General features: G+C 35.8%; 5 protein-coding genes across 5 annotated transcripts; 4 read left to right on the top strand and 1 right to left on the bottom strand.

Moving 5' to 3' along the window:
• Positions 1–1,584: 1,584 nt before the first annotated feature.
• Positions 1,585–2,529, bottom strand: LOC102867687 (olfactory receptor 13D1-like). Its single transcript, XM_006886901.1, has one exon. It carries the CDS (start codon positions 2,527–2,529, stop codon positions 1,585–1,587), a length of 945 nt encoding a protein of 314 aa, XP_006886963.1.
• Positions 2,530–16,328: 13,799 nt separating this feature from the next.
• Positions 16,329–17,276, top strand: LOC102867280 (putative olfactory receptor ENSP00000348552-like). Its single transcript, XM_006886900.1, has one exon. The coding sequence runs from the start codon at positions 16,329–16,331 to the stop codon at positions 17,274–17,276; it is 948 nt and encodes a 315-aa protein (XP_006886962.1).
• Positions 17,277–27,303: 10,027 nt separating this feature from the next.
• Positions 27,304–28,263, top strand: LOC102877107 (olfactory receptor 13C9-like). The gene has a single exon (XM_006886982.1). It carries the CDS (start codon positions 27,304–27,306, stop codon positions 28,261–28,263), a length of 960 nt encoding a protein of 319 aa, XP_006887044.1.
• Positions 28,264–47,736: 19,473 nt separating this feature from the next.
• LOC102876710 (olfactory receptor 13C9-like) lies at positions 47,737–48,705 on the top strand. Its single transcript, XM_006886981.1, has one exon. It carries the CDS (start codon positions 47,737–47,739, stop codon positions 48,703–48,705), a length of 969 nt encoding a protein of 322 aa, XP_006887043.1.
• A 13,720-nt stretch (positions 48,706–62,425) lies between these two features.
• On the top strand, positions 62,426–63,406 carry LOC102866866 (olfactory receptor 13C9-like). The gene has a single exon (XM_006886899.1). The coding sequence runs from the start codon at positions 62,432–62,434 to the stop codon at positions 63,386–63,388; it is 957 nt and encodes a 318-aa protein (XP_006886961.1). The 5' UTR covers positions 62,426–62,431; the 3' UTR covers positions 63,389–63,406.
• The last annotated feature ends 1,722 nt before the right edge of the window (positions 63,407–65,128 follow it).

The raw sequence follows: 65,128 nt of genomic DNA, 5'->3' as shown, positions 1-65,128 counted from the left end.
GAGCACAGAGAAGCCAAAGCACAGGGAAGAATTCAAGATACTAAAGAGTTGAATAGAAGATTTCAAAAGGCAGCACGGGATGACAAAAATGTAAGAGAATGACTTAATAAAAAATTATATGGTTGTAAATTATGAGAATAAGCCATTTTTTTTTCTTAAGGTGATTACTTACTCATGTAGCTTATAAGTTCAAGGGTGAATCTGTCTTTATATTCAACCTGACTCAGAGGTTAAAATAACAACATCACATACACTCTTCTCCGCCTCCTTTTTCTTCAACTCTTATTTCTTTTCTGGTGATTCTATTTTCAGTTTAGATTTTTTTCCATGTATTGTCAAATATGGCCACCCAAAGCTCCAGGCTCTCATTTGATCATTTAATCCAGTTAACAGAATAACTATTTTCTGATGCTTAGGCAACAGTCCTGAAATAAGTCAGCTTACTATGGTTAAGTTACTGCATTGTCAGAACAAAATTGGTTTTTCTAGCCCATCAATTGGAAACAAATAGTCTTATAAGTTAACAGCTGTGAGACCAACATAAGAGAGCCCTTTCCACACTGTGAAGAAGGACTGCAGTGGAGAGACTATGAAGAGTTTGTGGCACTGCTGTGAAGAGACTGTGGCAAGACATAACCAGGGGAATACTAGAGATAAAGGATAGTTAAAGGTTTTACTTGCTGGATGATTGAAAGAAAAGTTGACTTATAACTCTTACATAAAGTTTGCTGGATGATTAAGAAAACAAGAGGCTTCTTGCACTTGTGCTATTGAACTGATCTTGGACTTTCATTAATAGTGGAATGATGCCTTGTTAATCTGGTTTGGGACTGCTGAACTAAACCTGGACTTGCATTTTGACATATTCTTTGCTTCTCCCACTCTACAACCTACTTCCCTAACAAACCCCATGAATGTGAGTAAAGTCTACGAGTCTTTCAATGAACATTGAACCCACTGATTGATAGAATTAGGTATAGGAGATTGTGGGATGGTATGTCTGACCATCTATCTATTTGTATGGTACTATAGATATTGTTTATGGGGATAGCTCCTTTTATGAAGCAGGTAATAAGTCAGACTCAGCCACCCCACTTTTCACCGACTCCTTTTACAGTCACATACTACCCTGTGTGAGTAACTGTGCCTCGGGTAATGTTCTTTCCTCATTGGCCATATGTACATGTTGTCCATATCACTTGATCTAAAAAATAAAATCAGTCCCATTTAGCAAAATATAAACTTGATCTTGGAAGACCAGTGAGTATTAAAAAATTAAAAGATGTATTATTTTATCAGAAGAAAGCTTGTTGCGCAGACCAAAACAGTAGGTATATGCTTCAAAGACATTGTGGAAAAAAAAAAGAAGAATAAAAGGAGAAAGGAGGTAGAGAAATAGAGTAAGAGAAAGGGAGAATTAATTTGCCATAAATAACTTCCATTATGACTTTGAAAAAAACCAAGAGACAGAGTTGCATGTAGATATAAATTATAATGAATAGTTATTATTTTTAAGGTTTAAGTAGGCATTGTCTGGTGTAAAAATGAGAAATTTGTCTTTACAACCACAAATCTTACTGTCTTTCATATTTTCCGTGAGTACAAGTGTCTGCTTAGGACTTTCTTCACAGCCTCTTTTACCTCTTTGTTCCTCAGACTGTAAATGATAGGGTTCAACATCGGAGTTACTACTCCATAAGATAGCCCAATTATCTCATCAGATGTCTTTGTTTCCTTTGATTTTGGTTTCATGTACATAAAAAGAGCTGAACCGTAAAATAATATTACCACAGCCAGATGGGCTGAGCAGGTAGAAAAAGCTTTCTTTCTCCCTTCAGTGGAGTTAAGTCTCAGGATGGTAGAGAGGATGAAAACATAAGAAATGAAAATTAACATTAGAGGTATCACTAAAAAGACAATACTTGCCACTGTTAGGATAAGCACATTGATGGTGATATCTGAGCAGATGAGTTTAAGAAGAGCCAGTAGCTCACAGGTAAGATGGTCAATGACGTTGTTTCCACAGAAAGGTAACATCATTGTTAGAACTGTTTGTACTAGAGAGTTCAGACAGCCTGTGATCCAAGACCAAGCAGCCATGTGCACACAGAGTATCCTGTTCATGATGATGGGGTATCTCAGTGGATTACAGATGGCCATGTATCTGTCATAAGCCATCACAGCCAGGAGAACACACTCAGTGCATCCCAATCCAAGGGAGACAACCATCTGTAGAGCGCAGCCAGTGAAAGAGATGGATTTACTCTCAGATCTAAATATGATAAGCATCGGAGGGACGAAAGAGGATGTGTAACAGATGTCCAAAAATGAGAGGTTCCCAAGGAAGAAGTACATAGGGGTGTGAAGGCGAGAATCCAGGATACTGATGATAATAAGAAGGCTATTTCCCAGGAGGATTATCAAGTACATGATGAGGCAGAACACGAAAAGGGATAGCTGGAGCTCTGGGTATCTGGAAAGCCCCACCAAAAAGAATTTAGTCACAGCAGAGTGATTTCCTATCTCCATGTGTCCACGTGACCTGCAAATTTCAGATAGGACACGACTCAGAGAAACTGAAATTTATAATGTAAAATTTCAAATGATGTTCATTTCATTACTTTCTTTTTATTTCTTAAAACATTCCTGGAAATCAGAAACACCAGGGATACTCATATTATTGGTGATGAAACTCAAGTGCTGAGAGATTGAGTAGAATTTAAGACAATATTGCAACAACAACAATAACCCCCAAAAGTGTGCTTGGAAGAGATTATGATTATGTAAAATATGGATATAATAGTGCAATCTTATGAATATTTTTTGAAGGTAAAAAGTAAAGATAGACTTATTAGAAAGTTACATCTCAAAGAGATGAATCTTCCTCCTTGAAAGGAAATAGTGAGGAGAGGCTACAATCTTATCGTTATTGTATGTTTTTAAACCAAAGGGATTTTCAGAAAAAGCTGCCACTATTTTTAAAATTTCAAATCAAATACAGCCAGTACCATATAATTTAAGTATAAATTTGGATGTGATACATATCTTTCTGTACCTCAGCTGTCAGTGGTTAGATATGGGAAAGAGATAACATCAAATTTTTTTTTTATTTCAAATACTTTTCAAAAATTCTTTTTCTTTTATATTGGTTTCAATACAAAATTTGTATATATAGTCTTTTGTTTATACACATTGTGATTCAGGCATTCTTTTATTCACTTGGTGTTTCATAATATCATTCCCGCATATTGTGTTTTATCAAATTAATCATCATTGATTCATGTCCATCATTACTCTACTTTTTCAAGTCTCCATTGGATCTTTTATAATTTCTTCAACCCCTCACTCTGCCCACATAACTCTGTGCCCCTAAGATTCCAATCCCCTCACCACTCCCCTTTCCCCTTTGGACTTTTTTATACTTCTTAGTAGTAACCCTTCTATTTTTATAATAATGGTCTTATGTAGTATTTGTCCTTTAGAGCCTTATGCTGGTTCACCCAGCATAATGCCTTCCAACCTCTCTCATGTTCTATAATATTTTTCAAAATCATTGCTCCTGAGTGCTGCATAGTATTCCATTGAATGAATGTACCACAAATTCTCAGTTTTATCATTTGTTGATGGACATTTTGGCTGTTTCTATTTTCTTACTATTGTAAATAATGCTGCTATGAAAATTAGTGCACAAATCTCTTTTTGTGTCTCAGTTCTATTATCCTGGGGGTAACATCACATTTTTGAGAATATGAGGAAATAACTCTTTGATTTATTTCCTCTGTGATTTTATAGGGGCAGTCTTTCTGATTTCCAAATTCACCTATTAAAAGTCTAAAAAATGAGGAGAAACATAAATTAATAATTAGAATATGAAACGTATGAAGTATGAATCTAGAAAAAACTAGAAATAGTTAAAGATGAAATGAAACACATAAATATCAACATTCTAGGCATTACTGAACTAAGATGGATTGGTACTGGCCACTTTGAATCATAACATCATAAGATCTACTGTCATGATAATAAAAATTTGAGGAAGAATGGCCTATACATAGTTAAAAACAAAACTTTAAGATCTATCCTGAAGTATAATGCTGTAATAGGATACTATCCATATGAATATAGGAAGACTTATTAATACCATTATTTTTCAACTATATACATCAATAGCTGAAGTCAAAGATGAGGAAACTGAGGAATCCTGTCAACTTTTTCTAGCAGTCTGAAATGGATCAAACATTCAATCAAGTTGTATTATTAGTAATTGGTGACTAAAATGCAAAAGTTGGAAACAATGAAGAATGAATAATAGTTGGAAAGTATGGACTTAGTAAAAGAAATGAAGCTGGAAATCAAATGATTGAATTTTGTATGTTTGATGATTTATTCATCATTGAAATTTTTTTAGGAAACACAAATGGTGACTATACACGTTCTCACCTGATGCACTGTACAGGATTCAAATTGTCTACATCTGTTTAAAAAATGTTTGGAGACGCTCAATAACCGCAGTCAAAATCAGTCAACTACTCATGTGCAAGTCCAAACAGACTGAAGAAAATGGAAACAAATTCACAAGAATCAAGATTTGACCTTGAGTCTGTCTCACGTTAATTTAAAAAAAAAATTAGAGAATAAGTTTGAGACATTGAACACTAACTATTGAGAACCAGATGAGTTGTGGGATGACATCAAGGATATCACTCAGAAAGAGAGCAAAAAGTCATTACAAAGACAGAGGAGAAACAAAAAGCCAAAAATAGATGTCAGAAGAGACTCTGAAAATTTCGATAGAGTAATGAGATGTCAAAACAAAGGGCAAAGATACAGAAGTAAATCTATGAACAGAAGATTTCAATGTGCAGCTCAGGAAGATCAAGCAAAGTATTATTCTAACACAGTGTCCAAAGAGCTGGATTGAAAGAATAAAAAAGGACATTTTTCAAGATGAAAATATTGTACTTCTTTGACCATCAGGAAAGTGTCAAGCTAAGGAATGAGCTACTCAAGACTTTCATTAGTCAAAAGGTGAGAAACTCATGGTTGAGTGTCCTCCTGGCCTGCTCATCCTCGTAGTTTTTATTGACACACTTTTCATTACAAAAGCAGTAAAACATGTTAACTGGGCTTCAGGATTTTTTTTATTGTTTCTTTTCTTGTTTGCTAACCTTCCTTTTCCCAAAACCACATCTTTATCAGTAGGAAGCACTAGGAAGAGAATCAAGGCTTTTCCTGTCCTAAGGTAATCTCTTTTGTCTTCACCCAGGCAGCTCTTGTCTTGGTCAGCTTAATCCCTATACTGAAAGAACTGGAAAAAAAAAAAAGAAGAAGCTTCAGGTTGCAATACAAAAAGGTGTTATGGGCAAAATAGTGAAACTTCAAAAGAAGATGGAAGACATGAACAGCCACTGTACCAAAAAGATTTGGTCAAGAGTTGAAAGCCGTAATTTGTTTTTGAGTGACTTGACATTTTCTTTTGTACCTCAGAGATCAGGTCCTTTTACAGCAATCCTGAAAATTTTCTCAAGAGAAATATGTGAATATTGTCATATTCTAACCCCTGAGCCACCCAGTTTCCCTTCATTTTTATATTCAACTTTACTCTTGACACTCTGACCTGTGTTACAGGAGATTCCCACCCCATGTCTGAATAAATGAGTCCCTGTGAACCACAGGAGCTACTAATGAGTAACGTTGGAGGAGTTAAGGTTCAAAGCAAAGGTTTTGCAGGTTTCTTTTTTCTATGTGGTCTTAAGGATTATCTTGAGTTGTCTCCCTAACTTTTCTGTGTGGAAACCAGGTGAATTTTTCAATGTTAAAAACACAGCAAAAACTTTAAGCTCATATATGATTCAAATGTTGAATTACTGAGCCCATGCTAGATGCTCAAATTCTAAGGCTGTATGAAGTAACATCACAGTACCTGAAACCTCTAACCTTTTTGTTTTAGCTACTGATAAGTTTTATACATGGAAAGTTGCTAATGTCTAAATGGAGAGAACACATGGCTTTGAGTCAGAGAGAAGACAATGTGGCAAGACACACTGATTTAAATGTGTTATTTATAATGTTAGCTTATTGTTGTTGGTTTTTGGAACCCACCCCTAAGTGACCCTGCAGTGAGTTTCCAGAGGTAGTAAATCACATGAGAGGAGATTGTTTATCCTCCTTCCACGGAGCAAATTTGAATTAAAATGGCAAACATTTGGGTTGGAAGCCCAATTCCTTAGCATTTAGACACCTGATCAACCTAATGCTGTCATTGTAATGCCTGATTTATATAACTTTATAAGATTAACATATGTGATAATTCTTGGCACAGACCTGAGTGTACAATACATATTAATTTAACCTGGAGATGTAGGCTAACATTCCCCTGTCCCCTTCCTATTAGGGTAAGTAGAAATGTGTAACTGAAAATGGTCATAAATATACAAGATATTTATTTCAAATATTTTCTTTGTAATTTTTCCATTGTTTTATTTAGTACTTTTCAAGACTATAAGGAAAAAGAAATAAAGTCTGTGAAATTGTCTAAAAATGAAAGGAATTAAGGTTGCTGTAATTATAAACCAAGTGGGATCCTGTATAAGATTCTAGGACAGAAAATGACATTAGTGGGAAACTGCTAAAATTTTAATAATATCTATAATAATATTAGTATTTAAATTTCACAGTAGGAGCTTACCTTCTTTGCATTCAATATCCTGGTGGGACTTCAGTTTCTACAGAAAGGACATAATTTTAAACCCAAACATACACCTCTTACATAATTTCCCCTTGACGTTTACCCAACTTCTATGGATGCACATGCTAAATTCATCATGGTTTAATTTTCTTAAACTAATCTATATCATTGTTCTCTTATTTTGAACTATAACTGTCCTATAAGGCCCAGTGTTAAGCAGTTTACCATTGAAATTTACCATGGGTAAAGAGAAACAGGTCAATGGTAAATTTGCCATACTTTTTAGAAAGGAATGTTTTGTAGTAAACTAATCTTCCACGTAAGAGTACTCTAACCTTTGGCCCTGAAAATTTTCAGACAACTTGCCACTGGCTTTGGTAGCCAATTTAAATCTCACATTATTTTCTTCAAAGGGATTTTGTAATCCCACAAGTGATTTAAAGTATTTTTAATCCATGCAGAGGGTAGTAACTTTTAAAGCTTTAGGGATGATGTCTCAAAGACATAATTATACCTAACTTCTCAAACAATAATTTAGTAATTTTGTGAATAAAAAGCTCCTGATTAAATAAATAATACTTAACTTATTTCAGAAAAACGGACTTTAAAAAGTCTACAAGAAGAAATTAGTCTATAATCTCATTTTCATGACAAAAAACTTAGTTAATACTATAATATTTTTAAAATATATTTTAGTGTTTATTTGCATATACTATGTATTACAAACTTATATCCTTACTATATTTCTGACTTTATAACCTGTTAATGTAATTGTCTATTCAGATTTTTCTGTGTGTTATTTTATTGTTACGTACTATCAAGGCAGAAATGACTCATAGCTGACTTTCCCATGTGTTTTTAGAGTCTGTAAGTCACACAGAAGGAGACTGCAAATCTTTCTCCTGTGGAGCAAGTGGTGGATTTGAACTAAGGACTTTGGATTGGTAGTGCGACTCCTTATCTGTTTGTTGCTGTTGTGTTCTGCTGAGTTGGAATTGACTCATAGCTGAACCTCTAATTTTCAGAGGCAGTAAATTTCATGGGAACAGATTACCTATCCTTTCCCTGCAAGAGCACCTTGCTTTTGGGATTGGAACACAGCATCTTACCACTAGGCCATCAGACCTCCCTTTTGTTAGACAATTTTAAGTGTTAGACTATTGTACATGAGAAATGGGAAACAGAAAGGTAAATGAGGAGTAAAACAATTTTCCACTTATCTTTTGAGAGTAATTGCAATAGTTTCCAACAGCCATCTATTTATCCTAAATTTATGGTGACCCCATATACAAGACAAAGGCATTGCCTTGTCCTAGTCAGCTCTGGTGGCCCAGTGGTAAGAAGCTGTGTTGTAATCTCAAACGTACATGGTTTAAATCCATCAGCTGCTCCTCAGGAGAAGGATGGGCAATCTCCTCCAGAGATGTTTTCTGTCTCTGAAAACCTGCTGGAGGCTCCGGTATGGGTTGGTTCTAACTCGATGGTATACAACAACACCATCAGCACCATCCTCGGAGCAGTTGCTATATTTGTGCTCATTGTTGCAGCCATGGTATTAATTCATCTCATTGGAGTCTTCCTCTTTTTTTTTTTTTTGTCTCTGACCCTTTACAAAGTATAATGTTCTTCTCTAGGCATTGGTCCTTCCTATAAAGGATTCATTACCTTTGACACCATTCAATGGTTACTCCTTTGATTCTTGGATCCTTTTTTTTTTAAGCCGACACCTTCAATGCAGCTTGGACTTCTTCCTTGAATACCATCAAATGTTGACCTCATGCTACCTCCTAAAATGGTTGACTGCCAACCAGTTCTATTAACATGATTCTGTTTATTGCTCTGTTTTTAATGCTTCCTGTGTTTATTATTTTGTCCATCATACCCTTCAATGTTGGTTGATTTTTTCCTCAGTTCTTTCACCTTTACAAATGCTGAACATATTCTTCTTATTTGGTTTTCTAATTCTAGCTCTTCATACATTTAATTATAATAATTCAGTTTTTCTTCTTAATTCACTCTTTAGAATCTCTGTCCAGCTCTTTTCATTGTTTCTCTATTCAGGTTAGCTACTCTGCGCCAGGAGCAGCATTTTGGTCATTCACTATTACTAAGTAGAACTTAAAAATTTTTTCATAATTAGAACATTTCAAGATACTGTTTCTATAGGTTGTAAAACAAATACAATATTCTCTTTTTCCTCACAGTGAAATTAAACAGTCACTAAAGCTGTAGATTCTCAGCCTTGGGGACAGGGGAATAATTTCTTCCAAACCACCTTCTATAACTCCATTTGTCAACTTTTTGACCCCTGACTCTAGTGACAACCCTAGTTCTTTTTATTTCCATTCATTTTATTCTTCTAACATTTCTAGATTATATATGCTTTGTTAAGAACATACGACAAATGAAAGGACCTTAGTTTACTTGCAATGGGTTGACTGTGAAGCATGGATATAATCAAAATCATTTTAGAAGATTAAAAGTCAATAGTATTTTAATGACTCCATAATTTTTGAGTAAATGTTCCTCAATTGACACAGCAATCTTTTGTCTATTTGCTGAACTGAACAAGTTTGTGTTGCTGTGATCCTGTACACTGTTCCATAGTCTTGTCAAATACCATAGTGGTTACCCATTATGTACAATGTTTGGATGAGCTTCCAGATTGATTCATGCTGGGAAGCAGGACTGGCGTCCACTCCTAAACCAGGTGCCTCTGGAAGCTCTACAAACTTTCTAAACTCTACAAACTCTCTAAATGTACAAAATTATGTTAGTTATAGAATAGAGTCCAGGTCTTTTGCGCAAAGTTTACTCTCAGTTGTATTCGACTTGATGCCACTTAATCACTGCTAAATGAGATTAGTGCTGTTACATCTGGAGAAATAATCTTCCTCTTCATACATCACTCTTTGTCAATGTGCTGTATGAAGTAATCTGTTTGCTGTGATGCTGAACCTTGTACCATTGGGGTATCAAACACCAACATGGTTTCCCAACGTGGACAGAGTTTGGTGGAGCTCCTAGTTGTAAAATTAGTTTGGAAGCAGGAGTGGCATCCACTTCCTAAACTACATGCTTTTGAAAACTCTATGAACTTGGGGAAATGACAATAGTTATGGAAAGGCATTAGGTCTTTTGTTCATAGAATCACTATGAGTCATGCTGGACTTGATGGCCCTTAGCAACAACAACAACACAAAAGTTGTAAGAAGCTACACTGCAATCCTAAAGGCACTTAATCCGAATCCATTAGCTTCTCCACGGGAGAAGGATGGACAATCTCCTGTATTTTTTACTGCTTCTGAAAACCCTGGAGGGTCAGCTATGAGTCGGTTCTAACATGATGCCACACAACAACAACAACAACAACAATCTTTATTATACTTGGAAGCCTGATCACTTAAATGATTTTCAGTTTCATTTAACATTTTTCTTCCACTGAAGATGGGACCATCTATTGTGGTTCCTTTCAAAGTAGTCGGCAGTGATAGTCCAGCACCATCCAGTTCTATTAGTCTTAGAGAGAGGAAATTCATGTGATTCAGAAGTCTTTTGAATGAATATTGTTTCCATGAATTCTTAATTTTCTTCATTTTTGTTGTAGACAGGGAAAAACCAATAGGAGAAACCAATTTACCTGCATGAGGTAAATTATTTTCAGGAATAGAAGAAGTTTAAACCAGATTGTCAGTACTTAAGTGTATGGCTAGTCTGTGGGCAGACTTAAGTGGGTAGTTACACCAGTTTCCTGATATTAGTACATATAGATAGTGTTTGAAGGTCATTTAGCTAAGATATGAAAAAGGACATTTGATATTAGGAAGTCAGGCAGTATATCCTAGCCCTTGAAAGGAAAAATGTATAGCTAAACTTGTATTTTTCTGGTACTGTAACATAAAGACAGCATTGGAAGACCATATTCCTAAGAAAGGAAAAGAGACATAAAAGGTAGAGAATTTAAGTCATATGTGTTAGTCCTTCAAGAGAACAGAATTATCTGACACAAGAAAGAGCAATATGTGAAGACAGTTCAAGCCAAGTTTTATCTGCAAGGTGATCAAGCTTTTTTTTTTTCTTGTGATCAAGCTTTTGACATTAGAAATGCTTACGCTGGATATTAAGAATTCAGGGATAGCTTAACATTTTTGTAATGGGCTGTAATATGTTGAATGAGGCTAAAGTAATTCATGAGATCTATGGCGAGTTGAAACTTCTCTTGGTCCTTGGAATCATTCCATGATATTTGTGATGAATTAGATGAAATCAGAAAAGGAGAAGGCAATGATAGTTAAATTCTAGAATGCTGGAGACAAAACTTAGTCATAAGTCCCAGTCAGTATACATTAACTATTCTTTATTGTCATAATTATTTCAGTGGATTGAGAATTGTGATCATAGGTGACATTTATGTGATGGCTATGAGAATTTTAGAAAAGACCTGAAATATTGACTGCAGAAGATCAAAGACTTCTGTTTTCAATATTAGCTACATCTCAATATTAAAAAAAAAACCCAAAAAATCCTCACTATTGGACAAATAGCATCATGATGTATGGAACAGAGAGAGAAGGTGTTGAAGATTTTAGTCTACTTGGATTCCAAAATTAACATCCTTGGTACTAACAAGAAATAAAAAGACATTTTATATTAGGGAAATCTGCTGTCAGGAGCCTTTCGAAAGTGCTAAAGAATAATAGTATCTGTTTAAAGATTAAGATATGCCTAGTGCAACAAGTCATGGTCTCCTTACTTACTTATTATGGATCTGAACATTGGACAATGAATAAGGATGACAGAAGAAGAATAGATGCCTTGAGTTGTGATGTTAGAGAAGGGTACACATGGAGGAGAATCCCATGGGTTGCCAAAAGAACAAACAAGTCTGTCTTCAGAAAGTGCAACCAGCGTGGTACTTGGAGGCAAGAATAATGAAATGTTTGTCTCACATATTTTGAGAATGTTGTTAAAGAGGGACTAGTGCTTGGGAAAAGGCTTCATGCTTAGACAGGTGGAGTGTCAGTGAAAGAGAAGAAGACCCTCAATAAGATGGACTGACACACTGATTATTACATCAATGGGCCCAAGCATATCGTGGATGATGAGGATGGCACAGAATAGGACAAGGATCAGACCTGTTCATAGGGTTGTTTGTTATTAGGTGTCGTCAAATCGTAGATGACTCATAGAGACCCTATGAACAAAAGGCCTGAGCACTGTTGATACACAGAGTTTGTGGAAGCAAGCCATTTTGGAAGTGGATGCCACTCCTGCTTCCAGGCTTGTTTGTTTTAGTTGGGAAGCTCCAGCCAACACTCTCCACCATGGATACCCATTACCATGTTTGGCACATCAGTGTAACAGTGTTCAGCATCACAGCAACCACGAGTTACCTCTGTACAGCAACACACAGACCAGTGCTATACTACCTAGAAGAATGTTTGACAAGAAAATTATATCTATTAGGGCTGTTGTGCATAGGGTCACTATGAGTTGGAAATGACTCGACGGCACATAACAACAACAACAACAACAACAACCTTGAAACTCTGTTTTAATTGTCCCATTGCCACAGTGCTTTTCAAAGCCAGTTCTGATTAATCTCCTTTGTCAGTGTGTCCTTTGCCATTCCCTATCACTCCTCCTTGAGAAAGACTTCACCCTGATTCATAAGGAAAAGGGGACAGCATATTATCTTAGCCACTGGACCCATTGGCAGCATCAGGATGGATGACGAAGAGATTGAGAGTGTTCACAGCTTCAGTTTGCTCGGCTCCACAGTCAACACTCTTGGCACCAGCAGTCAGGAAATCAAAAAGTGTATCATGATGGGAAAGTCTGCTGTTAGGGACCTCTCCAAGGTACTCAGGAGCAACAGTGTCTCTCTGGAGACTAAGGTGCGCCTGATATAGGCCATGGTATTTGCAATCCTTTGTTACGCATCAGAGAGTTGGACAATGACTAGGGAGGACAGAAGGAGAGTGGATGCTTTTGAGCTGTGGTGCTGGAGAAGGGTACTGAATGTACCATGGACTGCCAGGAAAACAAACAGATTGATCTTGGAGAGGATTAAACCAAGCTACTCCTTGGAGGCAAGGATTCTGGGGCTTCGTCTGACATACTTTGGACATGTTGCCAGGAGGGACGGGTCCTTGGAGAGGGACATTATGCTTGGGAGGGTGGAGCGAGCAGGAGGGGAAGACCCTCTATGAGATGGATTGATTCGGTGACTGGGGTAATCGGGATGGGTGTGTCAGAGGCGGTGCGGTTGGCGCAGGATAGAGCAGGGTTTAGGGCTGTTGTGCATAGGGTCACTATGAGTCGGAAACGACTCGACGGCACCTAACAACAACAACAACAACAACAACATCTCTATATATCTCTATCTCTCTATCTCTATCTCATCTATATCATCTCTATCTCTATCATCTCTATCTATATCATCTATATATCTGTATCTCTATCTATATGTGTCTATCTCTCTTTTCATTTTCCACTTGTTCCAAAGTGAAATAGTATTTCATATAATACATGTAAAAGATTTTAATTCTTCAATTGTTGACATTTTTATATATATGTTTAAACAGTCTTTCAAGTGTTGAAAATGCTAGAGACACCTCGTGTCAAAATCAGAATGTCTTTTTCTATTTATCATTGTATTTTGACTTTTTAATTCATGAAATTGTTGATGTGCTTTGCTTCCATGCCAATGTGGGCATAACTCAGAGATAGGGTTAAATAAGATTAAATATTAAGCATGTTATTGTATAGAGGATATAATCACATTTCCTGGTTATTTATTTAGAGAGGCCAATGAGACCAGAATTAAATTGTGGGCTCTGAGGTTCCAAAATTTAGAGGAGAAAATAAAAATGATTATAAATAATGTGTAATTTTTACTCTACTGCTATTGATTTGATTTGCCTATTGGATTTTCAACACAGTAAATCTTTGTGAAAGCAAATTGCCTCATAATTCTCCCTGGGAGTGCTGGTAGATTTGAACTGCCAACTTTATGTTTGGCTGCCCAATACTTAATTGATCACACAATCAGGGCTTCTATTTAACTGATGCCACAGACCTAAATTTGTCCTTCCCAGAGGATATAAAGCGAGATGTATTATTGTTGTTTTACAACTTACAGCTCAATTAATGTTGTATTAGGAACTTTGTTTTAATTGCTTCTGAGGGACTTTATCCCAAAGTACTAGAAATTTTCCAAACTCTACCCTGTCTGCATCATGAACTTTAAATTGCTTTTGGGATTAGAAGCATCCTCAAAGCAGTAAAGACTTTACGTTGCTTTGGTGCTCTATTGACTGGTCTTTTAAGGCACCTAGAAGGAGCTCCAGCTGCCACGTTTACCAGAACTTGTTCCTGTTTGGTCACTGGTGAATTGGTTTTATAAGAGCAATAACAGTTACTTTATATTAATAAGAATGCAGAAAGGATAGTCCTTTCTGTTAAAGTGTGGAAATGGAATTGATGAGATAGCAATCTGGAAATAAGACTTCTATTTCCAGGATTTTAATATATAAATATTTCATATTCTATGAAAATCAGCTATGAGTCAGTTCTCACTCTCTGTACGTAACTACAACAGCAGTAACAACAGCAGAAGTAACAACAGCAACAACAACATATTCCAGGTAAATATGACACAAATAATGATCACCCCTGCTAATGTCATGCTTTGCATGAGCTATGCCCGTAATCATGGTTCTTTCTGAATATGTCAAGAAAGGGAAAACAGCAAAGCAGAGAAGAAGTTGATTTTGTATAAGAAGAAACAAATTTTTTCACACCTGAAGGTAAAAAAGTGGACTTTCTGTAATAGAAATTTCTCAATTCATAAATCTCTTATTGACTGTAGATTGAGACATGTGCACGAGACCTTTCTTGGAGTCACTTGTAATTCAATTTCTGTGTTAAGAAGACAGGTAGGTACAGACACTTATCAATTTGTACTGAAAAACCCCAAAACCCAACACTTTTTTCTTTGCTTTTTCTTTTACAAACATTACTAGTATCTACAGTAGATATTCTTGACATCACATATATGTACGTATTTTTTTTCTCAAATTCAAAATATCAATTTTTTCCTAAAAACACATCTCTTAAAAGAATCAATCAATCAATCAATTAATTGTTACTAAATTCAGTTAAATAATACCTTGTTTTGGTTACAGAAAAGTAGTGATTTTTTTAAAAAAAATTTCACTCATTCATTGTTGCACTTTTCTCCCTGCCAACCCCTCCCCTGCAGTTTGTTCTTCTCTTTGAAAAGTAAAAGAAAAATTCTTTCATTGTTATGCAATCCCTCTCCCCCAAGTCCACTCCACTATGCAGTCTTCATTCTGGACCCCTGTCATGACAACAATACCTAATTATATACCCCTTCTAAACAGTTCTGTCCGTCGTCTATTTCAATGCAGTAAACATTATTTATCCCCTTTTTCTCAGTCTCCCCTCAACCCTGATATCAATCTCATTTTACAACAGTGGCACTGAAAAGCAGTGACTTTTATGGATAGCATATTTGTTAGGAAAAAAATTAGGTTGCAGATAAATATTAGTTAAAATGGTCTCATATCTCACCACTGGGCCAATTGGAAGCATCAGTATGGATGGTGAAGAGATTGAGATAGTTAACAGTTTTAGTTTACTTGGCTCCACAGCCAACACTCTTGGTAACAGCAGCCAGGAAATCAAGAGACGAATTGCATTGGGAAAGTCAGCTGTGAGGGACCTCTCAAGAGTACTGAAGAGCAACGACGTCATGCTGGAGACTAAGGTGCGCCTGATTGGGGCTATAGTCTTCGCAATTATGTGCTATGCGTAAGAGAGTTGGACAGTGAATAGGGATGATAGAAAGAAAATTGATGCCCTTGAGCTGTGGTGCTGGAGACGAGTGTTGAATATACCATGGACTACTAGGAGAACAAACAGGTTTGTCCTAGAGAAGGTGAAGCTGGAATGCTCCTTGGAGTCAAGGATTCTGAAGCTTCATCTGACATACTTTGGGCATGTTGAAAAGAGGGACTGGTCCTTGGAGAGGGACATCATGCTTGGCAGAGTGGATGGGCGGCGCAGGAGAGGAAGACCTTTGACGAGATGGATCAATTCTGTGACCGGAGTGATGGGAATGAGTGTGTTTGAGATGGCTAGGTTGGTACAGAATAGAACAGAGTTTAGAGCTCTTGTACATAGGGTCGCTAGGAGTCGCAAGCAACTTGATGGCACATAACAACAACAATAACAAATCTGCTGATCCGTATCATCTTACACATTTTTCCTGAGTTGATAAAATTATTATAGTGACACAGAATTATGTATCTAACTATAATGTCAAACTTAATTCAAGTTAGATACATAATTCTAACCCAGCTGCTTGTGTTCTGAATCTGGTATTGAAAAAGAATATGTGTTTTACAACTAACACCTCCTTTGAAAGGAAAAGTCTAACTGATTTCTACTTAAAGACTCTGAATTTATTCTTATGCTATATGTGTATTCAATTATAGGTCCTCATTACTCATAAAGGCACATGCTTTAGGATGCAAGCAGCTTTTATAGAAGCAATTATAAAAGGACTGTGTATTCCAGCCTCTGCAGATTGTTGGTGAAAGAAAACAGTAACATGGGAAAGGTCAATCAATCTTCTGTGATGGAATTTCTTCTGCTGGGGCTTTCTGGCTACCCAGAGCTTGAGGCCATCTACTTCGTGCTTGTCCTGTGTATGTACTTGGTGATCCTGCTGGGAAATGGGGTCATTATCATTGTGAGTATCTTCGACACCCACCTGCACACTCCCATGTACTTTTTCCTCAGTAACTTATCATTCTTGGACATTTGCTACACCAGTTCTTCTATCCCACTCTTTCTCAGCAGCTTTGTAAATTCAAAGAAAACAATTTCCTTCTCTGGGTGTGGAGTTCAGATGTTCCTCTCCTTTGCTATGGGAGCCACAGAGTGTGTGCTTCTAAGCATGATGGCATTTGACCGCTATGCGGCCATCTGTAATCCTCTGAGATATCCTGTCATCATGAGCAAGGCTACGTATGTGCCCATGGCTGCTGGGTCCTGGATTGCCGGGGGTGTCAACTCTATGCTGCAAACCTCTCTTGCCATGCGGCTTCCCTTCTGTGGGGATAATGTCATTAATCATTTTACTTGTGAAATCCTAGCTGTCTTAAAATTAGCCTGTGCTGACATCTCCATAAACGTTATTAGCATGATGGTTGCAAATATGATTTTCCTTGTTGTCCCTGTACTTTTCATTTTTATTTCCTATGTTTTCATTCTCTCCACCATCTTGAAGATTCCTTCTGCGGAGGGAAGGCGCAAAGCCTTCTCCACCTGTTCAGCCCACCTGACGGTGGTGATTATATTCTATGGGACAATCCTCTTCATGTATGCAAAGCCCAAAGCTAAAGATTCCTCTGGGACAGACAAAGAACAAGTCACAGATAAAATCATCTCTCTTTTCTATGGAGTGGTGACTCCCATGCTCAATCCTCTCATTTACAGTTTGAGAAACAAGGATGTGAAGGCAGCTGTGAAGAATGTGTTGTGTCAGAAATGCTGAATCGGAGGCAATGCAAATCTACATCTCTTGTTCTTTTTTTTTTTAAAAAAAAACCCAACACCCCAAAACCAAAACCAAAACAAACCAAAAACCCACAGCAGATCTTTTCACTACGTAGGTCTGATAGTAAAGGACTTCTAATTTTTATTTTCAGTACAAAGGCTAATTCTCCTCTGCTGTTGTTGTTATGTACCATGGAGTCAGACCCAACAAGTAAATGATCCTCTGGCAGGTTTTCAGAGGCAGTAAATTGCACTGGAGCAGATTGTCCACCCTTCTCCTGCAGAGCAGCTAGTGCATTTAAACTGTGCTGATGACATTTTTAATTTAGGAAGTTTTCTTTTTTGTTTCTTGTCATTAACTGAGAGAGAGAAATGAAGAATCTGTCATGAATCGATTAAGGCAAAGAGGAGTAGGAATCCATGAGTAAAAGAATTCTCTCTCTCTGATACAGAGGGAGCTCTTGTGGCCTCATGGTAAAAAACTGTGTTGTTATCACAAAGGCACACGACTTGAACCCACCAGCTGCTCTGTGGGAGAAAGATAAAGAATCTCCTCCCGTGCGATTAAGCTGCTTCTGAAAACCTGCTGGAGGGTCAGGTATGAGTCGGTTCTGGCTTGACAGCACACAACAGCATGGAATGAAGAGCTTGATATTCTTATATAAAAATAAATACCATTTTGTACCTTATATAAAATAAATACCGTTTTTACTAACTTCTTGTGGTATCCTTTAGGCATATCAGTTTCCCAATTTTTAGCGTCCGTAGGGAAACCAAATAGAGAGTGACTTGTTAAAGGTTAGAATGCTACACGTATATGAAATGGTTCACAGTGGAGCTGCCTTTGATCATATTGATGGGACTGAGGAGGACATTAGAGCATTGACTACCTGTATTTTTCTATGGAAGAGTAAGAGAAGAGTGAAGCTCTATTTTTCCTCCTTGGGACTGACTTTCTTTCCTTTGACTACCAACTGCTGAATACGCTTCTGTGTAGACATGTCTGAGGCATCGTGAGGCTCCATGCAGAAAAACCAACTGATGGGAAAATTGGTCTGTCTTGAATTTCAGTAGATTAACAATGAAATCAGTGAATGAAACCTATTGTTACTATTATGTGACTAAAAATATAACTAATGAATACTTTGGTTGTGGAATTCTTTTGGGCTTAAAGGAAAACAAATTTGCTATTTATACTGGAAAATGAACTTCCACTTAATCAGCCAGGTTTTTTTCCATGGAATCAATTAGTATTTATTGAATTTAGTGAAAAATTTTTCACTGGTCATATGCTAACCGCTAGCTGATCTATAAAAGCAAAGTAAAACTAACAACAGATATTAAAATATATGACAAAATATAGCTTATTTTATGAAATGTAGCTGGCACATATATTAGGAAAACAAACTTTAAAATACCTTTACTTATAAGTGTTTTTCTCTCTACAATATTGCGTTTATAATATGTTGGACTTTTTCTGCTGAATAAAGTGATGGGTGATCTTTGGAATGATTTAATAGGCTAGGATGATCTTCATGTGAAAAAGATTATAATATCTCTAAGGTGAAATAACAGAGACACATGAGAGAGAGTGTAGAGAGTCATTGCATACCAGAAATTTCTAAAATAGGAAGAGGAAATGTTTGAACAGACATTGGAAAACTGAAATAAAACGAAAGGAAGAAACAATTAAAGAAAACTTTTGGGAAGCTTTATGAAGATGTTATGTGGCTTCTCTCAGTGTCTTTTAGAAAAAAAATGTCAGTAGAGATAGACAACATCCTTGAAAACTCTTGATAGTGATTGATCTAATTCCTTTTGCAGTATCCTGATGATAAGACCAACCATAGATAAAAGTAGCCAAATGAAGACTCAAGTCAGTAGCAAATATCATACAGCATATTACGAGCTGTTATAGGAGAACGTGGAAGTTCTGGAGTTCGGGCAGCTCAGTATTAAGAACTTGCTCTGTCAATCCAAAGACAAACCATTTGAATTCACCAGCTACGCTTCGGGAGAGATATGAGCAATATCCTCTCCTGTGACTCACTATCTCTGAAAATCCACTTAAGCAATGAGTTGGCTCGATTGAATGAAGCAATGTTGCTGTTATTGTTATGTGTCAGTAGTCGCTTATGACTCATAGTGACCCTATGTACAACAGCTCTGAATCCTGCTCTATCTTGAGCCAATTTTATTGTCTCTGACACATGTGCCCAGTCACTGAGTCGATTCATCTCATTCAGGGTCTTTCTTGCTCTGTCCCTCCACCCTCCCAAGCACACGTGATGTTGCTCTCCAAGGACTTGTCCCCCCTGGTAACATGCCCAAAGCATGTCAGATGGAACTTAAAAATCTTTGCCTCCAAAGAGCTGGCCGGTTTCATCTTTTCCAGGACAGATCCGCTTGCTCTCTTAGCAGTCCATTTGGTACTCTTCTCTAGCACCACAACTCAAAAACATCAATTCTTCTTCTGTCATCTTGTCATTGTCCAGCTCACTGATGCATAGCAAGTAATTGCAAAGACCATGACCTAAATCAGGCATACCTTAGTCTCCAGACTGACAGCACTGCTCTTCAACGGTTCTGAGAACTCCCTGACAGCAGCATTCTCCAAAGCAATTCTTTTGATTTCTTTACTGCTGGTGCCAAGAGTGTTGATTGTAGAGCTGTTGTTGTTATTGTTAGGGAGCTGAACAAGCTGAAAGTGTTAACAATATCAGTATCTTTTCCACCTATCATGTTGTTATTTTTAGGGAGCCGAGCTAGCTGCACTTGTTGACAAAATCAATCTCTACTCCATCTATCATGGTGCTGGCAATTGGTGCAGTGGTGAGAATCTTTGTTTTCTTAATGTATAATGTTTTATTTGGAGAAAAGTATTTTCTTACAGGAAAAGTTTTTAAAATCACCTCTTTGTGAAATAGAGTGTACTTAAGAATTATAAGAAAGAGACTGATATGATTTGTTGTTGTTTTTGGAAAAATCACAGCAACACTGGGGATACTAACAAGATAAACCTTTTGCTGACAAGTTGCAGGATTATTTCACATTCCTTGATCAGCCCACAGAATGTAACAGGTTTTCCTTTTTGCAATTAGAGTAATTATCATCTACTCCATATTTTGGAGTCTCTGTCTACTTTCGGAGAGGTTGTAGAACAGTTAATTTCTCAAATAACTTTCCTGACTCTTTGGTTTACTATTTATACTCCAATTAAATGAGAAAATAGAGTAAAAATTAGTAAAATAAAGTGAATGAGATGTTACTCAGGTTCAGGTTGTAAACATTAGTCCTGACCTTCATATCTGCTCTTGAATTTCCTGTAGTAGTATTTTTAAAATTCTAGATTATTTGAGCACTTAGGTATGAAGATAAAGTGCCTCACGACTCTACGGAGCACTTTTGGTTGCACCATCTCCAAGACACATCTGTCTGTTTTGTTTGCAGTACATGGGATATTCAGTATTCTTTCTCAACACCATAGCTCAAAGGCATACATCCTTCTGTTTCCTTATTCATTGCCTAGCTCTCAGACACATAGCAAGTTATTGAAAAGACTAGGGCCTGAATCAGGTGCACTTTAATCTTGAAACCAACATCATTACTGCTTAGTACTTGGAAGAGATCCTTAATAGGAGACTTCTAGTATCATGGGTGTTGATCATGGATCCAAGTAAGACAAAATCTTTGACAACTGCAATCTTTCCTCCAACTATCCTGATGTTGTCTATTGGCCCACTGGTGAGGATTTTTGTCATCTTGATATTAAGATGTAACTCAATGTCACATTCTTCTTCATAATGTCCACATTCTCAAATAATTTTCTCAACGTACAGATTGAAAAGATATGGAGAAGTGATACAACCCTGACATACACCTTAATTTTAAATCATTTAATATTCTCTTGCTCTGTTCAGACAACAATTTCTTGGTCTAGGTCTAGGTTTTATATAAGCAAAATTAAGTGTTCTGTGTTCCCATTCTTCTCACTGTTAAATCATAATTTGTTATGATCCATTAATAAATCCATTAATAATTTGAATGTGGACTGTACAAAGAGTAAATATAGGAAACTAGGAGGTTGTAAAAAAAATGGAACACATAAAGATTGACATTCTAGGCATTAGTGAGCTGAAGTGGACTGGCATGGGTTACTTTTGAATTAATCAGCTGATCTACTAAGCTGGGAATAAAAATAAGGTAAGAATGGTGTTGCATTCATAGTTAAAAAGACCATTTCACAATCTATCCTGAAATACATGGCTGTGAATAGTAGGATGCTATTCATACACACAAAAGAGATCTGTTAATACAACTACTATTCAAACATACCAACAATTTAAGCTAAAGATGAGGAAATTGAGAGGTTCTAGCAATTTTTTTAATCATACTAGTTTATTTACAAAATCCAAATACATAGTTTTCCAGAACAGATTCTTCCAATTTCCTTCACTTTCCCACCCATTAACCTTTAAGTCCAAAGTTGACAAAACATGTAATCAGGATGTATTAATAATAATTGGTTATTAGAATGCAAAAGTTGAAGACAAGAAGAAGGAATAATAGTTGGAAATTACATACTTGGTGACTGAAATTAAGCTGGAGATGGAATGATTAAATTATAACTTTCAATGTAGATTGAAGGGATATAATATTCATTTTTATCATAAGTGCCATACAGAAAACAATAAGAACTATGTTCATAGCAACCTTATGAACAACAGGTTGCAACCTTGCCTTGTCTTGTGCCATCCTCACAATATCCTCCAGGCTAAAATGTCTTGTTGCAGTTACCTTGTCAGATTCCCTTATTAAAAGTCTTCCTGTCTTTTACTTGCCCTCTACTTTCCCAAGCATTATGCATTTTCCAGGTATTGATACTTCCTGATAATATGCCCAAAATATATGAAATGAAATTTTGCCATCCTCATCTCTTAACAGTCTCCCATCGTTGCACTTCCTCTTAGACAAATTTGTTTCTTTATGTGGCAGCCCATGAAATTTCCAATATCCTTGCTCAAAACCACAATTCAAAGACATGAATTCTGCATTTATCCTTATTCACTGTCCAACTATTACATGATTATGAAGTAATTGAAAACTCTATGACCTTGATCAGACATACGTTAGAAAAACCTTTAAAATTACTTACTAGTACTTTTATGAGAACTTTGTTAGTAAACTTGCTTATGTAATTATTTTTCTTAAATGTCACAGTATGGAGTTGCATGGAATTACACATATGCCTGTGGTTTTTAATAGGAAAAATAAATAACTTGATATAGTGTAGGTTTTTAAAAAAAAATTATTTGATTTTTTACTTTAAAACAGTTTAATATGATAAATTTATGGATAATGGTTATGGTTGAACAACATGAAAACATTTTTAATATTTTTTATCAAATCATATACTTGAGAAATCAGTTATGAAAATTTTTCCATGTGGTATTCAATTGTAAATGAGTATTTACATGTAAACGAATATTCTCCCATTTAACAGCCCAGTATTCTCTGGGTAAATGTCACTTGCATATTTGAGGACTACTGAAGTATTTCCTAGGTTTCTATTATATAAATTCATTCTTTATGATTTTATTATGAATTTAAGAATTCACTCATATTTACCAGGCACAATGTAAATATCAGGTTTCAGATCTAATGCAATAATTTCTAGATCATCTAGACAATAAAACTCTTATCTTCATTCATTAATTTAACAAATATAAATTAAATTAATGAACATGTAAACCAAATCTTTATAGAAACACCTAGAATTTTAACATTAGCTAGTTTTGAGTTCTTTTTACAGTATCATCAATGATAATGTTGTTGGATGAAGAAAGGTCAGGAGAAAACCATTAGAATATATTTTGACTTAATGATTCATGCTCCTAAGACTGCTGCTTGGTTATTTGAAATCAAGTCTAACATAATTAAGTCTTTAGGGCATTATTTTTGAAGTTTCCAAAAGTTTCACACATCTTCCCAGGAAGCAATTTAAAGTTATGACTTAGAAATTTGCAGAAGTACCTGAGAGGAAGAAATATTTAAATTGCCTCTCTGAGCCTGGGGAAGACTTTTTAGAGAATCCCTTGGGCCTTGACAATTGGACAGTTTTGGTTTGGTTTTTTCCCCCACTAAGGCTTCAAGGACAAATGAAATCTGCCATATTCTCTCACCTACCTGATCACTATTCATTCTCCTGTTATTTCTGGACTGTTGTATTGTGCTGCTGAGTTGGAATCAACCCTTAGCTGACCCTCCAGCAGGTTTCCAGAGGTAGTCTATTTGCATAGGAGGAGATTGCCTAGCTTTTTGCTGTAGAGTAACTAGTGGATTTGAACCGCATGCCTTCAGTTTTGCAGTGCAGCTCCTTACCACTAGGCCACCTCTCAACTAGCAGAACTAAAATATACTTCCTTTTAAGTCATATTTGGCTAGGCATAGAGAAAATTTTAAGGCAAATTATAGAACCTTTGATATGAATGTTATCAACAATATATCTGTAATATCACGGCTCAGTATAGATAATATCTTCTCCAGAAAATCATCAATATAGTGGGAAAAACTGCAGAGAACCTACAAAGAGAATATCGAGGTGGGAGGGAAGATCACTTGCAATCTAAGAGGTATGGAAGCTTTACATTTACAGGTCATTTCTGTACACGTACCAAGGGTGAGTCAGTTTTAAAAACTGAATTGAAATAAATTTAGAATTAGAGAGAGAGTATTTTCATAGGAGAGAATCCACAAAAGATAAATAAAAAAATTAAAATAGTAACTCAGACAAAATAAATGTTAAAGAAGAAATTAAAAAAATGTGTTAAGATCAAAGCAATTTGAACTTATAAACATGTTTAAATGTTCACTGTTACTTGAAATATAAATGCATTTGATCAGAGTATAATTTCTTACTTCATTGCAAGTTCTTTACATTGCTAGTACAATATAAATGCTTATATGTCAACCCAATGTCATTTCTTCTTGGTCCAGTTAGATTGCTGCATCATAGTGAAATATATCCTCTTGACCTAAGTTTAGAAACAGGGGTCCATTATCAAAGTTTTATTCTGAAATTATAACATCAAATCAGTTCTGTTTGCTTAAGTTTAGGGTATAATAGCTATGGATTTATAACAATGGATAGGCAATTTTTGAGACATGTTTCCTGTCCTTGAGTCTCTTATTAGAGGTTATTGTTTGGGAAATCCTCTTATGGATTTTTAAATATATCTTTGGGTCTATGGAAACAGGAGAGAGGCCTAATGTGACAATTGTTAACTATGCTAACTAAATCTTTTATTTCCTGACTGCTTGCTGGTGCAAGAGTGTTGATTGTGAAGCCAAGCAAGCTGTATTTGTTAACAACCTCAATTTCTTCTCCATCTATCATGGTGCTGCCTGTTGGCCCAGTGGTGAGAATCTTTGTCTTCTTGATGTTGAGTTTCAATTAATATTGAAGACTACAGTCCTTGACCTTCTGCAGCAAGCGCTTCATGTCCTCCTCAGTTTCAGCAAGCAAGGTTGTGTCATCTGCACAACGCAGGTTGTTGATGCCATAGAAGAGGGGTCCTAAATTTGTTAATGTTTGTTTCCTCGCCTCTAATGGTCTATATAGTATTATATTTTTCTTTTATCTTTAATTGTTTTTTGTATATGGTGTGAGATGTGGGTCTTGTTTCAATTGTTTCAAATAGATATCTGGTCTGGCTAGTAACTTTATTACAGTGTCTGTTTTTTCACCATTTACTAGATTTCACCTATGAGTTAAAGATGAGCAGTACCATGGGGTAGGGACCTACTAGAAACTGACCCTCTGGCAAGTTTTCAGAGACAGTAATTGCACAAGAGGAGATTTCTCATCCCCATGCCTTTGAATTGGTAACATAACCTACTATTGCATCACCAGAGAGCTCTACTTTTCACAGGTAGATGGTATTTTTTCTAGATCCTCAATTCTATTCCTTTGGTTGTGTATTTGTCTAAGATGAGGTTTTAAAAACTATACTTATATTGATTTTTATTAAATAATCTATATACATGTGTTTCACTCATGTACCTTGTGTTTTAGATAATCATTTACATGCATTGTGTTTCATATATTAATCTTGATAAGTGTCTTTCTCATCACATCTCCGTTAAGCTTTGCCTATTCCTTCACCCTGCCCCATCCATTCACTGATCTTTGCTGTCCTTAGTAATTTTTTATCCTTCTTCCACTTTTCCTGCTTCTGCTTCTCCCTTTGAACAGTTATACACGTCCCATTGCTGTTTGCTAATTTAAATAGTCGTATTTTCTTTTCCCAGGTTGATACTTCCTTGTACTGTTTCTTTACAATGTCTATTCATTATACATTCTATTTCTGCTCTCCAGATTCCCACCCACCACCCTGTTACAGTTCTGTTTTTACAGTAACTGTTTTATGCAGTATTTGTCCTCGTATTTCTATAGCCACACAATAGTTGTGCGTTGTCAAGTCACAACTGACAAATAACTAATCCGACAGCGGATTTTCAGTCAGTTAATCTCATGGGGGGAGATGGCCCAGCCTCCTCCCTTGGAGCTGCTGGTGGATTCGAACTTTGTGGCTTCCTTATTGCAGCACAGCTTCTTACCTCTAGGCCACCAGAGCTCCTTCACAAGGTAGGAGTACCTAACAATAAAGATGAATAAATAATGGATTTAAGTAAAAACTTCAAAGGCCTTCAATGCTAAGAGAAAGAAGCCAGAATCAATGGCTGCATATTGTATAATATCTAAAAAGAATTTAAAGGATATTTTGGAAAACAGAAAACTATAAGGAGGGATAAAAAATGCATCATATGTTGAAGCATCATATATTCTGATTATGATGATGGTTAAACAAATCTATCTATATATATATATATATTTAAAAAGCATACAATTTCATATTGAAAGGAGAATTTCAATTTTTATGTAGTAGTTTAGCATGGTGGAAGGAGGAGTGGCATCCACTTCCATAATAGCTTGCCTCCAGAAACCCTATGAACCTGGGGAGCGGATGAGACACACCCAAGCGTCGAAGACTCTCCTTCATAGGGTCGCCATGAGTTGCCTGCGACTCAACGGCACTTAACAACAACAACAAGAACAGTTTAGCATGACAAAATAAAATTGGGAATTATTTTCTTGCTTCAATAAAAGGTATTTGTGCAATGAAAAACAGATTTCAGATTATTGAGCTTAACATGGTTCTGGATGGCTTTTGGACAATCAGGAACAAAATAATTACTGGCTGTACTCACTTGCATATTGCAATTTTTAGTTTATTACTACCCTATCCATTAATTTACAGTTGAGTCAGCATGACGTGGGAGCCAGGTTTCCTTTTTAAAGGTAATGTGGCAAATTACCGCGTCATTTTGAGGTGTTTCTGTAATGTTAAGAACAAGATAAGTTTGTATAATAGGAGGTGAGCCATGTTTAAGCCAAAGTTTTTCTGTGTATTAGTTAACAACTTAAGACTCATATTCTGTTAGCTCAGTTTCCTTTCTTTTAAAATAATAATATTGTGTGTGTTTGCAGAGTTACCTAAAAAAAGACAACCTGGCCCCCACATTGGGTAAACTCAATAATAGTCCAGAAGGTAGTGAGAAACCAAGAGAAATTTTAAATATGCAAGCAAGCAAATATGCAAGTGTTTGAGAAAGAGAAATAGAAATGACAATAAAAGGAAGGGGAAAACTTGCTAATTTCCTGCCTCCAAATAAGTGACCAATGTAATAATTTTCCTTCATTCCTTTCTTCTTCTTAATAATTTCTTTACTCTCTTTTCATTTCTTCCTTTGTTCTCTACCTTTCCCCTTTCTTTATTCTCTCCCTCTCCCTCTCCCTCTCCCTCTCTTGCTCCCATGCACCCTCTCCTCCCTCCCCCTCACTCCCTCTCTCTCTCCTTCCCCCCACTAGGCTAAGAATTTTATATTCGTGAATTGGTATAAATAGATTTGTTTAAAATGTCTTTTGCATTCCTTTCCTGTGTAGGTAAAAAAGAAAATATAAAATGAAGTGGGAGAACCAAACCATTCTGGTGGAATTCTTTCTGAAAGGTCTTTCCGGGTACCCACGTCTTGAGCTACTCTTCTTTGTGCTCATCTTAATAATGTATGTGTTCATCCTTCTGGGCAATGGCACTCTTATTCTAATCAGCATCTTGGACTCTCACCTTCACACCCCCATGTACTTCTTCCTTGGGAACCTCTCCTTCCTGGACATCTGCTACACTACCACCTCCATCCCCTCTACTCTGGTGAGTTTCCTCTCAGAAAGAAAGACCATTTCCTTCTCTGGCTGTGCAGTGCAGATGTTCCTTGGTCTGGCGATGGGGACAACAGAGTGTGTGCTCTTGGGCATGATGGCCTTTGACCGCTATGTGGCCATCTGCAACCCTCTGAGATATCCCATCATTATGAGCAAGAATTCCTATGTGCCCATGGCAAGTGGGTCCTGGTTTATAGGGATTATGAACTCTGCCGTCCAAACTGGGTTTGTGGTACAATTACCTTTCTGCAGGAATAATGTCATCAATCATTTCTCCTGTGAAATCCTGGCTGTCATGAAATTGGCCTGTGCTGACATCTCAGGGAATGAATTCATCATGGTGGTGGCTACAACTTTGTTCATACTGATGCCACTGGTCTTGATTGTAATCTCTTATTCATTAATCATTTCCAGTATCCTCAAGTTCAGATCCTCTGAGGGTAGAAGCAAAGCTTTCTCTACTTGTTCAGCCCATCTGACAGTGGTGATTATATTCTATGGGACTATTCTCTTCATGTACATGAAACCCAAATCTAAAGAGACACTTAATTCAAATGACTTGGATGCAACAGACAAGCTTATATCCATGTTCTATGGGGTGGTAGCTCCTATGATGAATCCATTAATATACAGCCTTAGAAATAAGGATGTAAAGGAAGCAGTGAAACATCTACTGAACAGAATTTCATTAACAAGTAAGTAGCAAAGGAATTATAAACACATGTAACATTATTGAAGCATGAGAAGTATATGGGGCGTTTTTTAAACAAAAATGTTTTAATTTATTATTTATACCATCATTCTTTTTTATTTTTAAATTTTAAGCTGGTTTACTCACAAAGTTTTTATATATTGTTTTTCACACCTGATCTTTCACCTTTCCTTTACCCATCCCTGCCTCAAATTGTGCATGTTAGGCTTTTGAATATTTTCCTTTTTTTGTACTCATGTATTATTTGGACATTTTTCATAGTGAGAAACAGAATTTCAGGGTAAGAAATGATTAACAAACACAGGACAGTAGTTTGAGAACAAAGAAGCCCATTTCTCACTCTGCTAGTAGTAGATGGTCACTTTCCAACATTCTTAATAATATCTTTCATATTCTATAATTTTAGCTGTATTGAGAGTTGAAAATTATGTGACTTTATAGTTTATCTTCTTTACATATAATTTTATCAGCAGCATTATGTTAAAATTTACAAAATAAATATTTTATTATAAAAAAAACGCTAGAAAATCCTTATAATCTGTACCTATGATCTGTATTAACCTGTTTGTCACAATTTCACATTTATCTCTAAAGCCTCTTAAATCATTAAACTCTAATGTCTTGTTTAATATTTTAATCACTTTCCTATAAAACTCGAGTGACGATCAGTATTTCAGACCACTGAGAGGGTGGGTAAGCAAGGTTTAATGGTGAGGGTTTATTTAACCAACCAAGGTTTCCCCGTTTTGCCTGCTTTATTTCCACTTCTATGTCAGTTCTAACATGGAAATAAAATACAAAATTAAAAAAGAATTGGAAATAAAGTTTAACATTCAAATAATTACACAGAAAATCTTGGACTAGTAGGAAATTTATTTCAATACCTCTCTGGAAGGAAGCTCTGGTGGCCTAGTGGCAAGAAACTGTACTGCAATCCTGAAGGCACGCAGTTTGAGGCCACCAGGCACTTCAAGGGAGAAGGATGGGCAATCTCCTCCCCTGTGATTAACTGTCTCTGAAAACCCTCTGGAGGGTCAGCTATGGGTCAGCTCCAACTCTATGGTAAACAATAACAACAACAATAACATCAACAACCACTTTTTTAGAAGGTAATTTTTGGTGTCCTGAAGGAATTCTAATACTTTTTTCTTTTCTTATGTGTGTGTACCATCAAATCAGACCTGACTAGAAAGAGAGGAGATGGCCCCTCCTCCAGCAGAGCATCTGGTGGATTTGAACTGTGTACGTCGGGGGTTGCAGTGCAGCTTCTTGCCACTAGGCCACCAGAGCTCCCTAACACTCTTTTCTTAAAATAACCAAGGTCTTTACCTTTAATGAGTTAAAGATAAGAGATCCAAGTCCTTTATCTTTGTCTGGGTCCCCGTCTTTTCTCTGCTTCTGCTTTCTTTGTTACCTTGGTGATCTGAGGGTGATTTGGACAGAGGACTGAAAACTGTTGAATAGGACATGACATTAATTTCACTTTTTTTTTCTTTTCAGCTCTTTATCAGAACAGTTCTAATTTATAGTTTGTCATAATAGTAGATTCAACACAAGAGGAATAAGGATAGAACCACATAGTATAAAATCTACTTGTTTGATTGTATTTTATATTGATTCATGAGTGAATTCACTGACACACAAACATTTTACACAGGTGTGATCCCAAAATTTTATTGTTAAAAGTGTCTTTCCTGCTTATTGATTAACTATTTTAATTTTTTAAAATTTTATTTTATTATTTTTGTGTGTGTGTACCATCAAATCAGAGCTGATTGGTACAGGAGGAGATTATACCTCCTTCTCCAGCAGAGAATCTGGTGGATTCAAACCATGCTCTTCTGGGATTGCAGTGCAGCTTCTTGCCACTAGGCCACCAGAGCTCTCTTGATTAACTACTTTGTGCTGAAGTATTTATCATATTAAGGAGATAAGATTAGAGTGGGATACAAGCCCCCACCTTATAAGAGGCTTATATAATATAAATTCATGGGAGCTCCAAGCTAGCTGTCTTTTTAGGGTGCCCACTGTCCTGGGACACTTGGACACAGCATTGGGCTGCACCCCTCACCAGTCTCTGCAGCACCAACCTGTATCACCTACAGTTATGAGTTATTCCCTTGTTTGGTCTAAGTCTCTAGAAGACCTTCAGTGAACCATTGAACCCAAGGGACATAGGATTGGGGAACTGAATGAAGGCGGGACTGTTGATACCCAAAATCATGGACTTAAACAGCAAATCAAACATTTAGGACTCTACTGATTCCATTTGTAGCTCTTGTAACTGGTCTGCTACTAATCTTAGCAGAATTAATTATGAATAGAATAGAAAATTATGAGTTAACTGTTTATAGAGTCTTTAGGTATATTTATTTCCTCATTTAACCTTTCTCAATTTTTTGTTATTTTTGTAATGTGTCATTGAGTAGACTATGACTCATAGAGATCCTATGATAATTGCTCTGACCTTTACCCTATACTGAGCCAATTTCACAGTTGACACACCTGACTCCATTTCCACAGTCACTGTGTCAATCCACCTCATTTAAGGTTTTTCTCAATTTAGTTGATTTTAAATTTTAGTGTCAGGAATATTCAACAGTTCCAAACTATACTTAATTCTATCTAGCTCTGCCATAGTTATTCACAAATTAAATTTTGTGGTAAAAAGATTTGAACTTTGATGATCATCTGATCTTCATAATGTTGAAAACAAATTTGTTTTATTATCCTATTATTTCTCACATACTTGTCCATGGGTGTTTTGTTCTTCTAAATATTCCAAGAAAGTATAAAATGTCTGACCTCAGGGGAAAAGCAAGACAGAAGGATTAATGGAAAGAGAATTACAGGATGCAAGTGAGAATAGCAGTTACGTTGTGGAAATGACTACTAATGCTATAAAGCAAAAGGTGTAGGAATGTCTGACTGGAAAACAGAATTGCTTTGTCAACTACCACTTAAGCCACAATAAATTTGACATGTTTACATTAATTTTCTATCACAAATTTACACATTTTATAAAAGACTAAGCATAAGATACGTTATCTCGGAAGATTATTAGAGTTCAACCAGTTTTGTGAGGGGGGAAACTCAGAACACTACAAGATGGGAAAATCTCTATTCCTACTTTACCCCACCTAGAATAAAACATGGGCACATGAGGAATATACATTTAAAATCACGAGAATGGAAAAATTTTATGAAACAAAGTGTAATTGGAGACAAACACAATGAATTGAACTGTTTCCTCTCTCAAAAATGTGACCTTGTTGAAATACTAATCCTTGTCACTACGAATGTGACTTTATTTGGAAAATAATTCTGTCTTTCAAGATATTGTCAATTAAGTTAATGAAGTTATACTGTAGTATTATTGTTGTTATTATGGGCCGTCAAGTTGAGTACAATATATAGCGACCCGATGTCAGAGCTGAACCATGTCCTATCCTACCCTGTGTCAGCCTCACATACTGTGGCAAATGAATCCTTTTCCATTCTGAATTAAAGTTTAAAAAGTAGAGAACAAACACGGAGTCCCACAAGGGGAGACACTGGAGAGATCCATATACCAGTGCAGAAAACATTAGAAAATCTGGAGATTAGGAAAGCTCTTTCCCTTAAAGAAGCTTGTAATTTTTTACTCTGAGCCTCCAGATCTAAGATAGCTCTAACATCTACCTATCTACTTACCTACCTATATATCTAAGATATCTCTATCTGAGATCTAGCTCCAGATATACAAGTCAATGCCATTCTATTTAATTCAAATCACAAACAAGTTGAAACTGTAATTAAAACCCAGGAGACTGTGACAATACAGAAATGATATTTATTTTTAGAAATTGATGAAATTTTTTTACCCTTTCTTAGTATATTTTATCTACTCCCTAAATAACATGCCTCCAGAAACTCTGTGAACTTGGATAAATGTCGATAGTTGTAGAGGAGCTTCAGGCCTTTTGTTCATGGGGTCGCTACGAGTTGTGCTTGACTCGAAGGCAATCAGCAACAGCAACTATCACTACAAAGTCTAAATGAGATTATGTTTAACTTTTTATGGTTCACAAAGACTTCTAAAATCTCATAGGATAAAATTATGCCCACTTTTTGGACCCTGTGCCGATTAACATATATTATCTCAAAATCCTGTGAGGCAGTTAATAAGGTATCACTATTTTATAGCTGAGGTTGCTAAAACATACAGATTACCAGGGTTGAGAAACACACATGCATTCGCTGGTTTGCCTGAGCTATTTTCTTTCTTTTTATTATATAACATGTTGCTCCTGTAAGTTTGTTATCACGATCACATCTAACACTATTGCTTTTGAACAGTGTAAAATTATGTAAAATTATGAAATACAATGAAAGACAAATGTTTTCAATTGTTCAGCCCCTTCTGAGAGACAAACGAAAACAGGTCCTTAGAAAACTGTCTTCAAACTCCCGATGTGCTTTGTTATGTACTCATAATATTAGTGATTACAATTGGTAAAAATGAAATAAAATCTTAAATTCAACTAATTACTTACAGGAAATCTGATGAGTGAATGAGTGGATGGAAATGAAAGTTGCACTGATCTCTCAGAATATATTCTATTAGAAAAGAGTAAAGTAGAAAGATATTCCTTGTTTCAGTGACCACTTACTTTACAAAAAGATGTACATTTAGTGTGCTTATTTTGCACTTGAAATTATGTAATGAATGTTATAGCCAAATTTCTACCTAAAATTGTATTTTTAATTCTTTTTGTAAGAATTGCTTCCTTAGTAGGGTTGTGATCCTTAAGTACTATTGAGTTGACTTAAGCTCACTGTAACCCTATTCTGAATCATCCACATGATCTTTGTCATGATCAAGTTCATTATGGTAGTCACTGTATCAGTCAGTCTCATTGAGGGTCTTCCTCTCTCTTGCTGGCCCTCTATTTCCCTAGCATTTCATCTTCATACAGTGATTTTCCCCTGCTGACAACATGACCAAAGCGAAACAAAGTGTCACCGTCCTTGCTGATAGGGAGCACCTAGGTTGTACTTTCTGCAAAACAAACATATTTGTTTTTTGGCAGTCCATGCTATATTCAGTATACTTTATCAATGCCACTCTCAAAGGCAATGATTTTTCTTTGGTTTATCTTATCCATTATTCAACTTTTGGCTGTATACAAAACAACTGAAAATCAGGAACACCTTAGTCTGAATATTCTTGTTCTTCAGCACTTGAAAGCGATACTTCCAACAAGTATAGTTAGATATCATGAAATGAAGTTCCGTGAATTGGCATCTTCAGAGGATTTTTAGCATTATTTAGTTCTGGACTGATTGATTGATTGATTGTTGGATTAATTAATTAATTCATTCATTCAAAAAATATCTATAGAATATTTACTGAATACTGAGCCCTGTGCTAGCTATGAAGTATACAGACACGATTCAGGGTATTTTATGGAGAGAAAGACATGTAACTTGGAGCCAAGTTGAAGAAATAAAATATAGACATGACATTTTGCAAACGATGTTTGTTTCTATGTTATAACACTTGCATAAGTTTTTTTAGTCCCCCCCTCCCCAGAGAACTGTTTATTCAAGTGAGTAAAAGAAGTGATTGATGCTGGACAGAATTATTCATGAAATGCATAAGGAAGAATTTTCTTTCAAAAAGCTTGTAAGCTTTAATTCTTTGTTTAAAAAGGAGAATTTGGGAAAGCCAGCTTAGTTCTGCTGCTGTAACTGCTCCCAGCATCAATGCCCTTTTGTTTTGTACTTCCTCTTGCACTTCCTTAGCTTCTCTTTGTAAATCTGGGGTGATGCTTTGGATTGGCAAGTAATTCCTAGGAGGCATGGGACTTTGAAATGGAATATGAGTGTACTTATTTTTGAGCACATGATAGATCCTTTGGGAAATCACAGATACAAAACCATCACTCTTGCTATCTCATCAGTCTTGGACTTCTTTGTATTTTTACCTGGCCTATACTTGTTATTTTATTCTTTAATATTTTAAAATAATATCATAGAACAGATTCAACCATATTACAACTTTGTCTGATATCTAACTTTTACCAGTATTGTTATTTTTATTTTCACTATTTGATTACTTGATATCTCCACAAAATGTTCTTCATTTTGGATGATAGTTTATACACAGCTACATGTGTATATTATGTATACATAAATTACATATATATTTAAAAATTATTTATTTATCTCTATTTCCTAAGTAATAAGATTAATTGTAAACCATTCAAGTACTAAATATATAAAAACCAGAAATCCAGAAATTTATTTATGCTTATTCTTTCATAGGGGAGCTCTAGTATTTCAGTGGAAAAAGAGTTATGCTACTGACCCAAAGTCTGGTGGTTCAAATCTACCAATTACTCCTCATATTTGATTGACAGCTTTTGAAATCCTATGGAAGATCAGATATTATTTGGTTCCAGCTAGAGGATAATCAGTGTGTTTTACATTTTCATATGCATTTTACATAATTTGTATATGATAGTTAACATTTGGCAAATATATGTAATTTGCTTTCAGTGTGTGTGTACGTATATGTATATATGCTGTTTTATATTTTAGAATATTCAAAATACCACATGTGGAGCTCTGGTTAGTTAGTTAGCTAGTTGTGCTGCTAACCCAAATGCTTCCTGTCGATGACGTTTCAAATCCACCAGTAGTTCCGAGAAGAAAGATGAGCAATCTCCTCCCCTTACAATTTACAGTTTGGGAACCGACAGAAGGTCAGCAATGAGTTGGAATCCACTCAATTGCAGTGAGTTAGAATTTTGAAAGTATTTATGTTCAGTGTACTTTTCTGGCTGTTGACTTCTTTTACTCAAAACACACTGTTTTCTTTTCAAAATGTTTGTATGCATGCTAATTACCAATTGGCTCTTGAATAAACTTCAATTCTGAGCAACCTTATATGTGTCCAAGCTGAACTGTGTTCTACAAGGGTTTTCAATGGCTTTTACAAAAATTGATTATGAAACCTTCCTTCTCTGATAGGTATGGTTGAAATCATACCTCTAACCTTCCTGTTAATAGTACTGCACATGAACTGGTAACATCTCCTTAAAGGATGTGTAGCATTTGTTTCATGGATAGCAGTGTTTACATTGTCAATCTAGTGAAATGGATATTTGGAGTTGTTTCTGATTTTTAAATTACACAAACAGCAGTGTTATTAAATTTACCATATGAAATGTGGTTTTATATACTAATTTTGATGCTAGCCACTAATGAACAATTACCTTGTTAATAATTTTAATATTCATTTCATTACTAGCCACCAATGAGTTCTCTAATAGAATTGCAATAAATTATCTTCAAGTAAGCCAAGTTGAGATTAGAAAGTAAGTGTTATGTTTCCTGTCTTTTGTAATTTTATATCTGTTCTTAATTAGGTTATTTTAAATGAATTTTCACCACAAGATTAATAATAATTGTTATCATTAACAACTTTGTCTACTGATTTAAATGAAAATGGATCTTTATTATAAAAAGTCATAAAGATAGCTGTTAGTAATTAAAAAGAATTCATCAAATATTAATCTACCTCTTATTTCCGGTTTGTCATACTGTGGGGCCTTGTATATTGTTGAGATTCTGGAATCTATGCTACTAGTATTCCAAAACCAGCAAGTTCTAGCAGAATTTCCAGACTAAGACAAAGGAAGAAGATAGTGTGATCTATTTCAGAAAAAATGAGTCAATCTATGAGTAATATATTATCTGATATGGTGCTGGAAGACAGCCCAAGAACAACCTTCAGAATATTCCATAAGAATTTAGTAGCCATCTAAATAATAATGTTGCTGTTTTTATGTACCGTGTAGTCGAACTGACTCATAGCTGATCTTCCAGTGGGTTTTCAGAAGCAGTAAGCCACATGGGAAGAGACTGCAAATCTTTCTTCAATGGAGTAGCTGGGAAATCTGAACTCCATTTGTATTGGCAGCACAATTGGCCACCAATCCACCTTTTTGTATTGAACACTAATAGATGAAGATCTAACATGTTGTAAGATTACATGAAGAACATCATTTACAGAGGCTGAAAAAGATCACTAGAAAGAATGAAAAAGCAAAGAGCAAAAGAAATGTCAGGAGAGGTACTGAAGCTTTCAAGTGATGTGGTTGCTATCTAGTACTTGAAAGAGAGAGTTTCTTGACAGCATATTTGAATATGCTTATGTAAATTCTTTAGAAATGTCACAATATAGAGTAGTATGGAATTACAAATAAGCATGTAGGTTTTTAATGTTTTCTTTTTTTAAAATTAATTTAAATGAAAGTTTACAAAGACTTAGGGTTTCCAATCATTCGTTGTTGCACTTTTCTCCCTTCCCCTCCCCCCCAACTCACTCTTCTCCTTGAAAAGTAAAAGAAGAACTCTCTCATTATTAATGCAATTCCTTCCTCCCAAGTACACTCTACTGTGCTGCCTTCATTCTGGACTCCTATCATGACAATAATACCCAATCATATATCCCTTTTAAACAGTTCTCTCCATCATCTGTTTAAATGCAGTATACATCATTCCTCCCCTCCTTCTCTGTCTTCCCTCAACCCCGATGTTAGTCCTATTTTACAACAGTGACCCTATGCAATATTTGTCCTTTTGTGACAGAGATATTTCACTCAGCATAATGTCCTCCAGGTCATCCATTTTGCACAATATTTCTTGACTTCTTTGTTTTTCAACACTGCATAGTATTCCATTGTGTGAATATACCAGAGTTTCTCTATCCATTCATTTGTTGATGGGCACTTGGATTGTTTGCAGCTCTTTGCTATTGTGAACAAGCAGGTTTTTAATTTTTAAACTAAATTTATATAGCCAAAGGTTTTTATGTTGTCTAATATTTTATTTAAAAAAATTTTAATGTGATTAGTACATATATAATTGATAATGTCTATAGAAAAAGATGAAAAACATTTTTAATGTTAAGGAATCACATATTTGAAGTATCTTGAAATATTTCCTGATTTTTATTGTAAAATTTCATAATTTCTTATGAATTTATGAATAACATTCACATTTACACAGGCACATGTAAGTTACAGATTTCAGAACCAATCAAATAGATTTTAGATTATTTATACAATAAAACTCTCTTTTCATTCATTAATTTAACAAATGTAAATTCAATGAATATTAAAAACTGTAACAATGCCTGAAACTTTGGAAGTAGTTTTCATTTTTATTATTGTTATGAGTTCCTTTTACAATATCATCAATATGATGTGGTTAGATGAAGAAATGTCTGGAGAAAACCACTAGAATTCATTTTAACTAATGATTCATGCCCCTAAGACTACTGCTTGGTCGTATGAACTAGAGTGTTGAGTCTAATATAATTAAGTCTCTAGGGCATAACTTTTGAAGTTTCCAAAAGTTCTACACATCTTCCTATGAAGCAATTAAAAGTTATGACTGAGAAATTTGCAGAAGTCCCTGAAAGCAAGAAATATTTAAATTGCCTTCCTGAACCTGGAGAAGACTCTTTAAAGAATCTCTTGGTCCTTAACAATTTGATTTCTCCCATCTAGGCTTCCAGGGCAAATGAAAGCTGCCATATTTTCCCACTTAATTGCCCAGTGTTCCTTCACCTCTGACTTCGGAATTAGCAGAACCAAAACACAATCCTTTTAAATAGCATTTGTCTGTTTAAAAACAGTTTTAGAGCCATTTTGAAATGGTGCCTTTGACATCAATATTATCCAGACAGTAAGTCTGTAACATCATGGGTCAATAATACTAATTCTTTCTTCAGGAGGTCATGGCTAAAGTGGGCCAAACTGTAGAGAAATTGTAAAGAGAAGACCAAGGGGGGAGGGCAGAAATTTGTTGTAACCCAGAAGGTGTGGAAAATTTCCATTTAGAGGTAATTTATGAACATGTGTGAAGGGTGAAACAGATTTAAGAAATAAACTGAAAATTACAGGTATGGGATTATTAGATGAAAGTGAGTCTATAAGGCACAGAAAAAAATTGAAGAGTAATATATTGGATAAAATGAGATATTAGAGAAGAAATTTTAAAAAGTTGTAAGTGCTAAGTAATTTGAACATCCATAAAGAATGACTGTTTAAATACAGAATTCTCTTACTTGGAGTGAAGATATGTTTGTTTAATTAGAACATAATTTCATATTCCTGAGTACATCACAAGTGCCTACATGTCAAATGGTGTCATTTCCCATTGGCCAAATGAGATTGCTGTGCAATAGCAGAATGTGTACCCAATACAGATTGTAAAAACAGGTCACTTTCATTGACGTTTTGGTCCTGAATTTACCTCATAACCAAGTCAATTCTGTTGGGTTAAGCTTACACTGTGCTTGTTTAATACTAACCATGAATTGACAATTTTCTAGGCATTGTTTTTTAGCCCTTCATTGGAATTGTTATTTGGGAAATCTTCTTGGTTATTTTCTAAAATACGTTTTGGGGTTCATGGGAAAAAAAAAGAAAATAGGATTAATGTGTTATTTATTAATTATGTATCTTATAGTTAGTATTATGTGGGTACTTTAGGAAACGTTTCCATTTTTTTTCTTGTTGGCAATGCAGTATGATAGCTTGAGATGTGGAATTTGTGAAATCAGTGCGTTTAAAATTTTTGAAGAGTAAAATGTAGTAATTTTAAAAAATCAACTTGGGAGTTCTTTTATTTTTATTCCACAAGTTTTTTCATTTGATGGTAAATTATTCACTACCAAATGAGTGTAACTTGATAAATATGCTTTTGTGGCATGTCATGAATGTGATGGAAAATAATGGACATTGTTGGAAAAGAACGAGCTTGATACCTGAACGGGTGTTATACATGAAATTTAAAGGTACTCTTGAGAGAAGGTGGTATTTGTATTAGGAATGAAAGAACCTTGAGAGAAACAAAAGCTCACTCAATCAGTTAAGATGAAGGAAAATTATGTAATGCTGCTTAATGTTAGGGGCTTTACACATATTACTTTACTTTTTCTCCCAAGAAGTCCATGATAAAGGTATTAACATCTCCATGGCATAGATGAAGGAACTGACACTCAGGGAAGTGAAATGAATTTCCCAAACTCAGGTAGCTAGTAATTGAAAAAGTTAAGATTTCATTTTTATTCTATCCACTAGACAGAGCAAGGTTAATGTAGTTAATGGTGGCAATAGTATGAATAATAGTTTTTATAGTGATCTTGACTATTTCTTTATATCCATTGTTAATCTAATGTTTGGGACTTGACTCTTTTTAAAGGTAGCAATGAAAAAGTGAACATAGAATACAGAGCAAATGTACTTTTTAAAGGGTAGTATCTTCTCAAAGTTAAAATAGTGGAATTTATGGAAATAAAGTCAAATAGGGGAGAATAAAAGGTATTCTTATTTGACCAAAGGCAGATCTGGGGGCTTGGTGATTGAACAGAATTGTCTAAAAGATGCAACTCAGACTTTCAATTTGGGCCAAATTTCTTAGACAAAGGCAATTTTTTTACATATTTAACATGTTCAGTGATTGAATTGAGGTGGTTTTCATATATTCTGTGAATGTATCATATGTTCACAGATGAAAAGTTTACTGATAATATCTGTGTGTTTGGAAGGGAATATTCTGGAGAGAAGACTGAATGACATGGTCTAAGGTTTTCTTTTTTGTTATTGTGAGCTTAAAACATTTTTGTGATTTAGGGAGCTCTGAAGGCCTATTGAAAAAAACCCTGCGCTGTAATCCCAAAGGCACACAGTTCGAATCCACCAGCTGCTCCACGGGAGCAATCTGCTCTTTTGTGCTTAACTGCCTCTGAAAACCTGCTGGAGGGTCAGCTATGGGTCAGTTCCAACTTGGAGGTACACAACCACCACCACCACCACTCATGGATTTATAGACTGAAAACCTGCTGAAGGATAAGCTATGGGTTGATTCCAAGTTGACAGCATGCAACACGCTGCGTAACAGTAAGAATTTTTTTCAATTAATCAATCATGCACATTTTGCTCCATAATATTAATTACAATATGAAAAATTGTCTGATAATCCATTCATTCCATATTATCTTTCCCTTCTCCAGTAAATAATTATAAATATTATCCATTCATTACTTTTCTACTTGTTTCTCTCTCCTTCACCTCACTTGTAAACACAATAGAAGGAGTCTCTCTCTAGGTAAACATTTCCCTACTTCTTCAAGACAGTGGTCTTATGCATTTATCCTCTCGTGATTAATTGATTTCACTCAGCACAGCGATTTTTCGATTTCTTTGTGGCATGTAGTGCTTACTGAACTCCTCATTTTCACAAAGCTTCAATAGTACGCCATAGTATGAATGCACTGTAGTTGCTCTACTCATTATTTCATTGATTGACCTTACAATTGTTTCTCTTTACAGAAACATCTCTTTGCTATTATTAATAACAAACATGCAATAAGCATGGATGTGTATATATGTTTCTGTCTTAATGTCTTTTTTTTTCAGTTTCCAATAAACTTTTTCATTTACCTAGTAGGATTATTTTCTTCCCCTCCCCCTTTTAGTGGTTTGTTTACAAAGTTCATATACATTGCGTTTCACACTAGTCTTCATTCATGTTGTGTTTCATACAACCATTCTCATGCTTTATGTTTTATACAATGAATCACCACTGGACCTTGCCCATCATTACCCTTTTTACCCAGATCCTTCCATTTCCATCTCCCTCTCTTTAAGAATATCTACCTGCTACTGGAATACTTTTATGAAATGATATTTCTATTTTCAACTTTTTAGGAAAACAAACTGCTTTCCGTGTGTCTTTGCTATTTTAAACTCTGTCTAGCAGTATGATAAGGGTTAAACCGGGTGGCTCCTTGGAGGCAAGGATTCTGAGGCTCCGTCTAACTTACTTTGGACATGTTGTGAGGAGAGACCGGTCCTTGGAGAGGGACATCATGCTTGGGAGGGTGGAGGGACGGCGCAGGAGGGGAAGGACCTCTATGAGGTGGATTGATTCAGTGACTGGCGTAATCCGGATGGAAGTGTCAGAGACAGTGCGATTGGCACAGGACAGAGCGGAGTTTAGGGCTGTTGTACATAGGGTCGCTATGAGTCGCAAGCGACTCGACGGCACATAACAACAACAACAACAACAACAACAACAACAACAACATCAATGCTCTTGCCAACGTTTGTTTTTTTCACTATCTTAGTGAACTTTGGTGTTGTGCTTGGGTAAGTTGATGTCCTATTGTTGTTTTGATTTGCATCTGCACTAGTGGTAAGGAGTTATGCTGCCATCACAAAGGCACAAAGTTCAAATTTACTGTTCTGCTCAGAAAAGTGGGGGGATCTCTTCCTGTGCGGTTTAATACCTCTGAAAGTGGAAATAAGACCCATACCGCACACTGTCCCTACTTGATAGTTCACAATAACAACAACAACAGCAGATAGAGAACTCTGATGGCATAGTTCGGGCCTTTTCCTGCTTAACCTGAAGCAGACAGTTTGACTCCACCAGTGACCAAACAGGAGAATGCCGAGTAGTTTCCTCCCATGTAATTGACAAGCTCCTTCTGAAAACTCACTAGAGGGTCAGTTAAGAATCGTCTCAGATTCTATAGCAAGGAATGATTCTATACATTGAGGTGTCTTATTTTTGTTGATTTGCTGAAAATCAATATCAATTTAAAAATGAACAAAATGTATGAAAAGACTTTCCACCAAAGACATAAAGATGGCCAACAAACCCATTAAGAAACTCTTGAGATTATTAGCTATTCACAGTCAAGCTCATTGCCACTGAATCATAGCTGATTCATAACTGATCCTCCAGTGGGTTTTCAGAGGCTGTAAATTGCATGGGAGAATATTGACATTTTCTAAACATTTTAGATGAGTCTTTTGAGAAATAAGTTGTTGCTATTTTTTTCCAATAGGTTCTGTATTTACTCTTGACATTTTTTGGATGCACATAAGGATTTACTTTTTGAGAAGCTCTAATTTATCTAAGGTAGTCTCTCCTGATTGTACAATCTTCCTTATATTTGCTGTTCTACTTATGCCATAAGAAGTTTTGGTGATATGATCAATTGCCAGTTGTGATTCTAACCCAAAGATGTTCTCCTCTGGCAGTTGGGAGAAAACGGGTGGAAATCCACTGGCGGGTCAGCTATGAGTTGATTCTGACTGGACAGCAATAACTTAGAGTATTTATGCCATGGATTGCTGTGGTTGTTGTATGCCATCTAGTTGATACTGACTTGTATGTAGCTGAGCTTCCAGTGGGTTTTCAGATGCAGTGAAACACACAGGAGATTGCCCAGCCTTCTTCAGTGGTGTAACTCAAAAATTCAAACTGTGTGCTTTTGGGATTGCCCTGCAGCTTCTTACCTGTAGGCCACCAGAGTTCTCTCACCATAGATTGCTGTGTTGTGTACCATCCAGTCTTAATTAACCCATAGCTAGCCCTCCAGTGGATTTTTCAGTAGCAGTAAATGGCAAGGGAGGAGAGATTGCCTGTCTTTCTTTCATGGACATACTTTGTATTGGCAGTGCAATTCCTTGCAATAGATTGTTGTTGTTGTTAATAGCCATTGAGTCGTAAACAACTCATAGCGACCCTCTGAACCAAAGACATGAACACTTGTATGACTTTTATCATTTTTCTAAGTTACTAGAGTTTCTGGAAGCAAACTATTTCAGAAATGGATGCCATTCCTGCTCTCACGCCCTTTTTAATCTGGGAGCTCCACCATTAGGGTTACTAAATTTGTTTTTATTTTCTTTTTGATGTTCTTTATAGTTTAAAGTTTTACCCCTGGTTCCTTAAATTAGTTTTTGTGTATGGTGTGAGGTGTCCATCTTATTTCTATTTTCTGCAAGTAGATACTCAGTCTTGCTAGCACCATTTGTCAAAAAGTTGTCTTTTCCTCATTTAAGGGATTCCATATTCTTGTTTAAAATTACTTGTCCATATGTGGGTGGATTTCTCTTTTGGGTTCTCAATTCTAAAATAGAATTTGAATAGAGTTGATCTTGAGATGAGGTCTTTGAAAACACAAAAATCCCAGTTTTTTCTTGTGTTTGACAGTAGTGGATATTTTTCAGAGCCATCAGAGGCCTGTCTATTGAAAAATGTCTCTTTAGTCACAGGCTTTCTTTGGGATCCGCTTAGTTTCCCTTAGAATATTTCTTAAAGGATAATTAGAAGTTGTTTGCATTACAATAATAAGACCAGAAAAACACAGGAAGAGAAAGAGATATGCATATAGTATATATGAAAGGATTCATACTAAGAGTATATAGTCACAAAAGTCAGAAATAAGAAAACAAACAACACATTAAAAAAAGCACAAACCTCCAAATGTAAATTATTAGCAATTCACCAAATAAAATATAATAAAGTCAAACAAAACACATGCAGATATGTTCTGCATCAGTAGACTTTAGAAAAATACAAACTTAACATGATGAAATATTACTACTAGCTTTTATAATGTGTAAAAAAGTCAATCCTTCTAACTAACAAGGATATGAAACAACTAGATATATTTTATACATCAATAGTAAAATAGAAATATGATACAACCAGTTGGGAAAATTGTGTATTGACTGTTTTTTTTTAATAAATATAAGAATGCACACCTTAAATATTATCCATTGTCTTGCAATTGGACATTTAGCCTAGATAAATAAAAATTGAACACAAACAATATAAACTATCTTAATTCATATTTTGCTCAAAATGACAACCCAAAGCATCCTTCAAACTAGCAACACAATACAGTACTACCTAGTAAAAAAAAAAAATTAACCAATCTTCTTCCTATTATAAAACCACATTCTTATTTACGGAGTCCAGCTTCTCAAATTATTTGTTCAGCATTCCAATTGAAACCTTGGCACACACGTTTCTTGATTTTAAACCAGGAACACTATGAACCTGGAGAAAGGATGAAAGTCACACAAGTGTTGAGGACTTTTATTCATAGGGTTGCTAAGACTCACCTGCAACTCAACGGCACGTAACAAGAACATCAACATAGAGAGTTATCAGTTGGCCTGTTGTTGTTGTTGTTATGTGCCGTCGAGTCGTTTCCGACTCATAGCGACCCTATGCACAACAGCCCTAAACCCTGCTCTATCCTGCGCCAACCGCACCGCCTCTGACACACCCACCCCGATTACCCCAGTCACCGAATCAATCCATCTCATAGAGGGTCTTCCCCTCCTGCGCTGTCCCTCCACCCTCCCAAGCATGATGTCCCTCTCCAAGGACCCGTCCCTCCTGGCAACATGTCCAAAGTATGTCAGACGAAGCCCCAGAATCCTTGCCTCCAAGGAGTAGCTTGGTTTAATCCTCTCCAAGATGAATCTGTTTGTTTTCCTGGCAGTCCATGGTACATTCAGTACCCTTCTCCAGCACCACAGCTCAAAAGCATCCACTCTCCTTCTGTCCTCCCTAGTCATTGTCCAACTCTCTGATGCATAACAAGCGATTGCAAATACCATGGCCTGTATCAGGTGCACCTTAGTCTCCAGAGAGACACTGTTACTCCTGAATACCTTTGAGAGGTCCCTAACAGCAGACTTTCCCATTGCGATACGCTTTTTGATTTCCTGACTGCTGGTACCCAGAGTGTTGACTGTGGAGCCGAGCAAACTGAAGCTGTGAACACTCTCAATCTCTTCGTCATCCATCCTGACACTGCTAATTGGTCCAGTGGCGAGAATCTTTGTCTTCTTGACATTGAGCCTTAGTCCATACTGAAGGCTGCAGTCCTTGACCCTTCGCAGCAAGTGCATGAGGTCCTCCTCAGTTTCAGCAAGCAGGGTTGTGTCATCTGCATAACGCAGATTGTTAATAGATCTTCCGTCAATCCTGATGCCGGACAGAAAGTGATGCTACCAAGCCAAAGGTGGGTGACTTTTAATCTGCGGCCCTCAGGCCTTGTTTTTCATTGTTTTTGATCAAATATTCTTCTAGGTCGTGTAGCCCTTGTGTGTCCACTTGCTGTACAGAGGTAGCTTGTGGTTGCTGTGAAGCTGAACACTGTGACACTGATGTTTCAAATGAGTTAATGTTTACCCATGGCAGACAGTGTTTGGTAGAGCTCCCCAATTAAGCTTGTTTTCAAGCTTGGAAGCAGGAGTGGCATCCACTTCCATAATAGCTTGCCTCTGGAAACCCTATGAACTTGGAGAAAAGATGAAAATCACACAAGTGTTGAGGACTTCATTCATAGAGTCACTATGAGTTGCCTACGACTTGATGGCACTTAATAACAACAATATATCCTTGCTCTGTTCAGATAAAAATTTCTTGGTGTAGGTACAGGGGCATGAGTAAATGTTCTGGGATTCCAATTTCTCTTAGTATTAACTATAGTTTGTTATGACCCACACAGTCAAATGTCTTTGTATAGTCAATACAATACAGATAGACATTAATCTCATTTCTCCACTTTCTGCCAAGATCTATCTGAAATCAGGAATGACATCCTTGTTACTATGGCCTCTTCTAAACCCATTTTGACTTTCTGGCAGTTCTCTGTCAATGTAATGCACTAGACATTTTCTGGATGATCTTCAGCAGTATTTTGCTTGCATGTGATACTAATAGTATTGTTTGATAATGTTCACAATCTGTTGGATTACTTTTCTTGGCATTATAGACAATTATGAATTTCTTTGAGTCGGTTAGCCAGGTAGCTGTCTTCCTAATTTCCTGGTACAGAGCCAGGCTGCATCTGTCAGTTGAAATATGTTAATTGGTATCCCATTGATTCCTTTAGCCTAATTATTTGCCAAAGCCTTCAGTGTATCAACAAACTGCATTATGCAGATGATCCAACCTTGCCCTCTGAAAATGAGGACTTGGAATACTTGCTACAGAAGATAAAAGACTACTGCCTTCAATGTGGGTGACATCTCAATAGCAAGAACACAAAATTCCTCACTGCTGGGATGACATGGAGAATCATGATAAATGGAGAAAAGACTGAAATTGTCAATTACTTCATTTTACATGGATCCATAATCAAGACCCTTGGCACTAAGAGTCAAGTAATAAAGAAAAAAACACTGTATTGAGAAAGTCTGCTCTTAAGGACCTCTCCAAAGGAGAGGAACAATGACGTCAGTTTAAAGACTATGGTGCAACTAATTTAGGCTATGGTCTTTTGAGTCAATCGGTATGCATCTCAGAGCTGGACAATGAATAAGGATGACAGAAGAAAAAGCAATGTCTATTAATTTTGATGTTGGAGAAGAATAGAGAATATCTCATGGATTGCCAAAAGAACAAACAGATGTGTCTTGGAGATGGTGCAAGCAGGCATCCTCCTTAAAGGCAAGAATGGCAAAACTTCATGTCTCGTGTACTTTGGGCATGTTGTTAGAAGGAGTTAGTCCTTGAAAAGGGAGATCATACTAAGAAAGGTCAGTGGAAGGCAGGAAGAGACTCAGCAAGAAGGGAAGACACAGTGACTGAAACAACTGGCTCAGGCGTGTCTGAGATGATGAAGATGGCACAGGACAGAACAGGGTTCAGAGCTGCTGTTCACAAGGCCACTAGGAGTTATTCTTGAGTCAATGGCACTTCACAACAACAATATAATCAGTAAAAATGAGCAAGTAATTACAACAAAAACTTAGAAAAGATTTGCTATTACATGAAAGAGGCTAGAGTTAATCCCTATATATTATATACTTTATAACGTGATGTTTATATGAATGATGTTCTAGGAAAATGAAAACTAAAAGCAGAGACAAACATGTCAGTGATTACCAAGGATTTAAATGGAATAGCACAGTGGACTTTTTAGAGAATATGAAAGAAATATGTATCCTAATTTTGATGTTGGTTAAATGAATCTACACATTTGTAAAAACCAAAGGTAACTGCAAATCACTTAGCCATTTTCCATTGCTTTTGTAGTGGTAAGAAAAACCTCAGTTAAGTATACATGATAGAAAGTGGACTAAACTGTAGTCTAAGTTTTGCTACATAATAATTAAAATTGTAAGACTTACTTAAATTCTGTTAGCTAAGTTTCCCTACCTTTAAAAATTATAACATTGATTCTGTTCTCATAGTTATCTAAGAAATGACAACTTGGCTCTCCTATCAGGCAGAATCAGGGTAATCCAATGGATAGTAATAAAGAAAAAGAAGCTTCAAAATGCATGTGAACACATTCTCTCTCACAGACAGACAGACACACAGAGAGAAAGACAGAAAACATAATGAATAGAGAAGAAAATTTACTCATTTCCTGACTCTACACAAGTGTTCAATGTAATGGTCTTTCCTACACTGCTTACTTTCATCCCATTTTATATCCTCCTTTTGCTTTTTTTCTCTTCCTTATTTTTTCATCATTACACTCGACTTTTTTTTTTGCATTTGTGAATTGGTGTAAACAATATTGTTTAATTTTTTTTCAAATGTCTTTATCTATCTAGGTAAAAGAGAAGCAGTAAAATGAAGTGGGAAAACCAAACCATTCTGGTGGAATTCTTTCTGAAGGGACTTTCTGGGTACCCAAGACTTGAGCTACTCTTCTTTGTGCTCATCTTGATAATGTATGTGTTCATCCTACTGGGAAATAGCTCTCTTATTTTAATTAGTATCTTGGATTCTCATCTTCACAAACCGATGTACTTTTTCCTTGGGAACCTCTCTTTGCTGGATATCTGCTTCACTACTATCTCCATTCCCCAAATTCTGGTGACTTTCCTCTCAGAAAGAAAGACCATTTCCTTCACTGCTTGTGTACTGCAGATGTTCCTTGGTCTGACCATGGGAACAACAGAGTGTGTGCTCTTGGGCATGATGGCCTTTGACCGCTATGTGGCCATCTGTAACCCTCTGAGATATCCCATCATTATGAGCAAGAATGCCTACGTGCCTATGGCAATTGTGTCTTGGTTTATAGGGTTTACGAATTCTGCCGTCCAAACTGGGTTTGTGGCACGATTGCCTTTCTGCAGGAATAACATCATCAATCATTTCTCCTGTGAAATCCTGGCTGTCATGAAGTTGGCCTGTACTGACATCCATAACATTGAGTTCATTATGCTGGTGACCACATTTTTGTTTGTTTTGATGCCACTGCTCTTGATTGTCATCTCATATTCATTAATCATTTCGAGTATCCTCAGAATTCGCTCCTCTGAGGGTAGAAGCAAAGCTTTCTCTACTTGTTCAGCCCATTTGACAGTGGTGATTATATTCTATGGAACCATTCTCTTCATGTACATGAAACCCAAATCTAAAGAGACACTTAATTCAAATGACTTGGATGCAACAGACAAGCTTGTATCTATGTTCTATGGGGTGATAACCCCCATGATGAATCCATTAATATACAGCCTCCGAAACAAGGATGTGAAGGAAGCAGTAAAACATCTACTGAACAGAAGGTTCATTAAAAAGTGTGTATATGATTAGGTTTTTTTGTCATGACAGGAGGCCAGAATGAAGGCTGCATAGTGGAGTGGACTTGGGGGGAGGGATTGTATAACAATGAAAGAATGTTTCCTTTACTTTCTACTTTTCAAGAGAAGAGCAAACTGGGGGGAGGGGGGTGAGGGATGGGCAGAGAGAAAAGTGCAACAATGAATGAATGGAAATCCAAAGTCTCTGTAAATTTTCATTAAAATTAATAATAATAAAGAAAAAAGTGTGTAAAAATGAATTGTGAACATATCACACATTATTGGAATATGAGTTTTATGTTGAACTTTTGGATATTATTACTTTTTTGTACTCTGATGTATTATTTGAAGGTTTTTTTCTTGAGTTAATAGCATTTCAAAGTAAGGCATATATATGTAAAGGTTTTGTAAACACATGGCAGTAGATGATGAAAAAGGAGTCCATTTATCATCCTACCAATTAAATATGATCACTTTTTAACATTGTAAATTATATCTTTACTATTCCATGTTTTTGACAATATAGGAAATTTCAGATTAATTGGCTTTTTTATGTTCCATTTTCTTTATATGATTACTATTTCATAGGAAGTTTTTGATTACATTTTTTAAAATAAGTAATACCATTTATTGTGAATAAATAGAAAATCTTCAGAATATTATACTCATGTTTTTTTACTGAACTATTTACCATAATTTCATATTTATCTCCAAAGTCTCTTAAATAAGTTTAGTCTATTGTTTTGTTCACCATTTTAACTATTTTTCCTCTGAAACCCTAAGGATAAACAATATTTGACACTATTGACAAAAAGATGGGCAAATTCTGTTTATTGAAGAGAGTTTATGAAATCAACCGAGATATCTCTATTGGTCTTCTTTTCAGTTAATATGTTAGCTTTAGTGTAGAAATAAATTTAAAAAACAGTTGGAAATCAAATTTTGGGCCTACATAATTATATGGACAATGTTAGATTGGATGGAAAGTCAATTCAGGGACTTTTTAGAAGTTGTCAGTTTCTTTGGTTTCCAGAGAGATTTCTACCATTTTTTTTTTCTTGTCTTAGAAGAAAAAAGAGTGTTCCACCTCTTTATATTTAATTATAAGTTCTGTGTTCCTATCTTTCTCCTGCCATTGGTTTCTCTGAGACCTTATGAATCTGAAGGAGGTACAGAGCAGAGGACTGAGAGATACCAGGCAGAATCTTACTTGGTTTTCTTCTCAACTCTTTATCTGAAGAACACTTACATTTACAGTTTGCTGAAATGGTAAACTTAACACAGATGAATGAGTGTGTACTCTAAAGAGCGATCCACTTTCTAGAAAATTCACTTGACTGAATGTATTTTATATTGTTTCATCAGCATATATTTTTACATAGATAAATGTGAATTAACTGTTTATAGAGCCTTTAGGTATATTAATTTCATTTCTTCTTAACCAACCCTTTTATTTTAATGGAAGCAATGTTCAACAGTTACAAGCTATACTTAATTCCACATAGCTTCCAACACTGTTATTCACATTAAATCCTGAGCTTTGATAATGAGATTCATAGCATTTCCTGAATAAATTTTTCTACTTTGTTATTTCTTTCATAGCTGTTCATAGATGTTTTATCTTTCTAAATATTCCGGGAAAGCAGAAAATTTCTGATGTTAAGCATTTTATGTGTGGCTCTCATGTCATCTTGGACATTCAGAGTCTAATTTTGTTTTTCCTCATAGCACTTGTTGAACCTCTTCCAGAGCTCTCTCAGGATAACTTATCTTGTTCCTTCTTTTTTTATGAAGAGAGCTCAGATTCCCTGGTGCTAAGGAATTGTGCTACCAACACGAAAGCAAGAGGTTCAAATTCTCCACCTGCTCCATGGGAGAAAGGGGAACATTCACCTCCTGTGTGATTTGTTTTCTCTGAAAATCCACTGGAGAATCAGGTAAGAGTTTGTTCCAATTCGAAGGCACCAAGAGAAGGACCACCACCAACAGAAGTCTTGTTATCAGAGTTACAAATTTGTGACAGAAAATTAATGTGTACATATGAAATTTTTTTTATTTGAGTTTAAGTAAAAGTTTACAAAGCAAATAAATTTTCAGTTCAACAATTCATAAATCCTTTGCTTTTTATCATTAATAACAGTATTTATAATAATGATTGCAACTTCCCACTTCATCTGTGTGTTTCTGCTTCCATTAACTCTTCTATTCCACTTTTCTTACTGTCACCTTTGGCAAATTTTGCCTTTTAACATCAAATGGTTGGTGATTGTAGGCATGAGTATGTTCTTTGTGTTATTGTTAGCCTTGTAAATCTGTCTATTGTTTGGATGACAGTTGAACTCGTGTATTAAGCTTTACTCCTGGTTTAAAACGTTGTTGTTGATTGCCTTCAAGTGTAGTATGATTCATAGCAACCCTATGAACAAAGGCCTACAGTCCCTCTACTACTAGGGGCTATAATCTTGATTATTTCACCAGTCTCTAAATGATCAGTAAGCTTGGTCATTTTTAACATGTGAAATTTTTTTTTAACATGTGAAATTTTAATGTAAACATTTCTTCTTACAGCAGAAAACAAGGATAGGAAGTCAATGTCAGAAAGAAAAAAAGATGGATCACCAGTCCTGAGCTGCTCTTGTATTCATACTTGTCAGTCAAATACACTGTCTACATGATAATATGAACTTCAGTGGAGTAACTGTTAGAACTTCTCTGATAATCCAGGAGCTGGTGGTTTAAACTCAGCACAGCTTGTGGAAGAAAACCTGGTGATCAGCTTCTGCTGCATTGAAAAACAAGGAAATCATGAAATACTGTTCAAAATGGATGACCCTAGAGTACACTATGATGAGTGAAATATCTCAGTCACAAAAGGACAAATACGCATAGTGCTACTGTTGTAAAATGGGACTGACATAGGTGTTGGGGAGGAGACTGAGAAAGATGGGATAAATAATGTATACTGCACTGAAACAGATGAGAGAGAGAACTGTTTAAATGAAATATATGATTAGGTATTATTGCCATAACATGAGTCCAGAACGAAGGCTGCATAGGAAAAAAGGAGTGGACTTTGGGGGGAGGGATTGTATAACAATAAATAATTTTTCTTTTACTTTTCAAAGAGAAGAAAGAACTGGAGGGGAGGGGTGGGCAGGGAGAAATGTGCAACACTGAATGAATGGAAATACAAAATACCTGTAAATTTTCATTAATAATAATAATGATAATAATAAAAACTTAAAATACAGCCTTATAAACTCCTTAGGGTTAGGGTTGACATCCACTCATAGATAAATAGGAACAAAATGCTGGTACGCTTTATACAAGACTAGGCCCTTTACAGGATGTCCCATCAAAAAAATGAATGTGTCAGAAAAAAAAAATGAATGTGAGAACATCTTACGAAGGAAGGTTTTGTTATAAAAAATTTTATAATATGATACATCAGCTGCTCATGTGTTTGTGTGTGTGTGTGTGTGTGCCCATTTCAGAATCTTGCATGTAAAATATGAGGCAATATGCAGGATTTTTTTTCATTTGTGCTTCTTTTTTTAATTAAATTTTATTAATTTTAATGAACATTTACAGAGATTTGGGGTTTCATTCATTCATTGTTGCACTATTTTCTCTACCCTCCTCCCCAGTTTGTTCCTCTTCCCCCCCCTTGAAAGTCTGTTTTAATTGTCCCATTGCCACAGTTCTTGTCAAAGCCAGTTCTGATTAATCTCCTTTGTCAGTGTGTCCTTTGCCATTCCCTGTCACTCCTCCCTGAGAGAGACTTCACTCTGATTCATAAGGAAAAGGGGATGGTGTGTTCTCTTAGCTACTTCCTGCTAAAAATGGACGCTGTAGGTTTCAGGGTGAAGATCTTCTCTCACTACTCTAAAGGGCCCCTTTGGCAATAGGAAACATGTAGACTATTGTGGATATTGATTTTGGAATTTAGATGCACTGTTATCAATTGTGCTTAGCCGTACATGTTCATATCCTTGAAGATGTATAATGGAAGTGTTGCAGCCTAGTAGACACAAATTTAACTAACAAGTTAAAAGTACATGAGTCAAAAATGAAAAAGCAATAATATTCCAAGTAGAGGTTCTAACAGTGGCACAAATCACGTTACAGAGGGAAGGTGGTTCTTACAATAAAAGGCCTATTGACTAGCACTTTGTCTATTATAGTATAAAGGTTAGGAATCACAAGATTTAGAGGCTCAACTATGTCATTTATTGTTCTTAAGTCCTGGAGCAAATTTCATCTACCACTGGGTTGTTTTACAGCTCAGAAGTCCACATACAAGGCAGAGGTGAAGTAAGGAACTGCTTATGAGGCTTTCCGTCAATTCCAACAACTAAGAAATAGTGAGAAGAGTTGGGACCTCAGAAGGCTTTTAGAACCAAATAGTAGGCTCTTCTGTCCAGGAGAAAACAAATACACTTACCAGTAATGTTAATGCTTACCCACAGCTCTTCTGGGAGGATCTAAATCGTTGAAGCGTCCTCCTTTGTTTCCAGCTGGGAGGTGGGGGAGGCAATATACAGTTTCAATTGCATGTATAGAAAAATTTTATGGAAAGAGGTGTAATTGGAGATAAACATAGTGTATTGAATTATATTCCTTCAAAGGATGGGACTTTGTTGTTGTCATAACCCCTGTAACTATGAATGTTACTTTATTTGGAAAATATTTTCTTTGAAGATATTATCAAGTAAACCAATGAAGTTGTACTGTAGTAGGTGAGACCTAATCCCTTCTGAATGTAAAACAATAAAGAGCAGAGTAGAGTCAAACAGAAGGAAGACGTTGTAAAGTTCCATCTACCATCTACCAGCCAAGAAAGTACAAGAAAATCTAGGAGAGATAAGGAAAGCATTTTATAGTAGGGAGAAAAAAAAATTTAAGATTTCCTTCCATGTACCTTGAATTTTGACTCCTAACCTCTATGTTTAAGACAATACATTCCTATTCTTTCAACACATCTACTTTGTGGTGTGGGTTTGGTTGGGTTTTTTTGTGTGTGGCTTTTTTATTATTAAATATCTTATTTTTTTTTTAATTTTTAGCTGAGTACAGTGTACTTTATTGATGGTACGTGATAAGATAGGCTCTCCAGCCCCTCCTCTTTCTCAGGGGGATTGGATGGAAACTGTGTCAAGGACGTGAGATTCTCAGTGTGTTGGAGGATCAAGTTGGGGCAGGACTGACTTCCCAGCAGCTGAGGGTCTCTCTCTCTCTCTCTCTCTCTCTCTTCTAGTGCTACTGCTGGGGCTGGTGGTCCAAATGGCTCTTCTTCTTTGGTTTTAATTTTTTAAAATTAATTTTAATGAAAGTTTACAGAGACTTTGGATTTGGACTCATTCAGTGTTGCACTTTTCTCCCTGCCCCCACACCCAGTTCACTCTTCTCTATAATTTATCCCATCTTTCTCAGTCTCCTCCCAAGCCCGATGTCAGTCCTGTTTTACAACAGTGGCACTATGGGGTATTTGTCCTCTTTTGACTGAGATATTTCACTCCTCATAATGTCTTCCAGGGTCACTCATTTTGAATAATAATTTGTATAATTAGACCCTTGTTTTTCAGTGCTGTGTGGTATTCCATTGTTTGAATATAACACAGCTTCTCTATCCATTCGTTTGTTGATGGGCACTTAGGTTGTTTCCAATTCTTTGCTATTGTGAATAAAGCCACAGTAAACATGGGTGTGCATATATCTGCTTGGGTGGTGGTTCTGGTTTGTTTATGGTATATTTCCAGTAGTGCAATTGCTGGGTCAAATGGTATTTCTATTTGCAACATTTTGAGAAAGTGCCACACAGCCTTCCATAGTGGTTGCACCATTTTACTTCCACCAACAGTGAATAAGGGTTCCAGTTTCTCCACAACCTCATCAGTACTTGTTGTTTGCTGTTTTGAAACACTAATTAAAAGCAGGAATAAACAATGTAGAATCATTGGATTTTTGTTAATTCAGCAAATTATTTAATTTTTTGGAGGGGCATAGTTTAGATCTACTTCATTATAAAATACTATAAACTTGAGAAAATACTGTTTTTCTCTTTCATGGGGCTTCTAAATTGAAAGCTTGTAAAAATATGTTTTGTCAAAATGACGATGAGACATTATCTCACCCCAGTAAGAATAGCAACATTTAATAGAACAGCAAACATCAAACGTTTTCAAGCAAATTTAACAGAACAGCAAACATCAAACACTTTCAAGAGGCTTACTTATGTCAAAATCTGTAGAGGTTTGGAATTACAAATACCAATATAAGCTTATAAAAGGAAAAAGAAAGTATATATCTAAAGGTTTTTGAAGATTGCTTAATCTTTTTGTTTTTCAAATTTTAAAGTGATAAATATATGCCTTTAAATAATTTTTGTGATGAAATAATGTAAATGAATTGAGTAATTTATGGATATTAAATTATCTTCTAGATTTCTAATGTATAATTTATGAATTTATTCTGAATTTATAAATTCACTCACATTTACACAGATACTTGTAAATGTCAGATTTTTGGTTTTATGTAATCGTTTCTAGATTACATGAACAATAAAATTATATATTTATTCTTGAATCTAACAAATGTAAATTAACTGAATTAATATGTAAAAAATAGCAATGCTTGGAAATTTTTAAGTAGCTACTATGTTAATGATGATGAGTTCCTTTTACCAGATCATCAATAAGATGTAGAAGTATGAAGACAAGTCTGGGGAAAACCATAGGAATACAATTTGACTAAGAATTCATGTTTCCAAGATTTCTGCTTGGTTATATGAAATAGAATAATGAGTCAACATAATTAAGTCTTCAGGGCATTATTTCAGAAGTTTCCAAAAAGTTTCACATCTTCCAATGAAGCAATTTAAAGTTATAACTTTAAAATTTGCAGAAGTCCCTGAGAGCAAAAAATATTTAAATTGCTTCCCTGAATCTGGGGAGGAGTCTTTGGAAAATCTCCTGGGCATTGACAATTGGACTTCTCCCCCCACCTATGCTTCAAGGGCAAATGGAAGCTGCCATATTCTCTCACTTACTTGCTCCTCTTACTTCTGACTAGCGTGACCTAAATACATTCATTCTTAAATTATATTTGACTCATCATAGAGAACATTTTAGAGCAATTTTTAAGTAATACCCTCAACGTCAATGTTATCTGGACAATACATTTGAAACACATGGCTTGATATTGAGGATCTCTTCTTCAGAAAGCCATTACTGTAGTGGAAAATTCCATAAAGAAGCTACAAGGAGAAGATCAAGGGAGGAAAACCTATTGTAATCTAGGAGGCATAGAAACCTTCCATTCAGAGGTAATTTCTGAACATGTGCTTAGGGTGAATCAGTTTTAAGAACAGATTTGAAATAGACACTTACAAAGATGAATTTTTCATTGAAGAGAGAGTCCATAGGGCATAGAAAAAAAAATCAGAGTAACATCTTGGGTGAAATAATAGAGAATAAATGAACAATGTTTAAATTACAAAGAAACCTGAACACCAATAAAGAATGAACATTTATTTAAACAAATATTTTACTTGGAATAAAGATGTTTTTGATGAGAATGTGATTTCTTACTACTGAATACATTTTAAGTGCCTGCATTTCAAATAGTGCCATTTATCGTTGGTCCAAAGAGAATGAGAAATAATAGTAGAATGTACATTCTTGATTCAGATTATAAAAACAGGCCATTGGCATTGAAATGTTGATTCTGAATACCTCATAGCATCACTTCTGCTCTCTTTGATTAGGTTTACGTAATGTTTGTTCAATACTAATAAAGGCTGGGCAATTTTCTTGTATTTAGTTTTTTAATTTACCTATTCTTGAGACTCTTCTTGTGGAGGAGGGTTTTTTAAATACATCTTTGGGTTTATTAAAAAAAAAAGGAGACAGAATTAGTGTGTCATTTGTTAACTGTAACTCTTTTAGTTGGTATCATGTGGCAATTTTGGGGATTGTGTTCATTTGTTCTTGTTGGTGAAGCATTTCTACAGTAACTTTAGGCATGATACTTGTATCATATACATATTTTAACTTTCTGATGGATGAAAGTTGTTTATGAAAAATATCAACTTGTTAGTTTCTTGTTTTAATTCAAGCCTTTGATATAACTGTATAACTTATTCACTACCAAATTGATGTAATGGCCATTTGTGTCACGTCATAGAAATGATGAAAAATAGCATGTTTGGTTGTGTTTAGAATGAATTTGATACCTGAATAGATCTCATAGATGATATTTAATGATATTCTGAAGGAGGATGATATTTTAAAAAATGTCAGAAATTTAAAAGAAAAAACACCTAACAGCTACCCAACTTGAGGGAAAACCAAACTCCCTAAATAGTTTAACATGAATCAACTGTACGTGATGATATTTTACGCTTGGTATTTACCTTATCTTATTTATCCTCCCAAGAGCTCTATGATGAGAGTATTAAAATCTCCATGGCATAGATAAGGAAATTTAAGCTCTGAGAAGTTAAGTAACTCTCCCCAAGTTATACATCTAGTAATTGGAAAAGTTCAGATTTAATTCACCTTCTTTCCAACAGACAAAGCAGACAACTTGGCGCATTTCATCAGTGGAATGAACAAGGGTTTTCAAAGTGAGATTGGCTGTGGCTTTTTAGCCATCGTTAATCACTTGTTTCAAACTTGAATGTCTTTATTTACAACTCAGAATTAAAATAGTGATTCTAGGACTCAAAAGAAATGTACTTTTTAAGGTGTAAAAGCATCTCAAAGTTAAAATGGTGAAACTAATGGTAATAAGGCCAAAGAGGAGAGAGGGAGAAGTGTTCTTATATGACCAAAGGCACATCTGGGGGATTGAGAATGGATTAATGTCAGTCTAAAGGATAGAATTCAAACCTTCAACTTATAACACGTTTCTTGGACAAGGAGATATTATTTATATATTAAGTGTCTTTATTTCCAGAAATTCATCTTTGTTCTGCGAATGAATTGGAGCACTTTTAATGTATTCAGTGGTTGCTTCTTGTATTAACAGGTAAAATCATTACTGATAGTATATATGTATTGAGAAGGGAATGTTCTGAGAGAAGTGTAAAAGAAAAGGTCCAAGATTTTTTTTTTTAATTGGGATGGAATGAGAGCTTTTTCATCATTCATGCTCACTGTACATCACTATATTTATTATAATAGCTACAGTGTCTCATATTTTATTCATTCCATGTTGTTTTCTCATTCACCCATCAATAAGTTTTTATTATCTATCGATTTTCTATTCCACTCACTCTCCCATCTCCACTAGTAATCACAATTAATTAATTCTGTCTCTATGTAAAATTGTCTTTATATTTTTATTATACTTGTCTTATACAAGATTTTTCTCTTAGTGATGTATTTCTTTGACTTGGCACGATGTAACTTAAACTTAAGTCTAAAGAATTAAGTAGTGCTTCATAAATTCTTAACTTTTAAAAAACGTTGAATAGTACATTATTATGTGAAATGTACCATAGTTTCTCTATCCATCTGTTCATTGATGGACACTTGGGGTTTCCCTCCATTCCTTTGCTTTTGTGAAAACTATTTTAATAAACATGGATATGTATATATCTGTTTCTGCCACTGCACGGTTCTTGTTTCTTTAGAGTTCTCACCTAGTAGTGGAATAGCTGTGTCAAATGGTATTTCCATTTTCAACTTTGTAGGGAAACACCAAATTGCTTTAAAAAGTTGTTACAACATTTTACACTTCCAACAGCACTGTATCAGAATTCCAATCCCTCTATACTCTCACGAGCATTTGTTGTTGCTATCATAATGAAGTGTGCTATTGTTATGGAGGTGAGATATCTCATTGTTATTTTGATGTGAATGACCTAGTGGCAAAAAACAGCCCTCAAACACCAAAGCTGTGGTTCTATTACTCTAGCTTCTCTGTGAGAAATGCGTTGAGCATCTCCTCTCTTGTGATTGATTTACTGACTCTGAAAACCTGCTGGAGGGTCAGCTAATGGTGGGTTCTGACTCAATGGCACACAGCAACAGCAATAACTAATAAGGAGCTCTGGTGGCATGGTTGTAGGTAGTTGCCCTGATGACCTAAAGGCTGCTGGCTGAAACCCCTATCAGTGGATAGGCAGTCTCCTCCCACGTGATTTACAGCTTCTGAAAACCCACTTGAGGGTCAGCTATGAGCCAGCTTCAATTTGTTAGCAATGAGTTTGGGTTTTTTAATAACTAATGATCTCATGCATTTCTTCATGAGTTTGTTGGTGATCTGAATTTCTTTCTTCTTTGATGAAGTATCTTTTCATATCTTCTGCTAGTTCTTAATTAGGTTGTTTGTCTTTCTGGTTTTGATTTGTTACAATTATCTTTAAATTTTTGGATGCATGTAAAGATCTGCTTTTTAAGGGATCTCACTCACTTAGTTTATTCTTTCTTGGGTGTGCATTTCTTACTATATTTGAGTCAATTTATGCCACAGGACACCCTGGTGGCAACTCCCACAGCAGATTGTGCTCATAATCCAGTCATCATGCTCCTCTGGTGGTTTGAACACACACATGGCTGCACAGGAGACAGAAGAGTGATTTTTCAGAAAACCAGTAGAGGGCCAGTTATTATTTGATGCTGACTGGACCTGGACAACAATGAGTTTGAATATTTATGCCATAGATTAGGGCTCCTCAATTTATTTCTGTTTTTTTCCCTGATGATATTTCTAGGATTGAGTTTTACCTTGATCCATCTTGAGTTAGTTTTTTATATGGTGTGTGGTATGGATCTAATTTTCCTTTTCTGCAAGTAGATATCCAGTCTTGCTAAAAATGTTTATTAAAGAAGTTGTCATTTTCTCAGTGGATTTCACCACCTTCTTAAAAATCGGTTGTTCCTAGGTGAGTGGATTTTCTGCTACTCCACTGGTCTATATATTGGTCTAAGATGTTTTGAGGTGAGGACTTTGGGTCAGAAATCTCATTTTTCCCCCTTGTGGTTGATAAGTAATGAATGTTTTCCAGAGGCATCAATCCAACGTTAGAGCTGCTGGAGACCCGCATGTTGAAAAATGTCTCCTTATTTGCAGGCTTTATTTTTGCTTCGGTTTAGCCACCCTTATATAGATAACAACTCAAATGATAATTAAAGATGTTCGCATTAAGAAAACAAAAAAGGTAAACCACAGGAAGGAAAAGATAGATGCAAATAACACTTTAACAAAATATTCATAACTAAAATGTACAATCTTAAATTCAGCTATAAGAAAAAAAGATACAGTTTAAAAAATAACTTAGCCTGTTAATTTCACCAAAGAAAATATAAGAATGGCAAGCAAAAAACTGGCAAATATGTTCAGCATTATTAGACTTTAAGAAAATTCAAATTAAAATATGATGAAATACTACTATCATAAAGACATACCCTCCTTCTAACAAGAAAATAAAACAACTGGATATTTTATACCTTACTACTAGTCAAATAGAAAAATGATACAGTCACTTTGGAGAATTATGCATTAGTAGTTTTTAATAACTTTAAAAATGCATAACTTCTGTGATTTACTATCCAACCGCTGGTATTTACTTTATAAAAATAAAACCAAAATTAGGTTCCTAGAAAAAAATGTGCATGAATTTTATGTAGTATCCTCATTCATAGTATCTCCAAACTGAAAACAATCTAAATATATTTCAGATGGGTACAGCTACATATTGTACTACCTACGAGTAAAAATGAACAAATACCTGATTCAAGCAAAAGTTGGAGCAGCCTCATTGTTAAGTGAAACGCTCCAGACTTAATGACTGCATATTGTATAATTAATAAAATGTGACTTTTTTTTGTAGAATTACGTAATTTACAGAAGTCCTGGGGGAAACAAACCAAGCTATAAAGACAGGGGAGGAAATGTGCGTTCGGGATTACCAAGGTTACTAGATGGGTAAAGGATGATTGAAGTGGAATAGCACAATGGAATTTTTTGAGATGATGAAAGATAGATGCATCCAGTGATAATATTGGTCAAACACATCTACATGTCTTTAAAAACATAGACTGTAACACTAAAAGAAGGGAACGTGAATTGTACTGTATGGTATTTTGTTGTTCTTGTTATGTGCTGTTGAGTCAGAAATGACTAATAGCTGACTCTCGTGAAGGAGATGGCATTTTTCCTCCTGCAGAACAGCTGTTTTATTCAAACTTCATGCTTTGGGATTGACAGCACAACTCCATATTACTAAACCACCATAGCTCTCTCTATATAGATTAACTTTCACATGTTATAATTTAAAATGAAATCTTGTGTAATATTCTTGCTAAAGTAGAAGGTATTTTTATCATTCCAAGAATATTTCAGATTATGGGCCTCCCCGCCCCCCTTTTTTTAAACCACAATGAGTAACGGTGGCAAAGTTTAACAGGGCAGCAAGTAATAAATGTTGGAGAGGATATGGCGAGAAAGGAACTCATACATTGTTGGTGGGAACTTTAAAATTGTACAACCATTCTGGAAGGCAGTTTGGGGCTTCCTCAAAAAGCTGAAAATAGAAATTCCATCTGACCCAGCTATTCCACTACTTGGAATATACCCTGAGAAAAGAGAACTGAGGCACAGAGATCTGCACACCAATGTTCAAAGCAGCATTATTCACCACTGTAAGAACATGGAAACAGCCCAAATGTCCAACCACAAATGAATGGATTGAGAAAGTATGGTACATTCACACAATGTAATACTACGCAGCATGCAGGAGCAATTATTTTGTAAATTAATACCTAAACTTGGGAGGGACTGGAAAGCATTATGCTGAGTGAACTAACTCAGTCCCACAAGAATAAATATTGTATAAAACCATTAGTGTAGAATGAGTATAAGGACCCAGGAGGAGTGGAAGAGGGTGGAAGCCGAGGGATGAGGATGTGTGTGTGTGGGATTAATCAAGGGGTTGTACAATTTGTTGGGTGGAGGGATGAGGGAAATTGAAATAATCTGTTCTTGTAAACAATGCATTCAAATTTTTCAAATAAACTAGTAGGAAAAAAAAGATTACTGGTCTTTAAATGGTTGGGCATGTATATTTTTTGGCAAATCAAATGTACATTAAATACTGGTTGTGTTCAGTTATGTGTTGAAAACTTCTCTTGGTTTACTACCCATTGCATTACTGTTAAGTGTGGAGCCAGGGTGCCTTTTAAAGTTAACTTTGCAAGTTGTTGATGAATTGTATTTTGTATTGCTTTTATAGTGTTAAGAAAAATCTCTGATAAGTATGGATTATAGATAGGCAGAGCAAATTTAAATTTAGATTTTTCTATATATTAGTTAAAAACTTTAGGCTGATGTTCTGTTAGTTAAGTTTCTTCTTTAAAATTATAATACTGTGCATGTTCACAAGTTACTCAAAAAGGGCAACTTGGCTCCCACATGAGATCGACTCAGTAGCGATCCAATGGATAGTAATAAGCTGAAAGAAGTCTCAATATGCAAGTGAGTACATCCAATGTGTGAATGAGTGTGTGTGTATGTGTGTGGTAGGGAGGCGAGAGAAAGAGAGAGAACAACTTGTTTACACGCACACACACACACAGAGAGAGAGAGAGAGAGAGAGAGAGAGAGAGAGAGATAACAACTTGTTCACATTAAGAGACTAACTTGCTCATTTCCTGACTCTAAATACGTGATCAACGCAATAGTTTATGCTTCATTTTTTTCTTTACTTGTATAGGTAAAAGAAAAACAGTAAAATGAAGTGGGAGAACCAAACCATTCTGGTGGAATTCTTTCTGAAAGGTCTTTCCGGGTACCCACGTCTTGAGCTACTCTTCTTTGTGCTCATCTTAATAATGTATGTGTTCATCCTTCTGGGCAATGGCACTCTTATTCTAATCAGCATCTTGGACTCTCACCTTCACACCCCCATGTACTTCTTCCTTGGGAACCTCTCCTTCCTGGACATCTGCTACACTACCACCTCCATCCCCTCTACTCTGGTGAGTTTCCTCTCAGAAAGAAAGACCATTTCCTTCTCTGGCTGTGCAGTGCAGATGTTCCTTGGTCTGGCGATGGGAACAACAGAGTGTGTGCTCTTGGGCATGATGGCCTTTGACCGCTATGTGGCCATCTGCAACCCTCTGAGATATCCCATCATTATGAGCAAGAATTCCTATGTGCCCATGGCAGCTGGGTCCTGGTTTTCAGGAGTTGTCAACTCTGCTGTCCAAACTGGGTTTGTGGTGCAATTACCTTTCTGCAGGAATAATGTCATCAATCATTTCTCCTGTGAAATCCTGGCTGTCATGAAATTGGCCTGTGCTGACATCTCAGGCAATCAGTTCATCATGCTGGTGGCCACAACTTTGTTCACACTGATGCCACTGCTCTTGATTGTCATCACTTACTCCTTAATCATTTCGAGTATCCTCAGGATTCGCTCCTCTGAGGGTAGAAGCAAAGCTTTCTCTACTTGTTCAGCTCATTTGACAGTGGTGATTATATTCTATGGAACTATTCTCTTCATGTACATGAAACCCAAATCTACAGAGACACCTAATTCAAATGACTTGGATGCAACAGACAAGCTTATATCCATGTTCTATGGGGTGGTGACTCCTATGATGAATCCTTTAATATACAGCCTCCGAAATAAGGATGTGAAAGAAGCAGTGAAACATTTACTGAATAGAAGGTTCATTAGCAAGTGAGTAGAAAAATGAATTGTGAACACAGTCAACATTATTTAAACATGACAATTAGGTTGGACTTTGAGGCACATTTACATTTGTACTTAAGTATTGTGTTGAAAATTTTCATAATGAGATAAAGCATTTCAAATAAGGCATGTTTATTAAGAATTCACAAACACAGAACAGTCAATCAGAAAAAAAAGGGACCATTTATGAGTCCACTAGCAGTAGAGACTAACTGTCTACCATTCTTAATAAGACATTTCACATTCTATATTTTGACTGTATTGGAAAATGTGAATTATATGAGTGTCTTAAGCTCCATTTTCCTTAAATATCATTATTTCATAGGCAGTATTTCATTAAATTTTTCAAAATAAATGAAGCCTTTTATTGTGGAAAAAAGTATGAAAATCCTTAGAATACTCATACCCATGTTTTTATTAAGTTGTTTTGTCATAATTTAAAATTTATCCACATAATTTCTTAGGTTATTTAAGTATTTTGCTTTCTTCACTATTTTAACTTTTTTTTTTTTTCCTTGTGAAACTGTCGGGGAACGGACAGCATTTGAAGCAACTGATGGGGTGGGTAAGCAAGGTTGATGATCAGGGTTTATGCAGCCAACCAAGGCATTCCTCTTTTCCCCCTTTCTTGATTTCAGCTTTTATATTAGCTTTAGTTGTTGCTGTGTACCATGGAGTTGGAACTGACCCATAAGCGACCCTCTAGTGGGATTTCAGAGGCAGTATAATGACATGGGAGGAGCTTGCCCCTCCTTCTCCTGTGGAGAAACTGGTGGCCTCGAACCATATGTCTTTGGGATTGCAGCTTATCTTCTTGCCACTAGGCCACCAGAAGTTCCTAGTGTTAGTATGGAAAAAATATTATAAATCAAGCTTTGTGTCCATATCATTGTACTAACAATACCAAATTTGAAGGAAAGTCACTTCTAAGACTATTTAGAAGAAGTCAATTTCTTTGATGTCCTGAGGCAATTCCACTACTTTTCATTTATTAGAGGAAGAATATCCAAATCCTTTAATTTTTAGTAAAAAGACCTTGGTTCATATCTTTTCTCTGCTATTGGCTTTTCTTTTCTTTTTTTTTTCTCTTTTTTTTTTTTTTTTTTTTTTTTGGGTAGCCTTAGGTTATCTGAGGGTGGAGTGGGGAAAGGACTGATATTTTAGACAGGAGATGAAATTGATCTCACTTTTTTTCTTCTTAACTCTTTATCAGAACACTTCCTATTTACAATTCATTATAATGGTAGACTTAACACAAGATAAATGAATGAGTATCTTAAGGAGTGAGTCAACCTTCTAGGAAATCCACATGACTGTATTTTATGTTGGTCCTTCAGTGAATTCAGAGGATGCTGTGCTTACACATGTCTTACATAAACAAATATGAATTGACTGTTAAAAAGAATTTAGGTGTATTCATTATTTTGTCATTCCACATTTACTTTTAAATTTTTAATGGAAGAAATATTAAACAGTTCCAAACTTTTTAAATTCCATCTAGCTTCCATCATCATTATGCGCAGATTCAATCTTGTGGTAAGGATTTGAACTATGATGAACAGATTTACAACATCGACAGAATAAGTTTTATTGGTCTTATATTTTTCACAAACCTGTTTATAGATGTTTTGTTTTTCTAAATAGTCCAGAAAGTAGAAGGATCCCTGTTGTTGTTGTTATGTGCCATCGAGTCGTTTCTGACTCATAGCGACCCTATGCACAACAGCTCTAA

The sequence above is a fragment of the Elephantulus edwardii genome, unplaced genomic scaffold (genome assembly GCF_000299155.1).
Source record: "Elephantulus edwardii isolate Elephantulus edwardi_28Jun2011 unplaced genomic scaffold, EleEdw1.0 scaffold00052, whole genome shotgun sequence".
Lineage (NCBI taxonomy): Eukaryota > Metazoa > Chordata > Mammalia > Macroscelidea > Macroscelididae > Elephantulus > Elephantulus edwardii.
The sequence above is the reverse complement of the archived record's forward strand: the minus strand, read 5'-3'. Positions and strand labels throughout refer to the sequence as shown.

Excerpts from the sequence above, each read along its gene's own strand:
- LOC102867280 (XM_006886900.1), top strand. The coding sequence starts at position 16,329 with ATGGGAAAGGTCAATCAATCTTCTGTGATGGAATTTCTTCTGCTGGGG.
- LOC102866866 (XM_006886899.1), top strand. The coding sequence starts at position 62,432 with ATGAAGTGGGAGAACCAAACCATTCTGGTGGAATTCTTTCTGAAAGGT.
- LOC102876710 (XM_006886981.1), top strand. The coding sequence starts at position 47,737 with ATGAAGTGGGAAAACCAAACCATTCTGGTGGAATTCTTTCTGAAGGGA.
- LOC102867687 (XM_006886901.1), bottom strand. The coding sequence starts at position 2,529 with ATGGAGATAGGAAATCACTCTGCTGTGACTAAATTCTTTTTGGTGGGG.
- LOC102877107 (XM_006886982.1), top strand. The coding sequence starts at position 27,304 with ATGAAGTGGGAGAACCAAACCATTCTGGTGGAATTCTTTCTGAAAGGT.